Source organism: Lagopus leucura, unplaced genomic scaffold (genome assembly GCF_019238085.1).
Source record: "Lagopus leucura isolate 7727_CA_CO unplaced genomic scaffold, USGS_WTPT01 Super-Scaffold_100004, whole genome shotgun sequence".
NCBI classification, from domain to species: Eukaryota; Metazoa; Chordata; class Aves; order Galliformes; family Phasianidae; genus Lagopus; species Lagopus leucura.
This window is the reverse complement of record NW_024962264.1, coordinates 55,738,957-55,805,961: the sequence shown is the minus strand read 5'-3', so window position 1 is coordinate 55,805,961 and position 67,005 is coordinate 55,738,957. Positions and strand designations below refer to the sequence as shown.

The 67,005-nt window shown below is 38.0% G+C and overlaps 1 protein-coding gene across 5 annotated transcripts; it reads right to left on the bottom strand.

Annotated features, from left to right (window-relative positions):
• Positions 1-9,515: 9,515 nt before the first annotated feature.
• Positions 9,516-46,743, bottom strand: TAPT1 (transmembrane anterior posterior transformation 1). Of its 5 annotated transcripts, none has more exons than XM_042871360.1 (15): positions 46,437-46,743; positions 41,780-41,910; positions 38,999-39,117; positions 34,390-34,413; positions 28,370-28,532; positions 24,425-24,560; positions 23,533-23,630; positions 23,309-23,378; positions 22,063-22,143; positions 21,442-21,551; positions 19,867-19,926; positions 18,776-18,844; positions 17,019-17,095; positions 14,106-14,266; positions 9,516-11,599 (listed from the first exon to the last, which is right to left on the bottom strand). In XM_042871360.1, exons 1-15 carry the CDS (start codon positions 46,741-46,743, stop codon positions 11,370-11,372), a joined length of 1,836 nt encoding a protein of 611 aa, XP_042727294.1. In that variant the 3' UTR covers positions 9,516-11,369. The 5 variants fall into 5 exon arrangements, with proteins under 5 accessions (XP_042727294.1, XP_042727296.1, XP_042727295.1 ...); XM_042871362.1 differs by lacking the exon at positions 46,437-46,743 and adding an exon at positions 46,095-46,177; XM_042871361.1 differs by lacking the exon at positions 34,390-34,413 and having other exon boundaries at positions 46,437-46,674.
• Between the last annotated feature and the right edge of the window lie 20,262 nt (positions 46,744-67,005).

The following is a 67,005-nucleotide window of genomic DNA, read 5'->3' as shown; positions in this document are numbered from 1 at the left end:
ACAGAATCACAGAATCACAGAATCACAGAATCACAGAATCACAGAATGGCCAGGGTTGGAAGTGACCTCAAGGATCATGAATCTCCAACCCCCCTGCCCTGTGCAGGGCCACCAACCTCCACGTTTAATGCTAAACCAGGCTGTCCAGGGCCCCATCCAACCTGGCCTTGAACACCTCCAAGGACGGGGCATCCACAACCTCTCTCTCAACCACTACTTTTATTTCCTAAGGCTTGAACTCCTGGAGTCTTCTGACTGTATGAAAAATCTACATTTTATTTTAGAGAATAAGACTCTAGCTTTCAGGTTACAGACAAAAACTTCCAGAAGTATATTAAGAAAAAAGATTGTATCCAGGAGGACTGAGAAAAGGGAATGGAATCCAAAAGTTGTGTGTGTTCATGTTTAAGTCCCATGACACGTATTGATCACGCTGCTTCAGAAGGAGAAAGAATTTTCTTGGAAATTCTGGACAATAGAGATAGACTGCAGGGTGGGTAATAGTAATGCCTGAGCTTGAAACACACTTGCACCTATCCCTGATTAATCCAAGCACAATGTCAGGAAAGCCAATTGTTTCCTCATGCCAAGCCAAAAGAGACAGGAATTGCTTTTCTTTAGCAAGTTCCAGCTCTAGTGGTCTTCCTGTCTTTGTTTCTGACTATAGGGCAGATTTTGAATCAGGGACTTAGATTCCCTGTCCTTTGTTTCATGAATTTCTTAAGTAGAAACAGTCTTCTATGTCCCACTGTGGGAGAGAGCGCTGCTGTGAAGCTTAATTGAGATTTATTGTTTTTGAGATTGTTGTCTGAAATGTGAAAGCATGGTATTGTATTTTCACAGGGATTTCTTGCACATTTCAAAAAGCAGAAAGGATTGTGGCTCAAGAGAAAGCTACTATAGATTTTGAGGCATACATTTTAATATGCCTATCACCTTCAGGCACACTAAAGCTTTTAAGAGCCAGTTGTTTGCTAAAAGAATTGCCTAGGGGGAACTATAGTATATTTCCTAATTAATTACTTCAGATTAAAGGTATCTTTAAATCCGAATGCATTGAAGGGCAAGTTATATTCATGCTTTCAACTTGAAACTTAAGAGTTACTAATTTAATTTGTTTTAATTAGGGAAAGTCAGCAAGGACTGAGGAGCTGTTCCACATCCCTTTAAAGATTCTTGTAGATTTTAGAGCTCTTGAAATTGCTATCATTTGCCTTAAAATATGATGGAGTTTCTTTGTTTGTTTTTAATAGGTGTTAAACTTTTTTTTTTCCCATTATTGGCAATAATGGCCTTTACTCTAAATTAGTAGCACAATATACAAGACATACATTGTACAGGAAACCTGTCAGGGTGAAATAATTTTTCTTATTCTTCACACTCTGACAGTATTCCACTGAGAGGAAGGCTTGGAACCTTTTTGCCTGGAGTATTTTACTTCAGTGCTCAACTGAAAATATCAATCTTCGACACCTCACTGGATGTGCAAATGTAAATATTACTGAAGTGCAAAGGAAATCAAGAAAATCGTGCACCGTTCATCCTTCCTTCACAGCTCTACATCTAGGATTTTATGTCAGGATGGTGATTCTGTAATTGGAGCTGATACCAAAGCTTAGTTGACTGCTTTGGGTCATAGAAAAAAAAACAAACTGACTTATTGTCTAAAATGAAGGCCTCAGAGTCATACCTAAAACAAAATCACCAAGTGGTATTTATGGCTATTAGCACCTTAATAAACAAAAGTGGTGATTTCCATAGACATCACAAATCAGTTTCCTTTGAATATTCTGGTGCCTAAATAAAATCCATTCACACCTAAATCCTTCTGAAGTCTCGTTCAGGCTCAGTGCAGCTGGCCACGCTGTTACAATGGGAAGTGTCCAAAGTCTACTCTGATCAAAGCAACTTCATGAAAGATCTGCTTTGTCAGCCATAAGGCATGTCAACAGGAGCATCTAATGGAAAGAAAGTAATTATTCTTTGTTTTTGTTAGCAGTGAAGCCTTGACAGGAGAACTGCCTCCACTTTGGGTATGACATTTCAAAATGCACAGAAATTATAGAATCCAGAGGAGAGAACATTAGGCTTCTTTAGATAAAGATGATCAAGAACAAGTGATACCATCCTTCCACTAAAAACGTTGCTATGAAGAAAGTGATTCATTGTGCTCCTTATCTCCCGGGGTTAGTAGAAAGGAAATGAGTGTGTTGCAAAGTTCCTCTGCTCTGGCTCTTAACAGGAAGCCATCAGATGAAAGATAGTTTAAGTTGATGCTTCAGTATCGTGCCAGCAAGTAACAATTCACTCCTTGTTGCTGGAAATGACAGGTGACCCACTTGAAACCAAGTTTCACAGTAGTAGTGCTGGGAAAAACAGTAGGAATTGGTGAATTTCAGCTGGGCATGACATGATGGCTCCTACTCAGGATATGGTTCATCCTTTTGTCACAACTGCTGGTGGATGGCCCCAAAGAATTGCTCACCACATGATCCTGGATGTTTAAATAGGATTGTCTTGTGAAAGGGTCAAACAGGACCCTTTCAGTGGTGGTGCTTTGTACTTATGAATGCTAATTCTTCTGCTCAAAGGTCAGGAAGGGCCAACTGAATCCCAGAGACAAACATGCATATGGTGCTTCTTCCATGATGGCTTTCTCACCCTCAGCTATGGGGCAGTGTTGGGAAGCTGTAGGGAAAGGCTGGACTCCTGCTTATGAAGAAAGCTTCTTTGCCTGCCAGCTCTCCAGGATGAAAAGATCAAACCAGCTGTAGTCTCACAGCATTTTTCCAGGGCAAATAATCAGATTAAAGTTTTGTTCTTTTTAGTACTTGAAACATAACGTGACAATGAAAGAAAGCCAACATAAATTTGTCAAATCACTTCAAACCACAGAAAGAAAACCACAGAAAGAGATGGTAGAAAAGAAATTAAACTGTAGCAGTTCTAATACAGGCCTTTAGATTTTGGCATTGCTACAGAATAATGTAAGTCTAGGTTTGAGAACAACTAAGGAGTTTCATAGAAAGCATATAGATCTAGCAGTGCTTTCAGACTGTCCTAGGTCCAAAGCAGCATGCTGTTTTTAAGAAGTAAATCCTATACAAGGATGTGATAACTAAAAGCTGCCTGATGTAATCCTCTGGTTTGGCTCAGCTCTGTGAGAAGGCACCAGCTGGAATTCTGTGCCCAATTTGTGCCTCGGGATGAGCATGGGATGAGCAGTCCACAGAGAAGCTGAACTCATTTGGGTTGTTTAGCAAAGGAGCCTGAAGGGAAACATGAAACAGTCTCAGCTGCCAAGGATGTAAGAGGAAATGAGAGAGAGAGATTACATTTCTTTCCATGCCCAAGATGGACAAAAAGTACGGTCTGTATTGGGACCAATGCTCTTTAATATCTTCATCAACAGTGGGATTGAGCGCACCCTCAGCAAGTTTGCCTATGACACCAATTTGTGGAATGTGGAGTGCCTGAGGAACAGGATGCCATCCAGAGAGACCTAGACAGGCTGAGCAGTGGGCTCAGGAAAACCTCACGAGGTTCAACAAATCCAAGTGCAACATCTCATGTCTGGGTTGTGGCATTTCTCACTATCAGCACAGGCTGGGGGATGAAGAATAGAGCGCAGCTCTACTGAAAAGGACATGGGGATACCTGTGGTATAGGACATGAGCCAGCAATGCGCAGCCCAGAAAGCCAACTGTATCCTGGGCTGCATCAAAAGAATTGTGGCCAGCAGGGTGAGGGGGGTGATCCTTCCCTCTACTCTGCACTGGTGAGGCCTCACCTGGAGTAGTGTCCAGATGTGGAGTCCTCAGTACAGGACAGACATGGAGCTGTTGGTGCACGTCCAACAGAGGGCTAAAAAAGTGCTCCAAGGGATGGAACACCTCTCCTACGAGGACAGGCTGAGAGAGCTGGGGCAGTTCAGCCTGGAGAAGAGAAGGCTCTGGGAAAACCTCATAGTGGTCTTTCAGTTTCTGAAGGCAGGCTGTAAGAAAAAAGAGGACAGACTCTTCAGCAGGATCTGTTGTGATAGGACAAGGGGAAATAATTTCAAACCAAAAGAGGTGAGATTTAGGTTGAATATAAGGAAAAAAAATTATGATTAGGGTAAGTGAAGCACTGGCACAGATTGCCCAGACAGGTGGTGGCTGCCCGATTCCTGATGATGTTCAAGGTCAGGATGTACGGGGCTCTGAGCAACCCGATCCAGCTGTGTGTTCCCTGTTCAGTGCCGGGTAGTTGGACTAGATGGCATTTAAAGGGCCCCTCCAACTCAAACAATTCTATGATTTCAATTTCAGGAAAATTTAAGTCAGATAGTAGAAAGATACTCTGATATTCTCTATGAGTAATACCATCACCTGGCCAAATTCCTGAGCAGTGTGACAAAGCGGAGGAAATGCTGTTTTGCTAAGTACTTAACCCCAGGCCCTCCCAGTCCCCAAACTCCACCAGCTGAGGATTAGACTGACCTGCAAACAAGAGGGCTTGTGCTTGCCTCTGTGCTGAATTGTGTTCTGTGAGAGCTTCTTACCTGGTATCAGAGAAATGCTGCTCAGAGGATGACTTTCACCTGGGCATACGCTTTCCCAAAGGCATACTTTGAAGCTCAGCCTGGGGAATGAATGCACTCAGCAAGCCACATTACATCTGAATTCTGTTCAGGCACCATTTGGGTGATTTTAATGAGCTAGGCTGACAGTCTCTCTTTTTCAGAGAAGTGGAAGAAGTAGCATGGCTTGTGAGCATGCAGACACAACAAACAGGCTGACCCTACTTTGTCCGTGTCATCAACATACACAAACATATCTCTGGAACATGCACTGAAATGCATGTTATTACAATAGTCACACCGCACAGCCAAGCCCTGCAACTGCAGAAGCTACTTTCAAGCATTCCTGTTTTCCAGTGGTCAAAGTTACTTATCAGCCTAAATTGTTTTATAAATTATAAACGTGTTCCTTGTAGAGTGCATCAGCAGCCATGCAAATGACATGAGCTTCAGAAGCCTCAGTCTGCCTATCATTGCCTCAAGTTGGGCAGGAGAAAATCAGTCACTGACGATTTCTCTGTGTAAAAACATTACCCTGAGTGATTTCTCTTCAAGACACCAGAGAGGCTTTCAAACGCTCCATGAGATGTTAAACAGATTTAAAGGTTTCAAGTAGCTTTTAGGCTGCAGCTCCCCATTAATTAGGGAGTTCTGGTTTATAGCCTTTGCAGGATTGTATTTGAAGACTACCAGGTGTCCCTGTACCCGTATTACCTAGAAGTGAATTTGTAATGCAGATAATGTGATACTTACCTCACTACTCACTGACGGCTCCTTGGAATTCTATGGCAAACACAGCACCAGTAACTGTGCTTATAGGAAGAAAAGACAATTCCTATAAAAACAAGACAACCAATCTTTAAAAAGTCCATCCCTTTACAGTTTAATTTCAGGGAACGTATTTTCTTCCAGAGACCAAATCAGTTGTTTTTTTGCTTGTTTTGTTTTGTTTTTTAAAGCTACAGAATACAGCTGGAACGAACACCAGAAGAACATCAGAATAACCAATAAAAAACTGATGTATCCAAAGTGACAGAGAGGGGAGCAGACTGAAGACCTAACTCCTTCCCTTGGTGTTTGAACTGCAGGGAGAATTCAGAGGGACAGCGTAAGTCCTGCAAACTTTGAAAACTGTGTTTGTCTCTTAATAGTGGAGCTCGTTAGCCTGGCTTCCTACTCACGGACTGCTCACTCCAGTGATAAACCAGAGGCTACTTTGCTCCTTGCAGCGGTTAGCTGAGACCACGTGGCTTGTTTTTATTTGTTAGTTTGTAGTTTTCTTGCAGTATATCAGGGGTCTGTCCTCAGGCAACTCCAGGCAAAAACCCACAATATTGAAGACTGCAGGAATTTTAATCATTCATAAACTAAATCTGTCATATTAAACGCAAATAAATGACCAAAAGCTGAAACTTACCTCATGCACTTTGCCTTTTTGAACATGAGACCTACAAACAGATAAATCAGTTCCACAAAATGCCTGATACCATTAGCAGAACACCTGCAAAGAATCACTGATTACATAGACTCCAGATCTTTCTTCTATTTAAGAAACAGATGTAGCAGGAACACTGGCTACAGAACATATTCATGCCTGTATGGAAGCAGTACAGCATATGATCACTCAACTACAGAACAGCACCAGAAAGCACTGCTACAGCTGAAGCAGAAGCAGCTCTCCCTGTTCACCTTTACAGGCAACTTAAGTGACCCAGGACAACTCGAAAGAGGATTGTCTCCAAACAGTAGCTAGTGCCAAACCTCAGCATAAGCTCCATTTTCATTAGAGATCTGCCTTGCAGGAGTCCAAAGAGCAATGTTAACTGACCTGAAAACAAGGCCTCATAGCTTCAAGGTTAGCTATCCTTTGAGGATACTTCAAGAACTATTTCCAGAAGAGAGTAGTGTAGCATAGCTCCTGCTGCCTTGGTTGTAGGAAGAAGTTGGCTGATGGCTATGTGCTGCCTTTAGCAAGAATGTCAAGCTCAAATCAATTCTCCATGAAAATTCTGGTCTGACACTCAGTCCAGACACCAGGACTACACCAGTACCAATTAAGGCACCTTCCTGTTCTGATCTTGCATACTGAGCTGAAGAATGTGATGTCTAGCATTTTACATTTCTCATAAGTTAGGGTTCACTTCCCAAGATTACGCACTTCAAAACCTGTATATTACCTGTTTTAAATTTTATACTGTCAGCATCAAATAGCACCAAGTGACTCCTCAGCTACCCGAATGCTTGTTCTCAAATGCAGTAGAGGATGTAAGCATGTCAGGACTGGACATCACTAAAATGGATGCTTTCAGGTATTCAAAGTCAACGTGCATACTAACTTCATCACTTTCTTCGTCTAACAAACAGAACATGGACAGGAATCAGCAACTCCAACATAAAACCTGCTTCTTCCTCAAACTCCAGGAGTTGCTCTATTAAAATGCACTTTTCCTGCAGCACTCCTCTCATATCACTGATCTGAGATGGAACATCTGTGATAAAAAACATGCAAGTAATAAATGCACTATAATTCAGTGCTTGTCTATTCAGTAACACAGGATTTATTTAGTGAAGCTAACTTACAGTAGAATGGAACTCTAAAAAATTAGAACCCCAGATAGTTCTGCTGCAACCCAGATCTTGGCACTCCCCCAAAATGAGCTCCTCTCTGAGCCCTGTATGCACAATGACCTGCTGTCAGGTTGGAAGACAGAACTGCCTCTAATTAACAAGGGGAAATGGCTTCAAGCTTAAAGAGGGTAGATTTAGGTTGGACGTAAGGAAGAAGCCTTTTACAGTGAGGGTGGTGAGGCACTGGAACAGGCTGCCCAGTGTGTGGTTGATGCCTTGTCCTTGGAGTCTTTCAAGGAGAGGCTGGATAAGGCCCTGGGCGACCTGATTTAGCTGTGCACATCCCTGTTCATTGCAGGGGAGTTGCATTAGATGACACTTGAAGGTCCCTTCTGACTCTAAGGATTCTATGATTCTAAGAGTGCAGCCTTGGCTTTGTTTGACACCACCACTGTACCACAAAGTGGTGAATGGGAGAACTGACAGTCTGCATAGCTTTAAATGGTAGTTGTGGAACAAAGGTAGAAAGAGCATTTTACATGAAGACAGACTATAAAATACATTCATTGTAAGTGTATTCAAAGTAATGTTCTTGCCAAAAGAGAAATATTTTAAGGAGCTATAACAGTTTGACATCTTTGTGCTTATTAGAGTTGTGTGTGCACCAAAGAGCATACTTTGGTATTACGAATCCATGATCCACCTTAAAACTGTCAGTGCTTATTTTAAATCACAATACAACAGACACTGAACCTCCCCAGAAGTCTAGGCTCAAGCTTAACAGCTTAACAGGTAAAAATACTATTCTAATTGAGAGAAAAAGATAGAAATGATACACGAGGTATTTTTGAGATCATAGTCTAAGCATCTTGTGCCACTATATAGAGGAAAATTTCCTTGTGATAAAGGAGAAAGCACTGCTTTCAGTGCTTGTTTCAGCCTCCCTCGTTAGCTGCCTAGTAACCAGACCTTCCTTAGAGGCAGCAAAATTAACACAGCCCAAATTCCTAAGAAAAAGCAATTCATCTCAAGTTTTATGCAAAAACTGTATTGTAATTACAAAGAGCGTTCCCAAACCCATGATTACCCAAGACTTCCACAGTTGGTACAATTCCTATTTTACTCACAATAGTCTGGTCTGTAAGACAAAACATTGCTAAGATTCACACAGTTTCACAGTTTGGCTGCATTTGTACTACACTTGAGTTGCAGCAATTCTTGTTTACCACATCAACTAGCTTCAGAGTTGTACCAAGATCTCAGCTAAGCTGCAATAGCAGCCACAAGCAAAGTCAACAATGGCGTTGTATAACGTACAAAACCTGTTTAAATAAATATTTAGAATATAGAAAATTGTGCACTACAAAAAAAAAAAAAAACAACAAAACACCTCAAACAAGGCAAAGTGCAAAAGTTTCAGGCTCTTGCAGTTAAGATACAAACACTTGTGAAAACAGTGTACTTGTGACTGTAAAGCTTCTTTGCTTGAGAGAAAGTACTGCTTGTTCATCTGCTGATGAACATCTGAATGGCTTCAGAAGAGTAATTAAATAACTCTATAGAAAACACAATTGTTACTTAGTACTCACATAATTAATAATCCTCATTATGAATATATGCTGCATTCAGTGTCCGTATTTGGAATTAATTTGGCAACTGTGACTTCATCTGAAATATCACTGCTTGCATCAGAACTGTCTAGATTTTTACCGCGGAGGGATTTATGAATTGAAGATCTCCATTTATTCACTGCTCATCCTCTGGTGCTCTTATTCCACTATGAAGATAGAGCTTTTCAAGAAAAGTTACAGAAATGAAGAACTATGTTATTGACCAGAAATTCAGTCTTCACATTTTGCCTCCCTCACCCCCCAACAAACCATTGGCAGCCCTGAGAGGACCAGTCAGGGTCAGGGATGGAGCTGCAACCTGCCATTAAATACATTGTGCTGGATATTCCTGGGGTTAATCCCAGGAACACAAGAACAATCAGAGAGTTTGGAGCAAGTGAAAACTGAAGATTCACACCCAGGTGGGCCCCCACCACTTCTGGAGAGTGGAACATGAAGTGCTGCATTTGCAGTATCCTTTACTCCGATACCTCAGAGGTATTACCTCTGAATTATTTTGATTTCTAAGCGAACAGCATCAGCATTGTGCACACACACCAAAGGCAGATATAATTCCCATATTCAAAAGCCCAGCTCTTCTGCATTAGGCATTACAACAGAATCGTAAAAACAAAGCAACAAAAGCTCCCAACGTGTGGATCTGGGCCATCTTGGCCTTAGAGCTGTTAACTGTTATCCTTTCACTGTACAGTAAATACTCTGCAAATTTACCAACTACGAACACCAACAAAGAAATATTGACACTGTACTTTTCCTTTTTTAAACAAATATTACAAAATTGAATTTATTGAGTTTCACACAAGATGCACTTATAAAATTGATACAGAATGTCATTCAACAGAAAAAAATGAAAACAATTCCAAGCTTCCTTTAGCAACTGCTAAATAATTCAGAAATAAGATACACCAAATTGACAGATGATCTGAATTTCAATATGCGAACATCTCCAATTAGTATAAAATACATCAAAAATTATGGATTTCACGTTTTTCCAGAACAAATCTTTTTTTTTTCCTTCCCTGAACAGTCACCAGACTTTGGCCACTGCACCATCCACTCTCGATAGGAGTGGAGAGGTTGACACTGAAGCAAAAAGCTTCCAGCAGAGCAGACCACACTAACCTGCATGGCAAAGCTGCCTCATTCCCAGGTCTGCTCAGATACCTCACAGTTCTGCACTGTTATCTCCGTTTTGCTAAACGACGGTAGTCCTGCAAGTTTCAGGGATTAGCATCTACATTATACTCACATTTTATATTCATCAATCAAATAACCTCCAGCTTTTCTACGACAAACTGTGAAACAGCGAAAGGTAAATGCTGTGATAATTAGTTCAGCACTGAAGTATTTCTATGATACTTCTCCTTGGAAAGCAAACCGGTGCTTACTTAAATACCTGAAAGGCATTTGAAGTTAATGCTGTGTTTTAACAACAATGTGAAGAATTTACCATTAACCACAGGGTCTCTTCTGAGGCATAAGTTTTGACAGGAAATGCATTTCATTCTTGGTTTCAGGTTTCCAAACTGTCTTTCATCAACTCTCCCACAACTGCTTGTCACACCAGAAAGTAGGATGCACTGTGAAGCTTAAATGCACTTTATAGAGTAAGTTCATCAATGTGAGTTTGCCTAAAACCAATCCTTTAAAATGGGTAATTCTGATCTGATTGTCAGTATGTGCTTTTACAAGCATATTCCTAGGCAAGTTAATACACAGATGGCATCCTTAGTAGTTAAACAAAACAAAACAAAAAAGCAGTGTAATATTCTTCTCTGATGCATCAGTGCCATTCATACAATCCCAAATAACAGTCATTCCTCAACATATACGTGTACTCCCCCTTTTTTTTTTTTCCCTACAGCAAGAAAAAAATCCTGAGCTTTTAAAAATACTTTTATAAATAATTTGTCTTGCAGGACACACAGCTGAACACAAGAAATGATCATACTTCATATTTGCCCAGTTAAGCAGGACCTTCATTGTATTTTGTATCCGAGATCTTTCCTGGGTGCTTAGTATTTAAATAAAATAGTATGCAGTAAATCTTTTATTTAACAGCAAATTTTTATTCTGATTAGTTCAGATATACCTTGAAAAGATTTTTCTGTTGATAAGGATAGCTATCCTGACTTAATGCTTTATGTGCCAATGCTGAATGTTGAAATAAGCACAAGTATTGAATTCTGTTTGCAGATGTTTAATAAAACAAGATAACTGGAAAGGCAAGCTTCCTCTCATGCTGTCATACACTTCCAGGAGTATCTTTACACTGGAAGAACCTTCACAAAAAGTAGTATGTTCTGGAAGCATGGTTTCATAATGCAGAACAGGATTATGCTTTTTCCCCAGTCTATTTTCCAGAAAAGTGATACTGCAGCTCTGCCACCAGGCTACAGACTCATGATCCACCACGTTTTCCAAGAGGCAAGTTAACCTGACCTGATGCCAAGCCAGGATACTTGTAGAGAGAAATCAGTATTCTTTTTTTCCCATTAATAATTTAAGTTTTTAAATAAATATTTATGTGCCTTTTTGGGCAACTGTCCATTCTGGTAGCATCTTCTGTCCAACAGCTCAGTATCCTCAGCACATTAATTAGAAAAAACTTAGTCAATTCTGTTTCCACAAATAGTAAACCTGTCTATCTCCAACAAGTCTTTCTTTGAAGACCTATGTTTTAATTCTGAACTGTCTTGGCTTATATCTTTTTCTTCTCCATCAGGAGTTGTCAGGAATTGATCAGAATTGCTTGTTACAAGTAAAGACGGCAGACTGTCTTTCTGATGCACAGGCTGATTGGTAACTGATGTAGATCCATTTTCATCTGTGGAAAACCCTGTTGGAAGAGAAGACAATTACAAAGATAATCATGAATTTAGCACAGATATACTGATACACCTTTAAAACTGAAGTTCATCCAAAGCTGTCCTGAAAAAGCACGATCTATCAAAGAAGCAGATACAACAGAAAAATGTTTTGTGGAACCACTAAGCCACTATCTCTCTTTAGTTTTAACACAAGTAGAGTGATGAACAAAAAAACGTTTTTTCTTTTAATATGGTAAAGGATAAAAACTGAATTCTAAGGAAGTTTAGATAAGGAGTAAGAGCATAAGCAGATGTTTTACTGAACCCTTTTGTATGTTGCAGTAAGTAGCCAGAAGTCTGGTTCTGCATCCTCATGCAGTCTATTTTTGTTTGCTTCAACAAGAAGATTTCTGACAGTCAATGCATGAGTCACACGATTACTCTCTGCTGAGATAAATAAAAGGAATCTCTGTGGAATGAATTAGATGTGCCTAATCCTCTACATATGTACAGTAAACCTGGTTTCTCTTGGGATTATTATTAAGTGACTCATGCAGAGCTACAAACTTCAATAGCAAAGGATCTTAAAGCAGTACTACTAGAGCTATTTTTATTCCTGCCTCTTACTTCAGTGGAATTGATCACTGGTGCTAACAATTTAAGATGCTTAATGAGTAAATAGCTGCGTACTATTTCCACCTTTTATTAAACATAAACCATTAAAATGCAAACACAAGTAACAATGAAGTCAAACTTCCTTATTCACTTGCCCCTCATAACTGAGTATCTAAAGGAATCTGAAGAAATCTGACCGATGCTGGGAGTGCTGCAAAATGATCCAATGAAAAGTTATTTGACAGAATGGCAGCGCTGTGCAAATTATTCACTCAAAATAATTACTACAAAAACTTTATTCTGTATAGCTCTACACAGTATCCTATCTACTGTTTGAAGGATCACCCCTCACAGCATTATGCTAGTCCAAGGTACTAAGCTTGCCTCAAAAAAGGGGAGAAGTGGTTCCAATGGTAGATCTTTGTTACAAAGTTATTTTCTGCCCAAGAAACTTCTGGAGAAAAGCTGATTTACATTATAGGTGGATAGAAATTAGATTCAGTTAATTTATTCATTACCTTACACTTATTCTAGTAAGAAATGAGTAGAGAGAATATATGGAAAAGACTTGGTAAGCTAGGCACAAGAATTAATCAATATTGCAGAGTTCAGCAGTAATGACACAGACACACAAGCTGAGGAAGGTGAAATCATTCTTGAATGTAATTGAGGTTTCTAAACATATAGAGCTGCAAGAGGATATGAAACACTGAAGAATGACTGAAAATTGGGCGTCCCCATTGCTGACGGAAGTTAAAAAAATCCAAATAAAACAAACTGAAGTTTTTTAGTTGCTACTTTTAATTATAAATTTGAGGAAATAAGCATCTCTGCTGACTGACCTGGTAAAATTCCTGCTGTTTCAGTTAAAAATACTCTTCAGGATTGATTTACTGCAAGTTTAAGGGCCACTCCAAGCACAGTTTATTAAACCTCACATCCAAGTGCAGTCTTACAATGTTTAATTAAAACACTAGCATCAGTATGATACAGTTCTCTAATGAAAGGCAAAAGGCATTCAGACTAATTCCTATCACATTCTTTTACACTGAAAGTAAAGCAGCTCTATGAATTTAAGCTATTTGGAAATCTCTGCACCATGTCTCAGCCTGATGTCACTTGATGCAGCTGAGATAAAAGGAATCGTAACTGAAGCACTGACAGATTATTAACTCTGCTATTGCTGGCAAGATACTCTGATGACTTACATTTCAAGCCGTTCAAGTCTTTGGCAAGCAAAAGAGTGAACACAATGAACACCTGACTGTTAAGATCTCTAGGGCTCTCATTGAACTCTACACAGAAGAAAATATACAGTCCAACTCTGCTGACTGAAACAATGAGAATTCCTGTTTTCTTCTATAACTTGTCACAGGAATACAATGCAATGCCTCAGACCAATTACTTATCAACCACTAATGCTAAGGACCTATATGTGGAAGCAACGCTGCACATGCTTAAAACAAGGTAGGTAAAGACAAGCTGAAATTCCTGTTTAGATTTCATAAAGCTTTTCATTCATGTGTTCATTAGAATTGTAAGTAGTTTTGTCTATGCTGTACCACGCTTTACATTAATTTCCATAATGAATGGAATGTTTCTTTAAGCTTCAGCACTACCAGAGATTGCATGTAAATATTTACTTGTGTAGCACTGACATTTTTTATCACCTCCACTGTATCAGGGTAGGATTTTTTTTTTTTTAATTAGAACTGAAAGTATTTACAAGCAAAGGATGATGCATGAACTAAAGGTAACACATTCTATTTGCAGACATGCTTACACCTGTGATACTGTACAACTAAGTGGTCCAGCAACAGAGGGTGTGGCAAACAGCAGCACACATCTGATTTATTATTGGATTCAGTTTGAAAATTATTTTCATTACAGCTGAAAACAGAATGAGACATTCAAGCTTACCATGGGTAGATTTAAACATGCTTTGTGGTTTGCCAGCTGGCTTCCCTGCAGAGGCACTCGGGACAGGATTGAATAATTTCTCCTCCATTTTTGCTTCCTTTACATACTGACATGATTTCCCCAGCAATACAATACTGTTAAGGACTTTTAGGGATATTAACCTGCATAAATAAAAGGATTTATTTAAATACATGCGTTATCAAGTACTAATATATTACAATAACTGCATATCATTACTGCTATCTTGGAACAATTAGGTGAGAAATTAAATCCTTACATAGTAAGATCAAAAGTTAATTTGCTTTTCTTAATATTTTGCTTCAGGTTCAGCGCATAAAAATAACTTCTCCCCCTCTGAAGACATCTAGAAGAAAACATCAAGTTCTATAGAATGACAGGAAAGGCTAAGCCATTTAGTGCATCAAATATTTTGACAAAGAATTAAAAAGGGCTCTCAGCAAAGCAAGTCCAAGATAACTGCGTTACTGGTAAGTCTGTAACCTTAAGTGTGCTCAGACAAGGACTGGAAGCGGACTGGGAAACAAGATGACAAATATCCAGCATCCATAAATTACAGATTAATCCTTCAAACTCCTTTTTGGTATGACAAAAGACAGCTCAAATTTCTGCAAAACCAAGGGGCAGCATCACATTCATGGCAGTACAGAGCAGTTGATGGCAGGTTCCTTTTCTGTTATCAATGACTTGCAGCATGGATTTCAGTACAAATCTGAGGATCTGTTTATTATGAGCATTGCTAACAGACTAAAAGGAAGATGTGAGAATAAGTGAACGTTCACAGGTGAAAATCCACAGAGTGGTTTGACTGCTTAATCATTAAGTAGCCAAGCACACTTAAGCAGCATCATCAGCATCTCTGACTGCATAAATGTAATCACAGTTTGTCAAATACAGAAAATGAAGTACATCACATTAAGGAAGTTTTATGCAATGCATTTCTTTTTAGAAGAAATTTATAGAAATTAAAGAAGAGTGTAGATCATTTCAGTATGGAGAAGTTTAGTATCCAAGCAACCACAATTATCTTATACAAGCTGAATAATATGACTATAATTTTAGTTGGTTATCAGGGCAGATTTTGTAGAAATAGAGTTGAGAAGTTCTCCTTTTTTTTGATCTATGCTATTGAGTTTAAAACTTCACAAAAGTTTAGTCCTACATTTGTTTTTTTTAAATCTAATGTATGCTTATGTCCAGAGGCAGTAGGTGTTTATACCATGTTTTGAAGTAATGACGGAAACTAGAATGTGCTCTCACTTTACAATAAAGAAAAAATAAACCTCACATTTACTTATTCTTGTGGAGTAGAAGTTTAAGTTTCTAATTATAGGCTTGAATACATCCCAACAAAATGGTAATGGTCCAAATCTCTAAAGAAAACCCTCATTGTTGCCTCTTTCTCCATTCTACAATTCTCCCTTGTTCAACCAAATGTACTTGTCCTTGACTGCATACAGCTTCCTCACAGACTAGCAACTATGCCTTCAAAGAACAGTGTTTTATCCTGTATGTTAATCACTGTACTTTTTTCTTTCCTCCATCTTCCTAGCTACAAAGACAGACAAAATTCCAGGCAGTGGAACGGTAGGAAAAAACCCAACGTTCTGCAGTATAAAGGTGCTGAGCTTAGTACATCACAGCATAAATGTGATGATCAGGGGCTAGTGCTTTAGGGGGAATATAATGTATTCTGGGAAAAAAACTTCAAGTATGATGCTTGAAAACTTCCTAGCTATCCTACATTAAAAAGAAGGGTCACTACACTGATGTGCCCTGGACACAGACTGAGTTCTATTTCTATTGGCTATTGAGGTTACAGTAGATCTAAGAGTCTACCTAGATAAAAAAAAATGTGAAGTCATTCCATTTTTTTCATAAGGAGCTGTAAAACAGAAACCTGCTGTTCCAAAGTATCCCTGAAGAACTTCTGCCCCAGATCTAGAAGTCATTCTTCCTTTAGTAACAAACACAACTAGGTGGAACACTGGAACAGGTATTCCCACAACGCTACTGGCAAATATGAACAGCTGTGCTGTGAATTATCATTTGTGTTACTACAGGACATCCAGAACTTCTCTGCGCTGCAGGAATTTGAATCACTTCTTCATGGTCAATTAGGAGGAGCTGACTGTTCCAAAATCAGTCAGTACTGGGAGACAACAAATGCTTACACAGTTCAGCTTTCCTAGAAACTGGCCACCACCACAGTCTGTACAGCACGTACCTTAAGACAAACAGACTAGACTGGATTTAAAGTATAACTAAATGCATCTCAGAATTATGTGCAGAGCAGTGAGCATTTAAGGATAACACAAGTGTAAACTGACGAGACAGTGAAGGGATAAATGCAGGTCAGCAATTTTATACAAAAATGCTAATTGTGACGGGACAGAATATTCCTTAGCCAAGATTACTTACTGGCTCCAACCCTCCTAGAAAGATATGCCTCAGTTCTTGCGCTTACACGTATAGCAACTACATAACAAGCATTTAACAACCATAAACCAGAATTGAGGGTCTGCTTTGAGTGCTTAAACTGCTGGGCGTATTGCATCTCCAACTCTTTTTGCAAGAAGTTTCATCCCTTCAAATTCAATTTCTCCTCTTACAACAAGAAACAAATGCCACCCCACTGCATAAAATTCCTTCCTTTATCTTTCCATTCATTATTTTCACTATTAAATTGCTTATTGAAGGCCAAAATCCTCAAATACATTTACTTAGGGACTAATCTTTTTCAAACTCAGCTTGTTAGCAGAAGCATTTTACATATTCCTCTATTCATTATAAATGGTGTTTATATGTATAGCCAGAAGTATCAACAGAAGTTTTTTTTTAACCACATCTGATCACATAATGCTAAGTACTTTCTGATGGTGTGCATCTACTTACCCACAGTAGAAGAGCACAACACAGACATAGGCTAAGACTCCATGTACTTTTATTGAGCTTGTTACGACCCTCATGAGCTGTTTTAAGGATAAAAGTTAAACAGTTATAGCATGCAGCATACAATTAACAGAATATTCCCAACAAACTGCATATTGGGTAAACACAAGACAAAAACAGAAAAATAGAAAAAAAAAGAATTTTTTTTCTACGTTCCCCTTGACAGTGCTGACTACTCAATAATTTGGTTTAAATAAATACTATACCAGCATCTAGATACAACTCTGCTTTAGCAGAGCTCCCTATAAAGGGAAGAGGATAGAGTTAGACTACATATTAGGAAAAAATTCTGTACTGTGAAGGAGGTGAGACGCTGGAACAGCTTGCCCAGAGAGGTTGTGGATGCCCTCTCCTTGGAAGCATTCCAGGCCAGGCTGGATGGGGCTTTGAGAAACCTGGTCTAGTGGGAGGCATTCAACAGGAGAGTTGAAGCAAGATAGTTGTAAGGGTCCCTTCCAACCCAAACCATTCTATGATTGGTGCTTACTAGCACTAGCAATGATTTCTAGTAAGATAACAAATCAAAAAGCATCCCTAAAAAAAAAAAAAAAAAAAAAAAAAAAAAAGAAAAGAAATCAAGAACCAGAAGGTGACTTAATAATCAAGAAGTGCTGATGTGGTAAAATAATTACAGCGTTTCAAAATATATGAATATTATGAAAACAAACTTGTTTTGTAGACTAGGGATGTGAATTCCATGTTAGAATGACAGAATATCCTGAATTCTGTTTTTAATGCCAGTATTTCACAGTTAGAGCTCCAACTTAACAAAAAATACTCCAGTTTGTATTAAAAGCTGTTACTATCAAGGATAACACCGAATTAACTTGAAAAGGGCATTTCAATTCTCTCTGGATATGCTTTATTAATTTTTATGGTTATATATATATTTTAAATCCTGGATAAGAAACAGGCAAAGCTTGTAAATAGTATTTCCCCTCCCCCATCTCTACAGAAAAACATTACATTTAAAATTAATTCACACAGACAGTCTTCAAGAGAAATCATAAATTAACATATTTGCTTGCAAAGTAAGTACTCCCACTATCATAACTTCTGCTTGTCTACATGTGCATAGGGTAATGTCACAGCAGCTATTTACAGAAAACATTGTGTAATAGTTAATTCAGCACAGACAGCACGTGGATGCAATTGCAATAACAAAGTGTTTCATGTTATGTGTGACGAGGTCAGCTCCTTCAGAGCCACATACTCAAGAACAGCTCAGAACTAAAGTGCCCCCAAGAAAAGAAAACAGCCACTGAACATACCATTACAGGGACAACAACAACAAGGACCCCTGTAAGAACCTAAAAAGCCCAGCACATTACTGCCAACCTTCTGGCAACCAGCTGCTTTGACTTTTCTGAATGAATGAAGAGGATACTTGCCAAAAGGAATAGATGTTTAATAACCACAGATGTACTTTAACTCCACTGCAGCAATCTAAGTGCTGATGAGTTCTACAAATTTAATATGTATTCAACTTTTTATGAAAGGCTGATACTCACTATCACATTCGTGAAGCTCTAACCAGTATGCAGTACAGGTTATACTGAATACTAACTAAATCTTGTAGTATCACTTCAGTTACTGAAGGAAATTGTTCTGTCCTCAAAACATCAAAATGAGCTAGCCATCTCACAAGCATATTCTCAACACAGATCTTACAGAAAATTGATAGGAAAGGTACAACTTACTAAAACAGCCAGTGGAAGAGGAATAAAACCCATTCGTCTGGAAACTGAGTCACTATAATCTGTATAAGCCTAGAAAAAGAAAAAAAAAAGAAGAGGAGGAAGAATAAGAAACTATGTATGCAAAAGACTGATCTCATTTTAGCTTGGTACATCCTCTACATAAGAATCAACGTTTGATAAAGTGTACAGATTTATATTTTGAAAAGCAAATGCAGATATCTGTGCTCACAGACAAAAGAAAAGTAATTCTACCATGACCGGTGAGATCAGCTTAGCAATCTAAATATTCCACTTGCTACTGATAATACAAGTCTCTACAACAATTAGGACAGTGAACCTAACACACTGCAATATCTCACTTGTACATCACTTCAAGCTTGGAGACCTCTTTGTACTAATTTGACTTTGATCTTCAAGTATTATAAAGAAAAACCCATATGAGGGATAAAAAGCCACTACCATACCATTAGTTTTAAAGCATTCTAAAATATCTATAATTAACTTGGGATAACTGCCTTAAAACTCTTTAAAAATGGTTACATTTGCACAACTACTCTGCATGAAATCTTTAATGCAGGATTGAAAGCCATGCTGAAGTCAAATTGCATCACATAGGCACTCATTTTGCACAGAAGATCATCCAGAGAAAGAATAAAGTATTCAGAACTAAAAAACACTTTTCCTATCAATGTTATTGACAATTAATTGTTTGCATGGTATCTAACTTCTGTATTAGCTATACCTAATACATTCCTAACAACAGCAATTGAGCCTACCAGTAAAACAACCTGAATTACCACAAACAATCAAGTTAACAAATAAAGCATCCATCCAGAGCACTCATTAGATAGAGACTCATTCAGGAAACCTGTGCTGTAAACAGCACATCAGAAACCATTCTCATGAAAAACACGAACAGTCTGTGTTCTGTAAAAACCCATACAGCAGCACTAACACACATGGTACAAATATCCACATACTAGCTACCTGTGCAAGCTGATTAGGTACACCTAAGTATACATTCCAATATCTCATTATATCAATTAAAATAGTTAATAAAAGAAAAAAAATGCCTTCATTTTCAGGCTTACATTTTTCTGTCGACTGCTAACAAGGTCAAACGCAAGACTGGCTCTGTACTCACTGTAGACCTGGAAAAAATCCAGCACATCAGATGCGTGCTTAATGCATCAGCATACTCTACAGAAGCAACAGAATTATTAATAACATTTCTGTAAAATTACAAACATTTATGTACAGACCGAAGGAGTCAAACACTATTCTGAGATTTCGCTGCGCCCTTCAACAGATAAGCCTGCATTTCTGTAGTAAAGTAACTTATGCATATATACAACAAATAAGATGCAATGCTTTAAGAATTGAGTGAGACTTTATAAAGCATGTACTGAATTTGAAGACAATCGGCACCACAAAGAATGAGGAATCATGTTTACTTTACTCCTTAGAATTCATGATTGTTTTGAAGTACATGAAAGATAGCAGTGGGATCAAATTAAACAAATGAGCAAGCTTACATATGTACTAAGCAAGTGATCCCATGAAAATCAGAAATATGTATCAGAAAGATGAAGGAAGCTTTCTCTTTTTACAACAGTCCTATGCATTAAGACAGAAAGGCACTGATTTTAAGGATAACTTGCAGTGCAACACGCAGCAGGTGCTCAAAACTTCTGACAAAGTCTGATCTAGCAAACACAAGCCGTTATATCTTCATACAGAAGAACTGCCAGGTTCATTAAATAAGCCTTGTAAAAGTGTTACCTACTGTCCTCCACATCCCAAGCTGTGTCAGCACACTGAAGCATACTACATTTGTGGCTACAATGACTTCATTATTTCTCTTCTCTAAATTTTCTATATGAAAGCAGGACATCCATAAATGCCTCTGCCATAAGGGAGTTTATCAAGTACACCTATTTAACTTGTTTCCACACCATACAACGTAGCTAGTTTAGGGATGCTGAAAATGATAGCACTTCAAGTTTTGACCTCATTTCCTGAAAAGTGGTTTTAACAGCGAAGAAATGCTAACATCTTTTCACTAATTTATCAAGCACATTTGAATTCACACAATGCTCAGGACAAACGACCTGAACCATCATGCCACACTACACAAAAACTAATCTCATCTACTACCTCAAAGGAAGGACTACATAATATATGTTCTACGAAATTATAGGATTGGAAAGCTAATAGATAATCTGTTTCATTTTTGTGCTGCAGAGACAGTGGAAAATGCTTCTGATTTCAGATCCCACCTTTAACATACATGTAAGAACAGAAATTCAGCAGTCTTACAAAATGTTTGTTTTTGTTTTTTTTTTTTTTCCCCCCAACTCAACCAGTGACCACTTCACAAAGTTACCTGCCAGTTACATGAACTGTGGTTATTATGTGAACTGCTACACAGTACTTTCAAAAAGTTCATGGATCTGGACCTGCTACTTTAGAAGTAGATGTGTTTCTTGCACACAAAAAACTTCTGAAGAACTTTTAAAGATCAAAACGTTACCAAACTTTCCCAAATTATACCAATGTATGGAAATAGCAATTGTTACATTTTCTGTACTGGAATCAATTTTAATATTAAAAAAATAGCAAAGTAAACTTAAAACAGCATTCAACATTCCAAACACGATACCTACATCTGCTGTGATGTCATTGAATTTTGTAATAAAGGCATGTTTCACAATATCCACCGCAATTTCTGAAGCAACCACCATGCAAACATCTGGGAATAACACCCAAAGATGATCTGAAGATTGAAAAGAAATAAGTTAGACTATTTAATTTGACTCCAGTATACAAAATGACAATCACAAGACTTTTGATCAACTGCCAGAAATCCTCAAGTGCCCAAAGCAGTGTCTGTAATTTACACTACCACTTAGCCTGTAGTGTGCCAATTCCCTTGAACTTCATTGCTCTTCTGGAAACTTATCATGCTATACAACTAATGCCACAGCCAGGATCAGTTTCTAAAGCCCTGACATTATAAAGCTTTATCTTGACTAGTATGCCTTTATGCATACTGGATAGTACTTGCAGTTTGAAACTTGTAAGTGAACATTTGGGTAGATAAGTAACACTCAAGCAAAATACACCACAAAGATCCAGGCTCAACAGCATAAAAAAAAGTAACAGTTTTATTAAAACCTATATTCTAGTCAATGTTAATATTTAATATTTAATTATGAATTTCATTATATTATTAACAGCGTAGGAATTTATTGCTTTCCATTTTATTTTTCCACTAGTTTACTTACCTGGATTCCATGAGAACTGTTCCATATTTCTTAGACATACAATTAGTAGCAGCACATAATTGGTGAACCTCTCTTTTATATCTAGTTTAAAAGAAAAAAAAAAAAAGATGTCAATCACAAACTTACATTTATCTACATAAATGGATATGCATTCATTCTGTGGTTTTATTTACCACATATTAGATTAGACAATCTTTTCCACAAACTATTTGATCAAATTTGAGAGGGGGATGCTGGAAACTTCACCACAGACAGAATTTCTGCATCAACCCCCCCCAGTATACTGCCTCAACTCAGATTTCTCAGCATCCAAAGAGACATAAGATTTTGCAACTTGCTACCACCTTTGTTCACAAGTTAAAATACAGTTATCTTTCTTGATAACTTCTGTGCCTTCCTTGTTTAGTCCAAAAAGAATGAGCACCTCCTGGTGCAGAAACAGAGACAAAACACCCAGCTACGCTATAAACTTGATCCAGGATTAGAATAAAGGCTTTCAAGCCAACTACAGAGCCTTATTTAGGAGATTTCTTCTGAGTTTTTTTTTTTTTACTGCCACCTTGGCAGGGCTGGATGCTATCAACTCAGTTATTAGAACTGTAAGAATGCTACCAGGAAAGCAGGGAGACCTGAGAAAGAGTCTTATGATGTGACCACCCAGGCTAGGCAGGGACTTTTTCTCATTTAGTAGCCTAATTCTAAAAATGATCCATACAGCTTGCTTCACTTTTTTCTTCTTGCACATGTAATTTTGGTAAGACTTTCATTCTTCAGCCAACAATTTCATGTCATCTTTACATTATTGTTTATTTTTAAAAAGGTATTTCTGAAGCACCTCCATCACTGTCAAACAGTGTGCATTCTGGGACTGCTGTCAGCACAGCATACTACAAGTTAACTTCTTGAAAATGCAAAAGGCCTCAGGGATTTAGAAGTTTGGATATCTCAATAGCATAACTTAAGTTTTAAATTTGTATGTAACCAGCTATTGGCTGTATACTAAGCTTGCTTCAGTATCTCAAGCAAAAGCCAGCCACTTGAGGAAATATTTTTCCCTCAAGAATGCTATTGTGTTCTTAGAAGTGGAATTCCATTTTCATCCCACTGAGCCAAACAGTAAAATTGAAGACCTAGAATTCAAGTCAGAGTGCTCACATTTATTGAAATAAAGCAGTTCTAACATTAATATTAAATAATAATCAGCATCTTATTTCACATTTTCCCCGATTAGCACAGCCATACATACCACTATTTGACATTTGAAAAAGATTGTTCTTCTCAAACTTCTTGAAAACACTTCCTTTTATTTCAACGAACTGCAATTTTTAAAAGCAGTTATTTAGTTTTTTATTTATGACAAACTGGTGTAAATAAATCAGACAATCAACAAGAAAATAGACAATGTGGTGCACTAGAATGAAGGCTGCTGAAAAGATTTAGGATAGCTATAGAACAAAATTATATACTCACGTTATTGGACATCATGATGGTAAGTAGTGATTTATTGTGAGAGTTGAAGGCCACGTTAAGGGTTGTTGCTTGAACCATTATAAGAATAGCATGCAGGACTGTAGATAGCAGGGTTAAGGAAACAGATTTGGAAATAATTTTTCTGCACAACAGCACTGAACAGCATCCAAATTTGTTTTCCAATTTTGCTTCCGAAGATAAACACAAAAAAGTTTCCACCTCTGTCAACCTCTGCCCTTTTGCAGGAGGACAGTATCTTAAATCTATGTAACTGCTTTACAGCATGTAGCAATTTTGTGGCCTCTTTTTCCCCCCTGAAATACTTCAATCAGACAGAAGAAATAGCAACATTATCTAGAAAAAAAACAACAACAAAGCAAACAACCCAGGAAGACTCATTTGACTTAGCCTAAAGATACCACAGGAAGTGGGAAGCTGAAAGAATTTATCACCATCTATAATTCCAGCAGTTTATTGTAACATTACTTTATATAAGCATGCATTTCTCTTTATTTAATGAAATGTTTTCTAGCTCCATGTTTGTAACATCTCACTAAACAACAAAATCACTGTCTTCAATGTCCCATGACCCAAAATAATCACAAAACAAATCAACATTCCCATGAAGTACACAGATACCACTTGTCATCTTACTACTCATCAGGTATTAAAAAAGCTGCCACAACTGCAGGTGGAATATCATTACAAAGTCTTTTAGAAGCTTTTTCACTTTGTTTTTAAAATGTAGTACTGACGATCTTACTTTGAAAGTAAATAAATTCTTATATAGGAATAGAACTAAATTTTCAAATATATTCTAAAAATAATTCCAAGTAGTTCCTGCAAAATTTAATTTATAGAATTCTGCAATTTACTGAAGAAAAAAGGATACAGACATAGAGCACTGCCATGAAGAAGTGAGGAATCACACCTATATGGGCTCTTTTTCTTTCCTTAGGTTCTGTAGCAGTCCAATAAAGAGCATCCAAAATATCTTGTCCAAATGAAGAAAACAAACGATCAGCCACCTAAACAAGAAGAACTTTTTACTGCCTTACAGCAATAATATTCTCTACAACACGTGGTTATGCCAGTGTGATACACCTCAAACCAAAAAGCTTTTCACTTATTTGTGAGTTTTCACCTCTTTTACACATCAGTCCAGTTGATCTTGTAGTTACATGGGTCTTTTTGTATATACAGCAACTCATCTCTCTCAAATTTACCTTCTAAACAGTATTCATGATATGAAATCATGTGGTATTATCTTAGATGCTTCCTTGGAAGACATCCAAGTACAGTTCAGACTTTGTCCTCTGATAAAGAACCATGCATGTTGTTAAAATCATCCCATTTTTTCTCTATCCCCTGCACTTAAAAAAAAGAAAAGTGAATGCCAAATGCATGACAGGGAATATCAGCTCCCAAGTATAAACAGAACTTAGGTTTGGCTGTATAATTTCTTCCACCAAGGTAAGTACCTTCTTCCAAGAAGGTACATACTCAACACAGATCTCTGCATAAAGCAGAAATAAAAATTAAAAAAAATATTAGAACGTAATACCAAGAGATTAAGAGGAACTAGACAGTCTGCCAAAAAAAAAACCAACAAAACAAAAACCCCCCCAAAACAGCAGAAACTAAAAACCCTCACAACCCCAAACCTACAATCATCTGAAGTTTAATCCAAAGAACATGTAAAAACTACAAAAAAACTCTAGACAGCATTATTAGAATAGATAGGAAAAACATGGGCAGCAAACTGAGCTTGTTATTCAGTATCATAGCAACATATGAACATGAAACATATCACAGAATCCTACCAATTTTCAACACTTCCTGACCAGCAAGCATAAAGAAGCGAAGATCATTACAAGGAAATGCTTTCTTTCCTGCCTATACACTGAAGTTTAGTAATTTTTAAATTAAGCTGCACAAGAAAAAAGAAAAATCACTTTAAAAATTGCACTGGGTAGTACAAGTCATATATGGCTAAATTAGAACTTACCTCTTAGCACTAATCAAGCAAAAAATAGGAAAAGCTAATTACCTCTACTTAATAAACAAAATTGATAATTTTTACTGTCTTTCTGGAGGATGATAATTTTGGACATGTTAAAACAGCAAGCACCAATACACAACAGAACCTGCAAATATTGAACCATATCCTATTAACTAAAAAAATAAATTGCAGGCACAATGTTGATTTCACATGATTTCCAGGCTTGGTTAATTAACAGAGTTTTAACAGCAAATATACTGAAGGAACAGAAATTACACGTTTTAACTTATTCAAGCCAATATTCCTTCAAATTTCCTGATACATGATAGCTAAATAAGAACAATTGACAATATGTATCAAATGAGCTGGACTTTCATCTTCCATCTTTTAATTTACTTGACTGCTACTCTTTGTCACCTATAGAAACAAAGTGAACCCTGAGCTGATGGATTATCACAAACATGAAGTTCAAAGAAAAACATCAGTTTGAGAGATATTTACAGCGGCACTGTTTTCGGCTTTTAAATTTGTAAGTCTAGATGGCCTGCCTTAGTTGGTTCCTGCTCATTGTGATGACCCACTGGGTGACTACATCCACTACAGAATGCTTAGAATCTCATAAGATTTTGTCACAATATTGTGAGGGTTTTAACAGACAAAATGGTGACTCTGCTTTCCTTTTTACTTACAGAAGTCTCGTTCCTTATCTTATAGGTAGAAAATATTAAAACCCATCACACAATATTGTTGTCTGCTTTTCCAAATGGGACTTACCTAAACCCTACATGCCGGCTCCAGGCTCCAGCAGAATTCCATGGTGAGCGCTGTCACCAGCATAACGCACACTGGGGCTTCACAAGGAGCAGGAGCCGGTGGGTCTGAATCTAAAAAAGAAAAGTGTCATTTAATTGTGCTGAATGCTCCCCTTTGGCTGCCTACTTGGAGCATTCAGCACATACTTTGAAGATGTGGCACTCCTCGTGTCCAGGAGGATATTCCCAGGACACGCTAACAGCCGAAAACATTAAGACATTGTAAACATCTCCACTGCTCAGTGATTTAACTAAATTAAAAAGACGTTCTAATTTTATTAGTTCGTGAAGATGTAAAGTTTGTTATATGTGTATTTTATTTAATTATGTAAGGTTTATCTTGAGCACATATTTTACAGTTCCTAAAATCAGCTTGTTTCTCGTGTAACAGACTCATAATGAAATTCACTCAAGTAGACTAAATAAATAACCTGTTGAAAGTTGACAACCAACAAAGTCTTTCAAAGGATTTCATGGTTTGTTTTTTTTTTTTTGGCTGATTCTATAGCTGCAACCTACTGCTGTAAAAAAGCTCCTCAAAAAACACATCCTCTGTATTGACATGAGGGCATCATGAGACATCAAGGAAATCAAATACCATTTCCAACTTCAAAGTTTGGTTTAAGTTTTCTAATAATTATAGTGACAGAGCGCTGCAACATTTCCTCCTTTCTGCCCCCATGACAGGAAAAGGAAATTCGGGCACCACCAGGCTGCTTCTTGAGACAGAATCTTTGGATTCTGCCAAATGTAACAAAGAAACTCAACTCTTAATTCAAGAGGACACAATACACAGTTCCCAACTCACAGGAAACACTGCAGTCTCCGTTCAGACTACTTGGTAAGCACTTGGTGTTGAACTTCCTGGCATTAAGCAAAGTGACTCAAAGGCTTCTCAAAGACTATTAAGTGATCATCTCTCACAGGTTACAGAACTATTTACGGATGAATATTCCCAGCACAACTACAATCCAGACACTAAACTGTCATCAATTACTGATTTTTACATGATTGTCATCAAATCTAAAATCAAAAGAAAAAACAACCCTATGAATAAGCATCTTAAGTGGCCTGTATGATGGTTAGCTGACTTAGAAATTTGTTCTTCATGCAGTACTTTCCATATTTTGAGATGAGAACAAATAATTTTAGATAAAATATACAGATTTTGCACATAGTCCCAACTAAGCCAAGGTACAAGAGATATTCAAAAGAAGATTAATATGCTATTCAGAGATCCCAGAACCTTCATAAAGCACCTCATGTACAAAGCTGAACAATCCTCCTAAGAGGTTATATCACTATATAGGGCTCTAGCATGCCCTATGTTTGCAGATTGGAGATAAGATTTCAGCTATAAAGGCACTGTTTACTTGGTGAATCACTGATCACCGAATCGCAATTAAAATCTCATGCTTTACATTAGCATCAGAACAGATTCTTTTTTCCCTCTCAGGGTTTCTCTTTATGCCTCATTTTATTGTCCCAAACCAGCATTTTTTTTTTGTTTCTCTAGATTCATTCAACTTACCCACGCATCCTCCAATTTTTGTCTGTCAGTAGGTACTGAGATAGGTTAAGCAGCAGCATGTGTTACTGCATATAATGAAAGCTATACTTCTATAATCAAGAAATAAAAAACAGATTTTCTGTTTTCCTACATCTTCCTTCTCTGTTCTCTCTCATAATCTTACCACTAATTCAAATCATGTCTTTAATTCTATCAACAAGCTCAAAATGTTGTACATTCTGCTTTTTGATTTTCTGTCCTTCTACCAGAGTTCTCAATTCTCATTTAACTAAACATCTCCATAAGCTCCAGGATCTAGGTAATATGAAACTTCATCTAGAAAATTTATTTTTCCATGAACTATTCTGTTCCACTACATTTAGGTTGTATATAAGAAGCATTTGTGCATTTGGGAGGATGAAACGTGCCATACTCTACATACAAATATCATAACACCAGTATTTTTTACGCATTCTGAAAACACGCTTGATATTCTGATGTTTAAATTCTTACCTCAAGCATGTTATAGATGATGTAGAGCTTTATGACAGACTGCCCCCTTATAAGATGATACATCATAGAGTAGTCAACATAGTGCATCATGAAGTAGCAGATGACCAATATCACTCCTTTGAGAATGTCGCACACCTGAGCAGGTTGCAGCAAACGTCTATCGCTGAAATACAAAGGCAAGAAGTTTCACTAAGGGTCACATACACACCCATAATATAAAAATGATAGCAAGTCAGTATGAATCTACCAAAGCTATTTAGTAAGGATGCATCTCAATGTAGTCTATTCCACTCCCAACGCATACGGAACACCATCATCATGATAAACACTTATGCATCATACTCCTGAACAGGACCGCTTAATCTGTCGCGTCCATTTACTCAGAATATTATCATCCTCGGCCAGGAGTCCCGACATGTTCATTACTTTCTGCCTGAATGACCTTTGGCTTTAATTCACTGGTCCACTTTCAGCCAATTGTACTTGATATTTGTTGTACTTATTGTACTTATCATTTTGACTTCCTCAGTTATACAAATTATATTTGCCGTAACCCAAAGAAAAATAAATCAAGTAGGTATCTTCAACTTCAACATAGTAAACAGATGCTGAAGAACAGTTTTTATCTGCAATTCCATACCTTCTTTTAGACATAAGGTCTGCAGCAGACACCAAACAATTTTCCATCATAGCTCGAGGCGAATCCTTACCGAATTCAGAAGTTTACCACCTACACTCCCACAGGCAATCCAGAAACCTAAATGAATCACTATACAATTTCATGCTGTAAGTTAGAACTTCAGTAAGAACAGGTATCTACCTCAAGTGCCACAATGCCAGCCATTTGCATAATGAAATTGCAAGGTGGTATTTACTTGTCTACTTACTTTGCTTAGTACTAACGGGATGTAACGTGTTTTAGAAAAATCTTCAAATTAAATCAGAAGAGTGACAATCATGTACCAAAAGAGACTTAATTTGTTAAATGCATGTATTTTTAGATACACACAAACTCACTGAAGTTCACATTTCATAGAAGTTGGAACCAGTTAGCCTTGAGCTACGGATTTTCCTTTTCTGCATTTTTCAGCCATCAGCTTATCTCAGATCAGATAATGCTCTGTCACTTTTTTCTAAACAGTTCGAATACATTAACAAATATAATGCTGCTTTCAAAAAAGATCCAAACATTTACGTATGACTTCCAACCATCAAAGCAATCTCATGAGAAACTGATGCAAATACACACAGCTACCATCATGGGGAAGACAAACTACAAACGTAATCAAGAGTACAATTACACTTCTCCAAGTGATATCCTTCTGAAAATTAAATCAAGAGAATAATACCTTACGAAAGTGCAGCCAAAACTGCACACAACTTGAACTCTAAAGATGAAGACATTTTGAAAACATGCTGTGTATGGTACACTTGAATATATACCACCACCATTTTAGAAAAAAGCTGCCCAAAGGGTCAAATGAACTACACTTGACTGCTGTGATTTGCAGGAAGTAAGCTTTTTAGGACAGAGTGCATTTAAATAACATTGTCATAGAATTTCACTTTTCAGATTTCACTGTAACTTAGACTTAGTTTCTCACTTGCTGTAATAGGCAAGTACCTAAAAACCATTCCAGTAACAATCCATCAACAGTTCTGAAGTTTTAACATAAAACATACTCCATCTTCTGTTTGAAGTTGTGTAATAACCTGTACTTCTCATTCAAGAGAAGCAGCACTAACACTGCTTTTTCAAAGCAGATATTTAGAGAAACACACAAAAATATCTGCAGAATTTCAACTTAATCAGCTTGATGACAGAAGAGCCTCTCAGCATTTCTAACCCAGTTCAGTACAAGAAAATACTGCACAGGCTGACTACAGAAAACTACTGTCCAGAAAGCAAATAGCATAGGAAAGTCCCAGCATTTAAAATCTGTTCCAACGTTCTTTCATTATGCACTGAAAAGACCCCTTTATATTGTCTGGGCAAGCAACCTAGAGCCTACAGCTAACATGTTTCTAATTGAGAGAGATTAACCATGACTATTGTACAAATCTACAAAGGCACTTCTACAGCAGCAGAATTTCCGGTCTGGCTAATGACATTTACAAAAGGATCTTCATGTGTGCTCTGAACATAATACAGAATGGGAGTAATTATTTCCTACAGAGACAGGGAAATCAAGTAAATGGATTAAATATAATAGATTTGACACCTTTTTGGCACATATACAGAAATAATGCAAAGCCTGCAATTATGAAATGATGTAGTCAGTATTCAGTGAGAAATGAACCTTACAGTTTCAGTATACGATCAAGTTCAGATTGGTTCCATCTGTACTCACTGCAAATCATTCCTATCCTTTATGTTGAATGCAACACACACAGGTTGATGTGATTTCAAATCTACTGTTAGAAAGTCTTAGGTCAACCATTACATACAGCATTTTCTGCATTTTTTTCCCTCCATATATGTCTATATGTAGTGTCTCCAATAACTCATTAACGCTGTTCACACTCAGTACCAATACTGGAAAATACTTTTGGAGCCATCTCGAACACTAAGCAATACAAACTGTAAGTCATAAACGTCAAAAAATGAACAAGGTATACACAACACAGTCCTTGACGCTTTCAAATTCTCAAGTCAAAGTAGATAACAAAGAGGTAAGAACTAGGCAACGCTGCGGGAGTATGGAACTCTAGAAAACACTGAACAGCTTAACTGCCTAACTCATTTCGAGCATTTACATTTTTACAGTTGTGTGTGATGGTAACACAATACAGATGGAAAGATTTTGCATGAAAATTTGTTATGGGTGTTTTTTCTCATGAATGAGGAGAACAATGGATAAAGAAGAGCAAGACAACGATCCCATTTCATATTCAATCATTCTGGTTACTGAACAGCAAACAACAGAATTGTTCTACAGAAATCAGTATCCCAGAAGGGAATTAAATAAACACAGTCCCTGCTTCAGTCAACTTAGCCCTTCAAAGATAATATCATGAGAGTCTGTTTGTCTGAGATGTAGTTCATCTTATTTGATTCCAGAAACAACGTCATGTGAGAGCTGCTTTATAATTCGGCTAATTACAGAGGTGAATATTTCACACCTTATAAACCAGTAAACACACAGTTTCAGTGCATTAGGACTGTCCTTCAAAAGTGCCTCGATAAGATACATCTGTCCTCTCATTCATTTATTTCCTACTATTATCCCATTATTACTTCTAATACTTTTTGCTGTAACTCATGCTCTTCAATTTCATAGCTTCATTAGGCTAAACCTCAAGTTCTCATGTTTAGTAGCACAGACCAGACTGAGGAATCATCACATTTTTAATTGAAATATCTTCAGATACCAAAGTCCCTTTATAAAAAAGAGTAAAGCTTATCCATTCTTTCCATTAGCCGTAACACAAAATTTTACATTGTTTCACTAGCAAAACTGGATACATGGAATTGTTTGAACACCAGGTGATCCTTCAAACTCCATGAATTCCAGCTGAAAATCCAAGCATTCCTTCACAAAGAAACCTGCAGATAAACTTTCTCCCACAAACCAAGACTACACAGAAAGACACACACAGGCACTTACCATTCCACAGCAAGTACTTAACATGTTCAAATTCCTCAGCCTATCAGCTACTGTTACTATTACGCCCAGTAAATGACCAAAAAAAAAAAAAAAAAAAATCTCAGCTGAAACAACACTTAGGTTTCCAAATAATATAACTGCACAAATGCACACTTTTGGGATATACATTCCTGTTACTAACTTTAATATAAGGATGTGGCATGCAAACATTCTCTGCCTCTCCTTCACCATAGCAGGCTCTGTTTCAGACCATTGAACACACTGTATCTGAGACAACTAGAAGTGAAACCACGATAAAGCAGCTTCCTTCACAAATACTCACGATAGGTTACTTTGCCATTGCATAGGAAAAACTAAAATCAAATTAGAATACAACTAAATTTCGTTGCTACACAGGTTTGTTTGTTTTTTTTCCCTGTACAGTTTAGAAACAGAAATTTACATTTATTCCACTTGTTAGAAAATCCAAAAGGTCAAGTCTATTTCCTGATATACGTAAAGCCCAGTGAAGAAAAGTGTGGTGGGGAAGTCTGTTGTGACACAATTTGCTCAGACCAGTGAAAATCAAACTGACTGCCTTTTTCAAGGTCTGCCTATCTGATACTATACACCAGTTGTCTCCATCTACTGGTTGGAAAAAATAAGGCTCAATCATAGCACCAAAATGACTATTTGTTATGGAGAGAAGTTACCCATATGCAGTGGTAATGTAGTGGCTGTGCCTGTTTCAACTGACCACAGAATGGCTTGGGTTGGAATGGACCTCAAGGATCATCAAGATCCAACCCTCTTGCTGCAGGCAGGGCTGCCAACTTCCACATTTAAAACTAGACCAGGCTGCCCAGGCTCTGGCCTTGAACACCTCCAGGTATGGGGCATCCACAACCTCTAATTCAGATTTCACAGTATTTTTCTTTCAGGTTATTAAATAAGTGAAATACCTTCAGACTTTCAGTGCATTTGTACCCTATTTAAAGTGGTTAAACCATTTGGAACATAGAAGTATACCCTAGGAAAATCAGGAAGTTTTTCTTACTATATAGAAAACACTGACTGAGAATCTTGTTACAGTTGTCCGTAGCATCTTCAACAACTGCTTTCAACAAGTGACAACACAAAGTGAACTTTCTCACTATGATGTCAACCATATGTCTACAGAGTAATCTGTAGACAAGTATACTTGTCAATGTGATTGATTACTTCAGCATGCGATGCACAAGCACTCTGCAGACATTATTTCAAACGTAACACTGCAGAATTGTATATTATTATATCCTATCACTTATTTACTTTTGCATTTCATGACCACTGGTACCCCCCATCCTTCACCAGCACAAGTGCGTTTGTTTCACTAGTCACCTTTTAGAGACTTGTTTTTTTAAAAATCAGTAAGTTTATCCCATTCAACTTTACAGTGTGAAGATGTCCAACAGAATGACTACATTTTTAATTGATTCCTTTACTAAAGCATCACCAACGTAATTTGTGATGCCCTAAACAACTACACCTTAATTGGATACAATTGCCAAAACTGATGTCACAAATACAGGAATGTAAACATGTGACTACACGACAGCTGCAACAATGCTTTAGATGGATTATTACATCTTACAGGTTCTTAAAAAAAATCATGAATGTAATCACCTGCATATGAATATATTAATAACACTACAATAATATTTATTCCTAGACACATTATTCTACTGCACACAACTTAAAAAACCTGTCACTTGAATTGGCTTGTTTGGCTAATGAAACACTATTTCAGCACTGTGGTTACAAGCTTAAAAGAGTATTTTAGAGCAAATCTTTTCCAACTTTATCTTTTATTCAATAATAACTTCATTTTTCAAACTCAGACAACCATTGAGGTATATATTAGTACACATATATTTAGACACCAAAGTCTTAATTCTTCAGTGTATTGTTTAAGGATGAATGGTGATATTGGAAGTTGACAAGAATTGAACTGATTGACATGAAGCAGTGAAGACACCAGGGGAAAGAAAACCCAAGTACGTCTGTCTGAAGGATATACTTGCACTCCCCAAAAAATCTGCAAAATGAGCAAAGTGAAATATTGCAAATATTTTCCTACAACTGTGCTTAAGTTTGGAATTAAGCTTGGTGTCAGAAAAAAAGCAACAACTAAGCTGATCAATTCTAATACTTAGTTTGAAGATTTAAAAAAAAAAAAAGATGCAGTTTGCAGTATGCAGGACTTCACTGTCATAAGACTGTTGAGATATACAGACTCAGGGCTGACAAAAAACTATGTTCCAGTTGAAGATTTGAATATACAGAGTGCTAAGTTGGCCAAGACTAAATGATATTTCATCTCTCAAACAACAGAAAGCCTCTACATGCACACAACACAGCACAAAACCATGCTAAGAATGAAACAAAACCAACCTTTCTGTTAGGCCCCGATGAGAGCTGCCTCAAAACAAATTAAAAAAAAAACAACACAGAGGTTTCATATAAGTGACAACTAAAATTAGCTTTCATTAAGCTTTGATTCTGTTATTAAAAATGAAACTGTAAGTGAAGTCGGTGTATGAGCATAAAATAAAGCACTGTATTTTAGTCAACAGGCAATTAATTTGAAGTCTAATACTACTAAGATAGCTGGCAAGAAACTTTCAGAATCCTCTCCAAAATCTCTGAAGTGCTATAAAAAAAAAAAAAAAAAAAAAAAAAAAAAAACCAAATCAACTCAACCGCTTGAAACTCAGGTAAAATACAGCTAAAAGCATGACTGAACTGTTACTTCGAATAAACATAAAAAGCTTAAGGCACTGTAAATGAAGTACAGCAGGGGCTATTTTAAATTGGGCTGAACTGGAACACAGGCACTCTGTATAAACAGAGTGTTAGACCGATTGTGATTACAGCCAATTTCCACACAGTAGTGAAGCTGTACACAAAAATATAATACCACAAATAGCACCAAATCAATTTCATTTGCCGAGTACTGAATAACAACTGTTGGTGCCTCCTTTGAAGTATGCTAGTTAACTTAGCTACCCTATCCATTTGTAACCAGTATTTTTACTGATTACATGCTGATGCGTGAAATTGGCCGACAGCATAAAAGGAAAAAGAAAATCAGAATTTACTCACCAAGGAGGAATCCCTGTGACATCACATTCCATCCTATAAAGGAAGTGAAAGTGCTCTTTCCTTCGGTCTGATTTACAAGAAAGAAAGAAAGAGAAGGTTGTAATGTTGCTACACTATGCACTGTTATGGAAAGGAGAAAGGAATATTTGATCTGATAGATTTCTACAGAAAATACTGACTGCACCAGCCCATTTTGGTTGGTAAAAAGTCACAGATATTGGTGGAGAGGTGCGTTACTTCAACATGAGCTTAAGCAGACAGTAGGAATTTTAGGTATTTAACAGCTAAATCTAGCCCTTAAAAAAACCTTAGGCTTGGGACTGTGTAACACAGGTTACATTTCTTTATGAACTATTTCTATAATGAGAATACCAGTGTGGTTTTTGTTTTCCTAAGATGTTTTCTTCCTGCAATTTCTTTCTGGAAGTAATGCTGCTTTCATTTATTTCCTACTGAAAAGCGTACATCTGTGGTTTCACAGGAGCGCAGTGGGAAATGAAGAGGTACGTGCAGTATAACTAACAACATGATTGCCAACTGAATCTAAATTCAATTATTTCTGGGAGAAGGGAGAACAGTAAAAGAAAACAATGTGTATTTACGACCTACAAATCCACTTCAATATGGAAGACAAGTAAAGATCTTCCCAATCATTCTTCGTGTAAGAAGAATCATATGTAACTTCTGTATTTTCTTCAGAAAGCCAGAAATTCCAGTAAATCTCACCTTTTTAGCAAAAGTCTTTACTTATTTTATGGGTAAGATGTAAAAGCATCTTTGTGTAACTTATCAGTAGTTTTATCAGTTTTTACTAAACTTGGCCTTCCTATCAGAGTATTTTTCATACAGCACAGAAGAGTGTTCCCATCTTCCCAAAGAAGGTTTTTCTGACATGCAACGCGTTTAAAAAGAAAAACAACAGAAAAGTAAGCTCTACTGAGGTGCTTCAAAATGAGCAAAGACATCAATCTGCTCAGAATATCTGGGTGTGAGCTATTAAAAAGTCTGAATTGTAAGAAGAAACCACACCTTTCAACCACAGGTACAGTGATTTTAGAAGCCTAGTGAGGACTGAATCTGAAAAGAACACCAGTCCACTCTGTCTTAGATCCGTTGTTCCAACAAAGCACATACTTTTAAGTTTCCAGAAAGTATTTCAATCAAATGAAATTAGCTTTTAAGATTCAAAAAGCATAGTTTGAGAAATTTTCCACTACTTGGAAGAAAGTATCAAGAGCTTTTATTTTGTAGTTTAAAAATACTGCTCTTGCAATTTATTTTTTGTTAGATGTTAATTTTTTTAAAGATCACACCATCATTTAGGAAGCTTAAGAGAAATGAAGTTTCACCTACCAAAACCACCTAAGTCTGATGACTTAGCCACTGCCAGTTCGACTACAATGATTTAACCAGCAGCTTATAGCTAAATTTATGACAGAATCTTGGATTCTTGTCATTGAAGTTTCCAGATTTTTTGAGTCTTTAAAACAGCTATGCTAGCAGCACTATAGCTCTGAAAATACATGAAACTAAATCTACTCGAAAGACCAAGGGATGATTTAGCAGTCAAATGGAACCAACTTGCAGGGTCCAGGCAAAAAAAAGGAGATACTACAAGATCCATTTACTCTGTTCTCTCAGCTTTCTTTGATAGAAGATTAAAATGCATAGGAAGCTATAGAACACTCCCCCTACACTTCAGTTCTGTAGACAACTCTATAGACAGGAATTAACACACCTTAACTTGAATGTATTTTCATTGTTGTAAAGAAGTGAAGGGTAATATAATCTGCATCTACACTGTTATGAGGAAACAGAAAAGTTGAAGAGTAAAGAGGAAGGCTGACAACACTCACTGCTCAGTCACTTCACTACGATGTTGAGAAAATAGTCAAGATGAAGGGAGGAGCACTTTTATTTACTACACAGAATGGAATATGATGTGGCAGGTTCAAAAACAACTAATCACACACATTTGTGAGGATGAACATGTTAGAAGATAACCAGCCACCTGCTTCAAGTACCTTTTGTAATTAGGTTGAAATTAGGTGCATTCTTCCTACTGAACTCAATTTACACACGCAAAAAATTCCTGAGCTAGAAAAGCAAAAGATATAATCTTAGTTTTAACATTAACAAAATCAAATCAGAATGAGTAGAAAGAAAAAAAAACAAGAAACAAAGTGCATACTCTGAGTATTTGGAAATTAATCATTCCAGTATCTGAAGGTTCCAATACATACTTTAAATCAAGCGTGAACTATTCAATAAAAAACATTTTTAATATATTAATGACTTAGACAAAAGAGATTCTAAAGAAAGAAATTCCATAAACATTTGAAGAAACTGACACAAAAGAAAATTTTTCAGGAATTCCTACCATAATCAAACTTTCATTCAGTCTGACTGAATCTTACCTGACACATGTTTTAAAGTTAACACATTCAAGTTGATCAAACTGTACCCTACCCTGCCATTCGCAGTAAGAATATAGTTAGGCAAGCAGACTAAATTTTAACATTGTAGGTCTGTGGTCTTCTGATCATTGCTTTGTCAGGACACTGACTTACTGTCCAAGCCAGCAAATGGTCTTTCAATTTTTTAATTAGCATTTCAGAAAAGCAGAAAATTCACTTGTCAACAGCAAACTAAATTTATAAATGAGAACTATTAAGTTTTAAAAAGTAATAAGAAAAAAAAAAAAACAAATAGTATGTTAAAATCCATTACATTTACCAGAATTTTAGTATTTTGGCAATAGCATACAGAAATACACAAGTAGGCACATAATTTGATTTGAAACTGAACAGCAGCCAGATGGTTCCTTACACTGCTAGGAAAATCTTGACAATTTTAATATAAGATTCAGCTCAATATTAACAGCAGAACACAATATCAGGGACTGCCACCTGGTGTCTGTTTTAAGCAGTACCCAAGAACATTTCAACTCAGAACAAAAAAACTAGTATTTTTTAATGCAATAAGAAGCAATTTCTTTCTAATCAGAAGATACATTCTAAACTGTGCATCTAAAAGCACTTCACGCATGAAGGACTATCAATAACGGAAATGGAATCAATTTGATCAAAATAAAGAACTGGCAGCCATAAATCAAATTATAGCACGGGGAAATCCACAATGAAAACTATGAAGCCCTGATTTATTCAAGGAAAAATCATAACATCAATATAAAAACTCCTTCACTTCAAGATTTTTGTCACAAAGTATACTTTAAAGTACCAACTTTTACCATGGAAATTAATTCTGTCCCATTTTTTGGTACATTATTATTCCTGTTCCAAGAACGTAAAACAGAAATTCTACAAATTAGCAACTTCCTTACCATTGACCTAAGCAAAAAAAACAAAAAACAAAAAAAAACACAAGAGGTCAAAACTCCTAAAGTTTAACATATTCTATCTAGCTAGTCCCATCCCACTTGCTCTCCAAGATTCTTAAGGAAAAAAAGAAAGCCATTTTATACATGGACCCCTTGGGAAAAGGTTACCGCGGAAAGAAGGAAAACTCTCGTAAAAATCAAAACTTTTCTTTCAATATCAGTCTGTCAAAGACAATGGTCAAGTCATTAACTCCAACGTCAAACAATAGCTAAAATACTGTTCAAACAGATATTAGAAGAACAAAACTACAAGGGGCATGTTCTTTATTAACCTAAATTTGTTTAAGAGACATTGTTATTAAACCATCTGAAGGAAACAATGAGAATTGGTGACTGTTGGCAAAGCTTAGAAGTGCTTCTCGTGCACTGTTAATTTACTTCAGAGTGGAAGAAATCATTAGTACTTTAAACAGCACTGAAAGGCACATAAAGTTAACCACTCAGATAAACAGAAACGTTATTTACGTGTATCAACATCTTTCTCTTGAAACAACTTACCGTAATCCATAGCAAGGCAAAGTGATGAATCGGAACATTGCCAGAAAAACTCTCAAAGGAAGCAGGGTGAATATATACAGAAAAGCATCCAGGCACAAAAAGATTCCAAAAAACATCAACTAAATTATAAAAATAAAACAGATGTTAGTAGGTTATACAGAGTTACAGAAAATTTATACAGAATTATATTTTGTATGAAAAATACATATTACTTCAATTAACCAAATAAGCACAACACTATATATGCTCGGAAGACTTTCATCAAAAATTGTGCTCCACAAGGCCCAAACAAAGTCCTATACAGATAACCACAATTGACTAATTGCATTTAGATGTTACTGCAGCTTGTTTTCCAACAGTGACTTCCTTCAAAGTTTACAGAAGTTAATGTTTTAACCTCAGGGAAAAGAAAACAAAAACAAAAACAACCAACAATCCTCTAAAGCTGTATACATGTGTAAAACCATTTGCCATGTGTATGTCTTTTAATATGTCCTTTCCTCCCTCTAAAAAAAGCAGATTTTACCTTGCTGGTTTTCTATTACACACCTAATTACAGCTATGATACTTCCCTTTGGGGACTACGCATCCTTCTTTCATACGAAGAGGAATATGAAATATGAAGAGGTAAATTTACATACTTGCCCTCAGTTAAAATGCTTCCTCAGTTTATCAAAGCAGTTAAAGCCATTTAATTGTGGGCATAGGTCAACCTACTCTGTGATAATTAAACTAGACCTAAATTCTGTAATTAAAAAGCTGTTATATAACTGATTCTCCCTGGATGTTCCTTCCTCTTTTTTTTTTTCCCCTCCACTTTGTGAATCTAAGTCTAATCTCCTGAATGGGACTCTGAGCACCCCAATTCTACCTAAATATTAAGTCCTAGTGTGTTGGCATTAGAAGTATATGTTAAAAAAAAAAAAAAAAAAAAAAAAAAAGCATATCTAATAAAATCACTTTAAAGAATATCAAGTATTCACCTAATATCAGAGGATACATTTTATTTCAGTTTATTCTCACTCTAGCTGATTATGATTTACATTACTACTCTGCAATTACATTGCCAGGTAGTAAACAATACAAGTCATTAAGATAATTCCTCCATTCCTTTCCTACTGTCTCACATGCTTTCTCTGAATTAAGCAGACTTTCACATCAGTTGAGTGATTCGTACAATAGCTGGTCTACACACCATTTAATTTGCTCTCCAGGTGCTTGCCAGCATACTTTCTTTTTTTTTTTTCGGTATTATTCAATTTGTTATAGCTAGAATGTGAGCTAACTCGGATTAAGCCCAAGCAAAGAACAAATTTATTTCATAATCTCTCGCTGTAAAAAGACATCCATCACTTTTTAAATCTATCTGCTTACTGCTCAGTTTCATACTCTTCCATTGACATTCAAAACAGACAATAAAGTCTAATTTACCGCGCAAAAATCTCATGCATTTCACTACTTAGAACATCAACCTTATTTATACCAGACTGTTGGTCTTTGCTTGTTCTTACAAGTTAAAAAAATTTATTGGAAACATATGGTGATGATCCTTCAGAATAATTTCTGTGGCTTAGGGACTGCACATAATAGCCTCCGTAATTACAGTGGAGATGGACTTAATTCTGTAAAACCAGGTCTCATCACAGACCAAGGATAAATTTAATGATACTCAAGGGCTATGCAAGGCATGGACAACAGGAGCCAGACTTTTCCTCCGCTGCTCTGTGAACTTTCTACTCCTACTTCAAGCTATTCTACTCAGCTACCCTCCCATCTCCACATGGGCGCTGAATTAGTGAGAACAAAGGCTAAGCAGTTCACCACATGCTATCTTAGCAAGAAACATGAAGCATTCACTGCCAGATTATGAGCTAATTTAAATCTCAGAATGGTTCAACAGCCACCAAAGTTCATGAAAAATAAATTGTGTGTTTAAGATGAGGGAGGGAGGTAGGAAGAGTCATGGAGCCGGCCTCCTACTTCAATATAGCTTACTGTTAATTAGATTAGGTTTACCATACAACTTTGTACCTAGAGATTTTGAGAAATTTAACAGCATTACTCTTCAGTAATACAGTTAATAATGGAGTACAATACAGTTATAATGCAGCCTAGATGACTTTATTACCAATGTTGCTTACACTGAGCATATTCTGGCTGTCTCTCAAATCTGACATCCTCTCCTAGAGGGTTTCAAAATGGGTGAGAACGAAATTCTCTTCTACATCAGAATACTGAACTTCTGCAGGGTCAGAATTACATTTAGGCATACAGAAAAGTGGCAGGAAGGCATCTATGGGAATGACTGCAGCACTTGGAAAACGGGAAGGAAAGGAGGGTGAGGTAAAGAGTGGCCAGAAGCAAAACAGATGGCTGTGAAAGTCAAAAACCTTAGACAAACTCAACCATCACCGTATCTTCAGACTGAAACATTAGCTAAAACAATTGTGTTGTATTTTAGTGAATAATTACATTTCACAGTAAATTTTTTAATTTGATTGACCATTCCTTGAAGTGACATCTTTGTATTTGAATTAACCCAAATACCATCATCTGGACTTGAATGCTAGTTATGTCCATTTCTGTTAACAGCAATGAGTTGCTCTCAATTAAAAACACAGAAAGTTAATCACCGCAGATTTTTATATTGTTTTTTTTTTTTTTTTTTTTTTTTTTTGTTTTTTTTTAAGTGAAAAATGTTCAAAAATAAACATTCCTTTTAATAACTTAATGCAGTAGATTTAATCTTTAAATTTAAAGAACTATTTAAAAGTACTTCACCTTTTCCAGTTCTTTTGGTATCCGCATGCATGTGTATACTCTCTCTCTCCGCTCTGTGTACTTTGCTTCATTGTGTTCAAGGAAGTAACCTCTGGTTAGCTCAGCACTGATGAATCTCAGCAATGAAAGATCTACATTGAGAGACACACAAGCAGAAAACACTTCAGGCACTAAGAATGATAAAACTGCTATGTTTTTGTTACTTGCTATATGTTTCAGTTCCATTGTATCTAACACAGTACTTTTCTGCTAGTAGCAACCAGAAGGTCAAGTGACTTTGTAAAGAAGGAGCCATACAGGATTTGAGTTCTGTTTCCCACTCCCCCATCACCTCTCAACAAGAAAAATAAACTACTTCTCCCAACCAATCATTTTTATCAGACATCCTACTTCTCCAAAAGATGACTAAAATAAAGTTATGCTGAATGCTAATGGATCTAATCCTTACCATTCTAAGAGTCCTGCTAGATTTATTAAATATCCCTCTACACTGCCCTTGTGAGGCCCCAGCTGGAGTACTGCGCCCAGGCCTGGGGCCCCCAGCACGAGAAAGATGCAGAGCTGCTGGATGAGGCCACTAAGATGATCAGAGGGCTGGAGTAACTCACCTATGAAGAAAAGTTGAGGGAGTTGAGCTTGTTCAGCCTAGAGAAAAGGCTCCAAAAGGAGAGACCTCACTGCAGCCTTCCAGTACTTGAAGGCAGTTTATAAACAGGAGAGAGATTAACTTTTTACACAGGCAGATAGCGATAGGACAAGCAGGAGAGGTTTAAAACTAAAAGAAAGGGAATTTCAGGTCAGATGTTAGAAAAAAATCTTTACTCAGAGGATAATGAGGCCACTGAAGCAGGACACCCAGAGAAGCTGCGAGAGCCCTATTCCTGTAGAAGGTTGGACGGGGCCCTGGGCAGCCCGAGCTGCTGGGTGGCAGCCCTGCCCATGGCAAGGACAGGACAGGACTTAAGATCTCTTCCAACCCAAACTATTCCGTGATTCTATGATGTACAGGTCTTTGACACTTTAACAGATCTGGATAGATACGCTGAAGTCTGACTTAAGTTTTCAGTCAAGCCATGTGGCCTTAGAAGAGCCTTTGTGCAGAATAGTTTTTCAAAGGAAATATACAGCATAAACATGAGAACTGAAGCTATCAGCATAAGGAAGTTGAGCTTGTGAGTGAGTCTGTGCTCACCGACAAGGTCTGTGATCATCACCTCCCCTCTGAAACACTTCAGAAGCGACAGCACACTCAGTACAGTTCAGTATGTCTGGTTATTACTGACGCTTAAAAATAGATGCTCCCAGCAATCACACAACATGCAAAAGATACAAATCACCTATGTAGACAGACAGGCAAGAAGCTACAGTGCATTCACCACGGGACAAAAACATGCTCTTTAGTAGAAGATCCAGATCTCAGTGAGTTTCAGTAACAACTGGGGAAGCCTTGCGCAGTACAGTGCCCCACACTTGCAGGAGGATGGTGAAGGGATCAGGCTGCCTTCATCCTTAGTAAAATAGCCTTGAGAACAACAGTTGCTGAGGTGGGAATACAAGTAGAGATAGTGCATGTGAACAGTTCACCCCAAACTGTCAGACAGCAGCTTCCCAAAATGGATTTCACTGAATATGACAACCATCAGCTGGATGAAACACTATCCAAAAAATTACAAAGAGTTTTGAGAGGAATAAGAGCAGCTGCAAATGCAGGTTGGCTTGTGTCCTACACTGCCTTGGGTGGTGAGTGCATGTATCTGCATGGGATTAGAACTGCTGAGGATTACAAACATTCTGAAGCTTGTAGTGGTATCTTAACATAAACGAATATTCTTTAGAGATCATTTCAACCAGGATTTGTTTTCATCTATGTGAACCTAACTGCTTTCCCCTGTCAAAAACACTATCTAAACAGGTCCTTACAATTTGTGTATAACTGATCCACTTCTAGTAGACTATAGCCGCTGTAACCCTCAAGGTGTTTATTTTAAAATAACCAAACACCATGCAGTTTAATGAGTAGTGAAAACTAATATTGACATTTAAGGTTTCAATCAAAGTTCATTCCAGAAAAATAACGGCAGAAGTTCAAACCACTAAATGGAGGCTCAGATCTCTTACAAACTTGTTCTCTCAAGCTCTCCTCTGTAATATTACCATTTGAAACTTCTAAACAAAAACTGGGAGACAAACCCAGAATGTTCACAAAATTTAATGTGTATATTCTTACCTAAGCTTAACTACTCTGGTAAGCGCCAAGGTACATTTTCTCATGCCACAGGTAACCAACCTTCTCTAACTTAAAGATAATGCATCTCAAATAACTGAAGCTTCCTACAAAGTATTTGCACATAGGCAGCCATCATAGAGTATCTGGAACTGTTAGTTCCCACTTCCCATCACCTCACATGAACTGGTTCACAGCCCCATTGTTGAAAACCAAGTGATTTTAGCCTTCCTCCACCTGGCCGCACCCCAGGAACTTCTCGTGCCTGCAGTTGCAGTTATCAATACAAGCGTTCTAGACTATGCCTGGTAAACAACCCCTCCAGCAGTGGGGCACACTGAGCTACAGTCACGGCAACCTCCCTCCTGAGCACCCAGCTTCAGCCCTGCTTCTGTGCCAACAAAGCTGTGAAACGGATCAGCAGCTGACCCTGTAGGAAACACACAGCAAGCAAGTGAACAGGATGAGATACCAAAGCAGCCCAGAGCAACTAAGCACCTGAAAAAATGGCTTAATTCTGCTACCAAAGCACCATTTCTTTTAAAATGAATGAAATGTTCCAACTCCTCCTTCAAATTCCTTAATTTTTTCCTCTCTGTTAAAGAAAAAAAAGTTACAGATCACAGCTTAATAGGTAGCACAGTCTTAATGCTTGAAGTATTCTTATTCACCACCCCACCTCAGGACAGAAAGCACAAGGATCTTCAAAACATTAAAGCCCATAGTTACTTCCTCAAGGTGCAAAGATAATGATTTACCCAGGTTATACTTCAATGCATAGCAACACAAAGGATAACCATTAACCAGAAATGGACAGGAAAACTTGTGCAAATGCAAAATCCTCTGTAGCTCAAAAACTTTCTGTTGAGAAACAATCAGAACATTCATCCTAAGCATAACAGTTTCAGGTACTCACTTTGAAACACACAATTCTTCCATAAACATGCATGCCACTCAAAATTAAAGCAGCATGATATATAGTTAAATTAATTATTTTCTTCTACTCCAGACAAATTCTCTGTACAGTACTTGTGCTGTTTCACCACCCTGCTTCTACACACTATGAGACATATTGCTACCAGCAAAGACAAGTTACAATTTTTAGCTGCTCTACCAAGAAACTCATTTTTCTATAATGTTTTCTCAAAGAAAGAGAGAGCACTGATGACTTTTGACTTTTTTTTTTTCTTCCCCATTTTCTATCAATTGCTGGAAGACAGCTCCCCCCCTCTCCCCCGTACCGATTTCTTTGCTTTAAGAAATTCTCCATTCAGCTATCTTTCAGGCACAGAGATGTGTATTCAACTGTTTTTGTCCCATCACAAAGCAATTCATAGCACTGTTATCAATTCCTTACAACTATGGAAACTGCAGCAGTTTCAGTAACACCACAATAGTGATGCCATCAGTGATGCTGCAAGTCTTAGGAAATCAATGACATAACACTCATCAAGCTTAGAGAGAAAGTGTTCTGTTGTTAGTAAATGTTTTAATTGTTTTTTCCCTTTTCTGTCAGGAACAACCCATAGCATCACATTCCAGCCAACACTGCGGCAATCAGCCTGAAAACTTGAGCCCCTTCCACATTTTCAGCAAAGCACAACTGAAACTACAGCGCTAATAAAGTTCTTGATGAACTTGCCGAGACTAAATTAACCATACCACAGTTGGTTTTTAATGTTTGTGGACTGCATTTCCAAGTTGACTCAGTGGACTCCTGAAATGCTGCCCTGTGAACTTCAACAAAGCTACAGATGATAGCAAAGCCCATCATGCTTTCTTTTGTTATTCTTCCTTATAAAATTCTTAGTTGGTAAGCTACACGTAGCGAGTGAGTTCTAAACTCTACACAACTCCACAGCGGCTTTGGGAGCACCGCTCCTTTCAGCAGCGGAGGCAGGAGGCGTCACACTCATGGTGCAAACGCTCAGCCACGGAGCGGCTCTGGTACAGGAGGCAGAAAGCTACAGTGTCCAGCGGAGCTCAGAGCACAGGTGCAAACACCCACCTCCCACAGCCCTTCTTTAGCAGCTAGCGGCTTTAACCGTCTGCCTTTAAACCTCAAAGCGCAGCACCCCCGCAGATACCCACACCGCTCACAATCAGCCCCGCAGCTACCAGCGCGCTGTGTCACACTTCACCGCTCTCCGTCCGCTTCCCAACGCGCCAAAAGCGGACACTCAGCCCGCCGAGCGCGGAGCTCCGTGCGCAGGGTCGGGAGCAGAGCCGTCCCGCCGCGGTTCCCGGCGCACTTTTTGAAGTCTCCCCCTCGTTCAAGTTCCTCGGCCGCCGCCTCGACCCGGCAGCCCAGGCCGCTCCGCTCGCAGCCGCTCGTCCCGCAGGCACGGCCCGGCCTGACACCCGCTCCGGAGCGCTCCCGGCAGGGGTCGGTTCAACCCGGGGTCCCTCCGCCCGCCCAGCCGCGCTCCTCACCCGAGAGGCCCCGCTTCTTCTTCCTGCCCCGGTCGCTCTCGTAGAACCCCAGCGTCTCCGTTCGCTGCTGCGGCGACGGCTGCCCCGGGCCGGTGGGAGGCGGCCGCAGCTCGCTGCTCCCCCACAGACTTTTCGGTTCCCCGCGACAGCCGTCCTGCTGCAGCTGCTCCGGGCTGCCGCCGCCGCGCCGCCCTTCTGCGCCGCCGCCCGGCGCGGCGGCGTCGCTAACGCCGGCCATGTTCGCCGCCCGCTCCGCGCCCGCCGCCCCCGAGCCGCGCGCCGCGCCGCGCCCCTGGCTGTGACTCATCACCGCGCGACGGCAGCGCGGCTCGGCCCGGCTGCCGCTCCAGCACTGAGCGCGGGGAGGGGCAGAAGGCGGCGCGGCGCCATCTTGCGCGGCGTTAACCGCTTGTGTGCCGGCCGCCCGGCGCTCGGCCTGCCGCATGGCGGAGTCTTCCTGCGTCCCGCGGGGCCCTTGCGCTTACCGTGGTTTTGTAGCTATAGCGACGTGCAAATAAAGATGTTTGTCTGAGGGAACGGAGCTGGCGGGTCCGCTGCTGTTTGCCTGAGGAGAGTGTGCGTAAAGGTCGCACGGGGTCTGGAGCTAGAGTTCAAAGCAAGTGTAAACAGCGCACTCTGTTAACCTGCACCGCACCACGCAAATAAGGCTGTGGTCAGGAGTGCGAGAGGTGAATTATTAACTGTAATGCCAACGGGATTTCAATGACATGAGGTACAGATCTGAGGTCGGCACACCACTGTCTCTGTGCAGCTGAACGTTGCTGCGGCCCAGGAGCCAAGCTGTATGACCCACCTGCACACCCACAGGCCACCAGTGCTCCAGGTGGCCACTAAGGCCAGCACCCCCAGCCTGACCCCAGCCACCCCTGAAGTCTTGCAGCTCGGTCTTGCTGAGGCTGGAAATGTGTTTAGTTAGTTGCAGTGTGCCGCTGCTGGCTGTATGAAAAGCAATTGTTCCATTCTCAAAAATGTTTGCAGCTTTTAGAACAAAGCACACAAAGAGCTGCTCAAGGGAATGACAGAGTACTTGTGTGAAGGCAGAGTTCACATGAGCGCAGGGACAAAACACCTGGCCTGAAATTCAAGTACAAGATCTCCTTCATGTTCACCTCTCCTGTTCTTATCATGCTTTCAGAGGCCAGATTTGTTCAGCTTAATATTTAGCTACTTATCCTGCAGAAACAAAGAATGCCTTATTCCTGCTTTGGAAGACCACAGTGTATATAGTTTTCCCCTATAAATCTGAGTTAAGTGAAGAGAGGGTTGTCTCAGAACATTTCAGGCCTTGAATAGTCTAGAAGTACCCATTTCCACTGCCATTAGTGGTTCTGAATGCCCCACATCAAGTAGGATTAGTCCAGGTCTTCAAGTTTTTCAGGCAAAGGAGTGCTTTTAACAGAGACTTAAAATATATAATAGTATCAGAGTGCTAACAGCGATAGCTGCAATACATCCACAGTTTTGGATTCTGCCTTCTTTTTTGTGTGGGTTTAAAAAGCAGTTGAAAATTAGGATGCAGAACAGAAACTACTAAAAAATACCTGATAACTTCCTCTCAGCAGGAAAAAGGCTGCAGTGCGTGCAAAGTGGCGTGACACTCTGAGAGACTGCTTCTCTCCTTCTAATTGTGCATAATGGCTATATCTGTCTGTGAGATGCCTCTCACAGTCTTTAAGGACAACAAATTGTAACAACCTTGTTATCAATTGTATCCGAATGAAGGCGTCTGCAGCATCAAACATCATCTAACAACCAGCTGTGTCTTCTTTCTTGAGGCCCGTTGAGAAGCTATGAAATGAATTATCTGCATTAGTTGTGACATTTCGTATATCTTGGGCTGACCCAAGATAACCTTGCTTAGTTTACAGTATCTTCCAGTTTTCCATTTGAAATAGTTTGGCTGAAGGCATGGTAATAGTATGACTGCAGTACTTTTCAGCTAAGATTTCACTTTTGTTTTTGACACCTCAAAAGTACATTGAGCAGATAGTCTCAAGATAATACGCACTGAGTCCCTGCATTTCTTTTTCCTGAGTTTTACATGCAGTTTGTAACCCATCGCTGGCCAGAATTTTTGTGTGATCATTTGCATGTGCAGAGGTATGTGTGTGTCAGCTATTACATGTGGCATTTTTGCAAGTTGGCCACTTCAAAAAAGTCACTCAACAGCAGCAAGATCCAGTCTCAAGGTCTTTGCTAGCAAATTCAGAAGGGAAAAGTCGTTTAGTAAAAAGTTATAGTGGTGTTGGTATAGGAAGTAGTGGCTTTGCTGCAAGGAGTTATCTGGGGCCATCTGTTGTTTGGGCACTTCAAGTTGTGTTCTGTTGCTTTCCATAGCTTATCTGCTAAGGGGCGTTTTACTGAGTGACTGTGCAAAGGGTCAGAATCCACACTGCAGTTTCATAACCATTCACAAATCTTTTTCCCAAATCAATTTTTCGTGGAACAAGACACTATCCTGTATATATTCCCACAGATGGAGTTCTTTTTTCCAAGAGAGACGGTTTGCAGGGGAGGTGTTTCAAACTAATGACTCGCCCCAAGGAGAAAATGCAGCTTCATTCATGTAACAGTTGAAACCATTTGGATACTCATAAAGTGCACACAGACTGGGAATAAGGAACTACCTGCATTTTATTAGAAAAATGAGTACTGCTGATTTTTGGAGCTTGTGAAGGTCACCTTTTTTTTTTTTTTTTTTTTTTTTTTTTTTTTTAACTTTAGATTGCCCATATGTATTCTGGAATAACAATTATCTACCTATAATGTACCTGATACATAAGCACAATGGAAGGAATATTGCTGATATGATATCAGGAGATTTCTTCTGACACTTAGAAGTTTTAAAACTTTCATAATATGTCCAGCTCAGTTTTAGTTCCTGAGTACTGATTGCTGTTAGTTGCTCATTGCAACTATTCTGTCTCCTGATGAAGATAGTGTAATTAGCATTTTTATATGTATTACAATCTTCCTTTAGCTGCACTGGATTCTTTTTTGTCCAAAAGACTCAACAAAGTGTGAAGAAGACCAAGATAACGGGTAACCTTTCTTTGCAGTGCTTTTTGCTGGCAGAATTCAGTTGTCTTTCCAGACTTTAGCATCTGTCATTTACCCCTACAAAGTCAGATATCCCCTATTAACATGGATAGTTAATCAGTGAAATGTGCTAAAAAAGAGATTAAAAAGATTAAATAAGAGTTTATTTTGGAGAGCAATACAAACATCACAAAAACCTGTCAACAAAGTAATAAGAGAAGTAAATTATTGCCATAGGTTAAGAAATGTGAAAGAAGTCTTGAGAAGAGGATGGAAACTCAGTGTACTGTACAAAACAGAGGTAAGTGAAACTGGAGAATACCTAAGTTAGCAGTAAAGTATTATTAAGTGAAAAAATGGTGATAATAGTAATGCAACAAATGTAACTATACAAAAACATCTGATAACATCTGGTAACTTTACAGGCTTCTGTGTGATCTTTGAACATTTTTCATTTTAAAAAATGACATCACCAGGTGCACCTTCTGTGAGGAGGCAAGTCAAGAAAACTCATGAACCCAAAGTCCAATAATGATATTTTTTCCACAAGAAAATATTTTCAGACCTTTTCATAACATAAGCAAAATGTATTAGATTTGTGACTTGTAGTTAATTGATCCTCTTGGTGTGGGTGCATATTCATTCTTCTACTAAAGGCAATGCATCTCTTAGCAACAACCAATATTAACAAACTTTGTTCTAAATCTTTCCAAATCACAGCTGTCATATATTTGCAAGGTACAAAAGTATTGGTTGGAAATGTGATCTAATTCTATCTCAGTTGGTTCTGTTTCATATCTGAAGTTAAAAATATCTGTTTACGCCCACAAGAGAAAAATCTTGCAGAGATTCTCTCCTCCATTTTATGTTCAACATCTAAGCAGTAGAAGAATTTTTCTGTGGGATAATCTTCGTATGTGAAAAACAATCTGTGTAAGAAATAAAAGCCTATAAACACGACCTAGCACTGAACATTTTTCAAATACATATTTTATTTTCTTTTCTCACTATAAAATGTACAGTTGATCATATTTTTTTTCTGAGTTGTATTCTCAGCAAAGATTAGGTTTACTCTTAGGTAAGCTAAGGACATTACTCAGTTTCAGCATGTCCTTGAATAATGCAAGTACAAATTGTGTTATGCAATACAACGCTACCTGAAAGTCAGGTTTGACTTCTCGCTGGTACATTTCCATTATTTGTTTGCTGCAGATACACTATTGTATAGCAAAGGAGGTGTTCCATAGTCAAAATCAATGGTACTTTCCAGTAACAGCATAATTTTCCATTCCTGCCACCTGTCTAATATTTAGAAGAAATCATTCTTTTGAGATATTTCTATGTAGTACCTGTCTTGAGACCCCAGTTCAGAAGTTCAAAGAGTGGAGTGCAGAGGTACAGAAATTTAGTTCAGGATCAATGAACATCATCAGGATCAATAAAAACATTATTTTATCATAATATACTTTTTGTCATCGCTTTTGTTCAGACTTACACAAGATCCCTAGTTTAATATTTCTATAGCTCTTTCCCTGTATGATATCTCAAGTATTTTGTTCAAGAAAATGCCTTTCTGTGACTCTCTGGATCAGTCTTTTCTTGCCTGTGATCTGATTTCTTGGTGTAGAGATGTCTTTTGGGTTTGTATCTTGAGCAAAACCCCACAGCTGCCTTATAGAATCATGGAATTGTTTGAGTTGGAAGGGAAGGGCATCTAGTCCAAATCCCATGCAATGAGCAGAAAGATCTACAGCTCTATCAGGTTGCTCAGAAATTGATCCAGCCTGGCCTGGAATGTCTTCAGGGATGGGGCATCCACTGCCTTTGTGGGCAACCTATTCTACTGCTTCACTACCCTTATAAAAAGACCTCAGAGAAGAGGCAGCAATTGGTCTTTTTAACCCAAACATAACTCACCTATATGATATATGGGGCATTTCCCATCAAGGTTCACCCATTTGGAAGCAAATAACAGAGAGATTCCAGAATCTCTTAGATTTCAAGTTATTTTGCCCCAATCTTCATCCTGAAGTGACGGAAGAAACACCTATTTCCTCTTTATTTGTTGTTACATAAATGTAGTTATATTGTATAGCATTTAAAGATGGCAAGGTGTTTTTAAATCTTATAGAAGTGAAGCTACTTTTCACTACTGCCTTAGGAGAACTAAGCCAGAGTTGAGGTGTGAGGGGAATAGGTGGGTGTAAATCAGTAGACAAAATGCAGATGGAAAGAAAAAGAAAGGGTATGAGGGTTTCAAAAATCATGAAATGGGAAAAGAATAGCATTGGTCTCAGCTCTAAAACACGAGTTTCATGTACCTAAAAATGAAATTCTCATAATGGGAAGTGTTTGTTTGCAGTGTTTATTGTTTGCTTGTTTTTCTCAGGTTTCATAAGGTAATTGTCAATACTGGTTTCCTAATGTAGGAGTTTATGTCTACCGTTTCTTCATATTTTTTTCAGGTCCAAGGAGCAGAGATGAAAACCGAAACTCAAAATGATCTGAGTTATGTGCCTTGACTTAAAGGATGAGTTCTCAGTCATGCCAAACCCAAAGAGAGATGGAAATCCATGTTACAGGTGTATTTAGTAATCAGAGTTGCTGTAAACAGTGCTGTTGATTTTAATAAGCTCAAAATCTCAGCACAGCAGGAAAATATCTGTTGTGATGAAGTATGCAGATAGGTAGATAGATAAAGTTTTATGCCTACAATTAGCATGCAAGATCCCTACATAGGATCTTAAGTCTCTCACTTCTGGAAAGCATCTGTACTTAGGAGAGAATTCAGATGTGCTAGATTTAAACATAAGGGCAAGGGCTTTCCTAATTTTAGTCACTAGCAATGTGTTCTTAAAAAATGTTTAGCCTCCTGGAGGACTGGATATATCAGCTAAGTGGTTCTGGGATTCCCAGTTTAGGTTACTTCAGAAAATTGTGGCCCGTTTTGCAATTACAGTTACGCATGAAAATACACTTTCCATAACATACATAGAAGATATGTATTGCTTACAAATATATACCTAGCAGCTCTGAGTCCAAACCTTTAGCAATTGTAAGTCAAAATTAAGTCATGCTTTACAAGTGGACTCATACAATTGTCATGAGTTTGGGACTGGTTTTGAATTATTTGATGTCTGAAAGAAACATTTTTTTTGTTTAATTGAATCAGTGGTGCTATAATACGTGCAGATTATCTATTCCAATGTGAACAAAACTGCGAAGGTAAAGAACCTTATTCAGAACTGCTCTTCACACAGGCAGATAATGTTTTAATAGATATAAACACATATATTTACATGTATGGCAACAGAATACTGAAATCAGAATCAAGTTCAGGATCTAAGTGTTGTTTTAACACTTAGCCAGTCTCATTCAGGCAAGTGTTCAGTGCTACGCTTTTGAATAATTGCCTTCCCTTGAGACTGGTATTTGCTTTAGTTATCACTTTAGTTATTAACTCCTACAATTCAGTTTTCAAATGTGACAGCGGTGTTTGGATCAGGTTCAACTCTGAATTCATTCCACTAATGCCAGCATAGTTTGTATGATCTTTTCTATATTTGTGTTCATCCATGGGTTTTTGATGTATTCACAAACCATTATATCTATATTTATATCGATATCTAGCAATATATGAAATTGTGTCTATCAACATTAGAGTCACAGCATTGAGGGAGTGATTTCTTTTGTCACTTATTTTCTCCAAGACCCTCTGTGATAGCATGGTGAGATAAGAGTACACTGTCAATTGGAACTCTAAATTTTCTGTCCCTTTTTTTTCAAGTTTTTTTTTATTATTATTATTTTAAAGTAGGCAATTTTAATTTGGCAAGCTCTGTACAAATCCAATCACCACTTGAAACTCCAGGAGTATTGCTCTGCCTTGATGAGTAACAAGATGCACTGGAATGTGTTTGGGATTGCTCTCTCAGCCCTGGCAGATAATAAATGTAGGCAGTCATACTGAAAATGATTGATATTCCTGCAAAGTAACCCTACCTGCCCTACCTTTGCATCAACAAGCAAAACATTAACTAAACGTGTTTTTCTCTTCCATTTTAAAATTATTATTTTTGTGAGATTTTTTAATTTACAAAAAATGATATGCACCAAAGCTGGCTTAATAGTTGACAGAACACAGAGAAGGACATGATGAGTAAAACCTGAAAATCTGTCTGTCATCCACTTAGATCACACTGAAGATACCAGTGCATAGGCCTTGGTGAAACCATAAACTGGTCAAAGAATCCAAAATTTTAATCTAACCAAGTGAAATATATTCATTTTTGGAAAATCTTACGAAAGCACATTTTCAATCGCTAGCAGCTGACTAAGAAAATGTCCTTGTAAATGATGTCTCTTAACACTATTACATTTAAAGTACCGTCAGCATTTCTGTTACAGGGATTTACTGTGAAGTGCTAGATTAACTTCTTACTCAACCATACGAATATTAATTTCTTTACAGTCTTTTACAGTCTAACGGCTTGCTTTGGCCTAAAAAACATGCACAGGTGTGCACTGATGTTCATATATTTGTTTAGAGTACCTGAACACTGAAATGCTTTTTCTCATACTGAGGTGCCTATACATTGTACCGAGATGTTTAGAAGCAGAAACCCACCCTACACAAGCAATCACCCAACTGACGTGCACAAAGATGACTCCCATGCATACAGATATTTTTGTGGACATTAGTCAGTTGCTTAGTTATGATAACTTGATACAAACTCTGGCTCTGGAGTTATTTTAGTGATCAGGATGCACTATTTTCGTTCTGTTATAAATCCCTATAATATAATTGCTGACAGAACCTTTAACACAGCATTGCTGGCAGATCATTTATGATCATTATGATCTGCTAGCAGATCATTCGTTCTTTCAACCCAGGAATAAATGCTTGTTACATCAATTTTAATAATTCCAGTCCTGCCCAGTCAGGACGACCCCTTTCCAAATGACTGGCAATACCCAGAAGTTATATGACTCATTCTCTCCTTTGTATATCCCCAGCTGGCACATTCAGTTCTCTCTTAGTACTCCTATATTTCACAATTCATAGCAGTTGTTCTCCCCTTTCCGTAAGTGAAATTATTAAAAATGAAACTTGAGAAATAATATTTTAAACAAAAACACAATGTTTGAGCTTTGTCCCTTGGACGAATGCAGAGCTGTTGTATTAACTGCATGCTGCACACTTCACTTTGTGGCAATATACTTTAGCCCTCTATGCACACCTTGTTTCGTACTAATATTTCACAGTTCCAGTAAGAGAGTATGTCCTTACTTTTAGAGCACGATATACATTTAATTTGGAAACCATGATGTATACAAGCAAGAGTAGGTATTGTTTAATTAAAACCTGAGAATTAACAAGAAAGGAGAATAATGTTCACAGAACAAGTATGTCTTTTGGTTAACTCTTTCCTAGTCACAACACGTTCCTGACTTCTGCTGCTGTGTGAGTTAAGATTTTCTTATGGTGCCAATTCACCTTTCATTTCTACAGTGTATTTCAATGGAAGATCTTGTTGTCACCTTCTTGGCTGTGTTTGGTTCATGTTCTCAGTAGCCACATTTTTAAAACTTTGAATAGTCACTTTGACCCTTCAGACCTCTAGGCTGCCCTGTGTGAGCTGGTATACACCCTGTTGAACAGGCCACAGGATTGGCCACATCATGCTCCTGAAGGGATAGCCAGGAGTTGAATGTTTAACTCCGGAAAATAACTGAACTCCTGGGAGAGAGTTACACACTACCATTTGTTTGCAGTGACCATTCTATCGCTGTGATGCCAGAAGCCTCCTGCCTTTTGAAGTTATGAAATAGACTGAACTACTGCACCACAGTAGTTATGTGCAACAAAGTCTGATTTCTATAAACCTTCAAGGAATTAATTGAGCAAATAATTCAGCTCTGAGAAAGTGAGAGCAATGACAAATCTTACTGGGTTAGAGGCAATTGTAGATGACAAGCTGTTTTACAATGAAGTCACTTGTATTCAGAAATTTTGATCCTGGTTGATGAGTGTAATTTTAGCCACACAGGCTTAAATATTTTAATTTAAATTCAGGAGCGGCTTAACCACTGAATTTCTCTTGTGGAAATGGATTTCCAGGTTGGGAACAACTCTAACTCCTAGGCAGTTTTCCCATTTACTAAGTATAGCTATGCATTTTAATTTGCATAAAGAACATGGATATGTAAGTCTCCAATTACTTTAAAAGCAATATTTCAACAGATATAGTGAAGTAATTAGTTTAATGAGGAAATATCATTACATAGTGGAAAGCTTTGTTTGCCAAGGATCAATTTGTTGACATTTGAATCCAACTAGAAATGAAATGCACAGAACAAAATGTAAACTATTTTAGCAAAAGCCACGTCGTCTGTTTGGAACAAATGGAAAGTATATCTGCTTCTCAACCAGAGGGCTAAGTAAGGAGTTTTTCTGCATTGGAAGACTTACGAATGATCATTTAAAATATGAAGAGAGTAGGAAAGTTTATTATGCAAACATGGGGAGTCAACAAGCTCCTTCTGTGGAAAGTAGAATAATTATTTCCAGAATACATTTTTCCTATATATAAAATGAGGATACTTATTACTTATGGCATCTTTTCAGAACTGTGAAGCCTAATTCAGAAACATCTGTTAATATCTCTGAAATTCTAAAACAGGGCAGCAAATATCATAACTTTTGTATCTGGATTTCATTTGCTTGATTGTTAACTGTTGTTGATGCACTGTCATATAAATTCATCATATCTCCCATACAAATAAAGCACAGGATATTGCTCAAAGAATTTTCCTGTCTATGCTGGAGATTACAGCAGTAATAAATCAAGTTATAACAATGACAAATAAGTAGATAGAAAAGCAGTAAGGAGTATAGGAATATAGTGAGAGGTAACAAAACAGTTTCTGTTACGTAGGTATTTTATCAGTCCACCCAAGTAGCCAAAAGGGCAAGGTGCCTTTTACTAGGAAGAAGGCATTCTTCCTCACTATACAAAATGAATGTGAATGTTGCTGATACAACAGGCAAACGCAGGAGTACCTTTAGTGTCCACAACACAATGATTTTCAGTTCTTGAAAATTACATTCTTGAAGACTATATACTCATTTTACCAACAAAAGCTTGGATTTAAAATCTATGACCAAAAATGAAAATAATATTTTTTATTTTTCTTTGTATAATTTAGATAACTAGCATAGTATTTATTGTCAAGAATCATGTATTCCTATTTTAATTAAACTGCATGGTGGTATCTAAGATCATTCATGTCAGTGTTGTATAAGCACTCAGATACAAGCTAGTGATGGTTCACTTTGACCTCTGGAAATTGTGTAATCATGCCTGCCAGAAGTAACAGTATTAAAATAATAGAAACCCTGCTGAAAAGCAGAGACTATCTTCACCACTGATATTCAGTCAAGAGAGAAAAGCTCTTTTAACAACATGCAACTATGCTACACAACAGCTTCAAATGGAAAATGAAGATCTAATATTCTGAATTGCATTGATAAAGATTCAGTTTTGTGACAAGGGTAATCTCCACTCTTTTGGACATAAATCAAATTTCAACTGATGACATTAGGAAAATATGCTGATGGGAACACTTTTTATTTCAGCCTGGTCTGTTGCAGGGTTTCTTGTTCTTTGCTCCTCAGAAATCAGTGGGGTTGAAGGTAAGATGCTAGAGATGGAATATTGCCTCAGCAAATAGTGATCTCATCAGACATTGCGGTGCATGTCTATTTATCCAAAACATGGATGGATTTTTTACATTACACTATGACAAATCCTTAAAGGACCATACAGTGATGGTTACCACTAATCAAGGAAATACCGGACGAGTATTCCACTTAAGCACAAAAGGATCCCCAGCAAAGCTGTGCAAGTACCGTGTTCACTTTTGGGCACCTTGATACAGAAAGGACATTGAGGTACTGGTGCCTTGTTGCCCTGTGAAGGGCGTGGAGAATGTGCCCTGCAAAGAGAGACTGAAGGAACTGGGGCTATTTAGTTTGGGGAAAAGGAGGCTGAGGGGAGACCTTACTGCTCTCTTCCAATATCTGAAAGGTGCTTACAGCGAGAGCAGTTAGTCTCTTCTCACTGGGGATAGGTGACAGGATGAGGGAAAATGGTCTTAAGTTGTGCCACTATCCCTGCATTTGTTTAAAAACTGTTTGGATGTGGTGCTCAGGGACATGATTTAGTGGAGGGTTGTTAGAGTTAGGTGAGTTTGGTTAGGTCACGCTTGAACTTGATCTTTTCCAACCTGAGCAATTATATGAGCCTATATTCAATGTTCCCTTGGCAGCTTTCCATGCAGCAGCTGTCAGGGAGTGAAGTTTGGCTGTGGGGCTCTCACCCAGCCCCTCATCTCTTCTTGCTCTGTGGGCTCTGAAGGAGGAGAATGATGCAGGGACTGACGGCTTCTGTGGCAAGGGAATGCCTCTAAGTGCAAGTATATGTTCTCTATGTGGGTCTTTTGGAAACACTGTGACATGGCCTACTGAATCCACGTCTTTAATAATGATATCAAATTGGCATTCTGTGTTGACATTAGAGATTAAGACTCCTGCACTTTTGGGGAGCAGTGAGCAGACAGGATGAGTTATGGCAGACATTTACATTAGGCCACTATACTGCAGGAACTGAACAAAGCTGCAGTGGCCTCAAAATGTCTATGGTGTATTTCTTTTTTAATTATGACATTTCTTAGCTGTCCTTTCAGCCCCAAGGACTTTCAGATCAGAACCCTGTTCACTACACAATGGTGCAGATGTGCCCAAGCCAATATTTATACATAATCTTGTGATTTTTAAGAAGTGTCTTTCAATTCAATATAAATTTCATTTTTAATGTAGACTTCTGTTGGATCTAAATAATTGCCAGAGAAGAGTCCTTGCCAGCAGCTGAATTATTGCAGTTTGTGCTATAATAGCAGTGTGAATATAAATTGTTTTTCTTATTGGCTTCCAAGTACTGTTTCTCTTTGAAAGATTGGCTATGAAGTATGTTCAAAGGTAAGCAGATTTTTAAAGAAAAACCTGAAGTTCTGTAGGAAGATGTAGAATAAAAAGATGAGTACGCTTCTGGAAAATCCTGAATAAATTTACCACAGAGGGTAAAATGTTTTTGGCACTGCTAAAATCACCATGCGTAGTATAGAGTCAAAGTGAAATTAAACTAACATGCATTAGCAACAACTTCAGTGCATCGGTAATTTTTTATTCTATGCTGCCACCTTGTGGCTACAAATATGACCTGCTGGCATATAATAGGGCGAATAAGCTGCTTAAATGTGACTCGTATAGTTCAGTGAGGACATTCTGGAAAAATTCCTTCAGTTCTTACATAGTTACTACATTCTGAGTCAATAGCAGGGAAATGGAAAGAATAGATAAAATATTTGGCAGTATTTCTATGCATACAGTCATTTGTGAAGTGTTTGGCCTTTATAGATATGGTCTACTTCACTAAATGCAGTGAAGTTATTGTTCATGAAAGTTTCTGAGAATAAAAGTTCTGTAAAGATCCATTAAATTAGTTTATACCTGTGGGTAAACAGATACACCAGGTAGGTAGCCCTTCTTCAAAGATCAATACAGAAGAGACTTAGCTCTCTTTCAATAACGGGAAGCAAATTAAATAATAACCAGCCTATGAGTTCCTTCTCCTCACTTTAACAAAGGGAAAATGCATTTAGTTTGGGGGTGAAATTCAAGGTCGTATAAGTGAATGTTATAGAATATTATGTTTTGTACAGCAGGTTGGTGATGGGGAGCCTCAAAGCCAAGAGTAAATGAGAGCTAGTAGCAAGAGTGGCTGGTAGCTGCTGAACGCACAGCAAGATATGCAATACCATGCACTGCACTGCTACTACAAAGTAAAACCAATCTGAAAGGCCTCCATTTTTAGTGGTTCTTCTAGGAAGAAGTTTTGCATGCCAAGGCATGCTGCCTGTATGGTAATGGTTAGATGATAGAGTAGATATCAACTTCTAATGCTTCTGGAGTACCAAACCAACTTTCAAAGCTGGAGGATGCTGGAGGACTACTGCTTACCAGGCATTCTTGACCACCTGGGAGTGGAACTACCAAGTTGTTAAGCAGGTATCATCCAACAGAGCAAAGAGGTATAAACTGTCCAAGAATGAATTAACCTAGAATTTAGAGATGAGTTTCAAACCACTAATCAATGACAGTCTGAAATGGTTATCATAGAATCATAGAATGGCTTGGATTGGAAGGGATCATCAAGCTCCAGAGCAAAGGAAACCTGATGAGCAGTAGGGTAGATCTTGTTTAAGTGTAAAAAGAATTTTTCAGACAGATTGCTGGCTAGAATTTGGGAGATTGTGTCCAGTCTACTCCAGCGTTTGCTGAAGGTAAAGACACAACAGATTCTGTAAGCTCAGAAAAGTTTTAGTTACATAAACACATGGATAGTGAAGTATCTTAGCAAAGTAATGTAAATAACACCTTGTGAGACTTAGATGTAGCCTGAATTGAAATAGGGGAGAGCATGGAGGATATAGGGGCTCATGCACAGAAAGGAATTCATTTCCTATCAGGAAAGGAAATGGAAGAGAAGTGGATGACCTGAGTGGAAAACAAAGACCTCTTCTTAATCCCTGCTGAGTTGAAACTCCAGATTCAAATGTTAGCTTAGGACCATTGCACCTCAGTGTGTCTAAATTTCTCTCTAACACTGATGAAGCCTGGCAGATTCGTTCTTTCCCAGGAAAGTATACCTGCAGCAAGAAAGCACTGCTCACGGAAAGAATTTGCCATAGTAGATCTAGTCTGAAAGTTTGTGTAGGGAAAAGTGAGAAGGCTTGTTGAAGCATCCCTGTGTTATTAAATTACTTCAAGTATTTCCTTTATTAATTTGTTGTTCCCTTTGAACTTCATTTGAATTGTACATCATTGCTGTGTTCTAAGAAATAACATTGCTTAGAAACTAGGTGGAGCTATTTGTTTAGTACATGCAGTGCTTTTGTGTTGCATTCTGCAGAATAGAATGCACGGTTTATGTACACAGATTTTGCATGTAACATCTCTATTTCATCATGCATATATCTGATAAATCTAAGCGGATACAGTGATATATTTAATGATGTATCTGAGAACTGCCATGCTGCTCACATAGCGTGCACTTGTAGAGTGAATGTCCTTGTGTTTGAAAGTGTTTCACACAGCTTAAAGAGGTCAGTTAAGCGAGTGACACAGAAGATAGAGGCTGCATTAGAGAAGGAGTGTTGAGGAAAGTCTTAAAAGAAGCCAGATGCCACAAAAACAGGTATTTTGAAATTATTGAGCTGCATGTAGCAAGTAAAAATAAATACATTACCATTTACAGGTGCTTAGAAAGAAACAGCAGAGTAGAGATTTAGGACTTGTGTCAGAGATAGGAAATAAGTCTCTTGAATCTGAATATATAGTAATCATCGGTCCTGTTTTTTTCGAGGTTTGCTCTGACAAATGCAATAACTGCTTTTTCTATCTATCAGAGGAGTAATGGTGCAATACACAGCCCATACACCATCTGCATTCCAAATTTCTTAATGTACTTGATGATTAGAATCCAAAACTATGTGGTAAGGAAGCTAGGTTGAGTACCTTTTAATGTTTTAAGACCCTGTCTCATGGCCTTAAAATCTCTCCTTCTTTTAGTATTGTTCCCCAGGGAGCTCTTCAGTCCTCTTTTGTTCTGTACCTAATAGATACCTCAAGAGTCCTCTTACACTAATGAGTGATGTGCAACTTGAAGCCATCTCCAGAATTCTAATTTCTTTACATCAGCATCTGGGAATCTCAGCATTTTTGGCAAAACACAGCTGGGCTGCTCCTGGATGCGCTACATCTTGGAAGAACTGGGAGGAAGAACTGGGGAACTTCTACCCCTGGTGCTTTCATTGGAGCTTGAGTGGGGAAGGCTGGACTGTGTTTGACTTGTTCAGTGTCAACTGCTGGCTTTACAAAAGTGAGTAAAAGCACACAGAGCTGATTCCTAGCCTCTCTGACTTTGCAGCTAGTTTGGGCACCAAAATAGGACTGTTTGCTAAGTAACATACCTGTAATTATCAGCCATGAAGTTGCATCTAAAGTGAGACTTTTGTAATGTATTTTTAATGTGTTAGAAAACAGACTAATCTGTTGTTAATCTGAGTTGCTAAGCTTATTCTAGTTTTTATAGACCACAGACATTAGTGATAATGCTTAATAGTGAAATACTCTTTGTTAAGACAAACAACATTTTGGAAAGAGAAAAAAGAATTCAATCAGAACTGTGATTGGCTTCCAAGTAGTATTTTCTGTCCCACTGCTCTCATTCTCTTGACTTCACAACATGTTTGTTAAAGTTATCTTTTCTCTTAACTGTTCTGAAGGTTGGCAGTGCTTGCAATTCAGACCAATGGCTCACTAACGTAAGAGGCTGCTCTGCTTTTTATACCTCTCCTGAGTTAAGACTGGTGAAAGTTTCCGTTTCTGCTTGCATTTGCCTTTCCATAAAACTTACTTCCTTTGATAATCTGAAGCTTACCTGAAGTCTTCTCTTACTTTTCATTCCAGCTCCCTCCTTCATAGCTCAGAGCTTGCATCCACTTTTTATAAGAACAGCCAGTCTATATATTTCTACAGTCAGTTATCACTTTCCTTTCTCCTTTGCTGCCTTAATGCTGCTGCATTTATGTTCTCTTTGCCATATCAGTTTGAAAGAGGCAAATGATGTTATTTTTTTTACTCCATACAATCCATCACACACTATCTCTTCTGCCCAGATTCAGGGAAGTCAGCAAATAAATACTTTTTGTGAGATTCCCATCTTTTGTTCAGCTTTAAATTAAAACAAAAGAAGTAATACCCTCAACTTTAAGATTAAGAAGGAGAACGCATAAACATGAGTGAAGACCAAGAACTCTTTTCTGGTGAGAAAATGACTAAGTGTTTGATATATTAAGCACAGTACAGTTGACATAGTAGTACTGTACAATCACGTTTTCATCAACTCAGCATAACTATTCTTACCTAGTACAGATTATGTTGCCTGAATGCAGCATAGGTAGATCAGAGATGATGCAGCAATGTTTCCATAAATCACTTCCAAGCAGTGTTACAGCTATTCTGCTAACAATGTCATCAAGTTAAAAAAGACAAGCATGGTATGTTTTGCATCACCCACTGTAAGTGATCTCTCCATGTGGTCACAAGTGACTCTCACAACCCACACTACCGCTGTGTATTATATCTAACTCCTGGTGTACTAAACATGGGCAGAATTTATCAGTGCACAGCTACACTTTAAATAACAGCTGTGTTATCAGCTGTTGACTCTAATTTAGAATTGCAAATAGTCTAAGACTAACTTATTGCTCATAGTGGCATAATTAGAAAGGAGATACACCATAAATATTCTGAGGCTAGCACAGGACTGTTCAACCCAATTCAAGCCCTTTATCACAACTTTGTCTTATTATCAAATTAGATCATTCAGTCCCACCTTGCATGCTTTTGCTATTATGTCCAGACTGGCAAACACAATTCTCTACTGCCTAGTCACAAAGCATGAGATAAGTTCAATGCTTTCCTAGAGAACTACTGCAAAAATTCCTTGGATACCTGCTATAGGTCTAGCTGATCTCTCTCCCAGCCTGCTTCATACTTCAAATATTGTTCATCATAATAGAACTGAAGGAACTGAGATTAAAATTCCTTTAAAGAGAATTTATTAAATCCCCAGAAGGTCTGTGAACGGGAGAAAAACTTCCAAAGCTGAGATTAAAACTGGCACTTTAATAAAGATTGAGGTTCCTGAATAAATTGGTGGTCCCACAGGAGCTGAGCCACTAACATTAACTTCTGCAAGGGAAGAAACTAAGCAGCACGTTTGAAAACTAAACTATTTATGTAGGTACTTGAACATACCAAAACCCAAGCCTGTGCACCATACATCTTGTCCCTTTTATGGACCTAAATTTGTCTAGCCTGCTTTTGGTACACTCACTTACTTACAGCTATTCAAGAAAGCTCTGTAAGACCAGGGACAGACATTAGCACATTGCTGTACCCATTAGAAACATTCTCCCTTCCCCCCAAGCTGTATGCTATGTGCTTATACTAGAGATTACTGTCCCCATGAGGAATCTTGTCAGCATTTGCTAATCTGCTTCAGTCAACCACAATTGGGTTAATTTAAACAGATGAGGAAAGTGGTTTGTGCTAGCAGGGTGAAGTTTGCCTGAAGCATTTCAACAAAACCACCCAAGGTCCCTTCCAGGAACAGAGTGATGGAGACAGCTTCCAGCTGCTGGCTGTGCAAACAGCTGGACGTAGTAATGGTGGTAAAGGCACTTTGGAATCTTGAGGAGGACATCTGCCCATGGCCTAGCATGGACTTATCCGAGACACTGAGAAAACAAAAACAAGTTGCAAGAGCAGCACTGGATGTGGACTGATCCAAACCAAAGATGTATCTCTGATTCCACTGTTTACCATGGATGGAAGTTTTAACTGGAATTCATTGGTTACATCAATGTGTCATATAGCATGAGGAGAACCTTCTCCAATGAAAAAGTCTTTAATGCTCCTAAAATTACAAATTGTACCTGGGTCTGCAGCTGTATAAGCCACATACCTCTTTTGCTTTATGATTTCAGAAGACAAAAGAAAATGAGAATGAGCAAATAACACGCAATCTCTCTTCAGAAAAAAACTGAATGTCTGTATTATAGTTCACAGATACATCTGTTAGCTTTCAGGCATTATTCACAGCCATGTCTGCTTTTTCTGCTTTCCTCTCAACAGGAAAGTGAAAAGCTGAAAAACAACTGTACCCTTTACCTCTCCCCAGCATCTAATATTTTCTTCTCCTTAGTCAAGTATATAGTTCTGTCTTCCCATCTGTATTTTCCCAGTTGCTGTAATCCAGCATTCTCTGGGCTGCCTTTTGCTCTCTGTTTCAAGATATATTATTACCTCCTGTATATTCTGCTCTCTTCCTTGTTCTCTACCCTACCAAATTTCTGGCATATTACATGCCCGGTGTGCAGGATTAGAGCATTATCTGATTCCATGGTCATAAATAACTCTGCTAATAGATGTAGATTAATGCCAGGTTTTTAATAAAGCTACTTGTACAGCTGTCTTTCAAATATATGAGCACAAACCAGCTTCATCTGAACTGGTTTTCACTGCCACAGTGCTTTATCCTGCAAACGGTAAGCAGGATCCCTTGGTCCCTATCTCAGGACGTAACCCTATGAATTAACAGAAAGCAGTAAGATTCCCTGCCAATGCCCCCAGCCACTTAGTTAGTCAATTGTATGCTGTTCGGTTGGATGTTTTTAAGTGATATCTCCAGTCCCTATTGTATTAGACACCAAAAGTACTTAGTAACTGTACATGGTCTGATGTGTTTTGCAAGGATAAACTTACTGGTTATTAACTGGATAAAACCTGGTATTAGCTTGGCTTTGTTTAATTTCTAACGTTATTTACTCTGCGATAACTGACTAACCTCAGTTAACACTGTGATTTGTTTGCCCTGTAATGACCAGATATTCCATTACATTATGTAAATTATTTGCATAGTGATTGTGATTTAATGTTATTGGTAATTAGAATTATTTGCCTGCTGGTAATGCTGTATAAATGATCTGTCATTAATCATGGGGCACGCCTTACCAAGAGCTCTAATGAGAAAAGCTGCAATATATGTCACTAAGACATCCTTATGCTGTGGGCCATTGTTTCACATCACAGGAAACTTGCTTCTGTATTTATTGATCATTCATTGACTGTTACCCTAAAGACCTGGGGCTTCGTAATTGCTTCTGTATTCTTTGATGTAGGATATCACCTGAGATCTTTCAGACTGAGTCACAACAATCAAAACATATATCTGATGAAATTTTCTCATCAGATTTTGGCACTTATAGTTTTGAATCACACTGGTAGTTTCACCTCTCAAATAAGGATGAAAATCTATAGTCCAAGCCCGTCACATCAGTACCCACGGAGTCAAAGGCACATCTTTGCCAAAGGGGAAGGAAGAGTAGGAAAAGCTTGGACTTGGTGATCCTTCTGGGTCCCTTCCAACTTGGGATATTCTATAATTCTATGGAAGGTGCAAAAGGCAGGGGCCAATGGGGCTCCACCCAGCAGAGCATGGTATTTAACTCAGGAAAACAAACTTCTGAGGGCAAGGTCCTCTTTCTCTGAGAAAAGTTATCTTTCATTCTCTCTGTTTCATTGCCAATATTTTTAAAGACTTCTCTTTGTCCGCTGTACATTCTCCTTACAGTAAACCACTAATAAATTCAGCAGTGAGAAGAATGGCAAAGGTACACTCAACATCCTTCCAACCCATTTGGTGCTTGCCGTGGATATTTCAGTAAGTTAAGTAAGTATCCTTAAGGAGAGGATACCATACCTTAGGAAAGCTGAGAGTCTATTTAAAGCAGAGCCATGAATTGAGACCCCTCAGCTTTGCAGTGATGAGCCTTTGGGTGACAGCAGGACTTGATAAAGTAATCCTGTGTAAGAAGATAGAGAGATATTCTCAAATGAGAGACATCTGAAATGAGAATCGTGCCTTGTAAAGAACCCCTACTATGAGTTAACTGTAACATACTTAGTGTAAATCCTTTTTCTGAGTGTCTGAAGGAGCTAGAACTGTATAAAAAAATAAAATATTTGTCACAACACTTTCTGTAATTTTTATGGAGTAAAGAACTGTTTATCCATATAGAGATTCAGGCAAATCGCATTGCTTGTTCATCATGGTAAAAATCTGAATAGTCTGAAATAAATATTTGTACTGAAAATCTTGATGTAGACTTATAAAGGAATAGCTGAAACCTACTGAACCAGAAAAACATATCAAAGAAATATCAATGTGAATTAAAATTCTCTTTTAATATTTTACCAGAGGTAAAATCAGAATTGTTAATGTTATTTTTAATTTTGAATCCCAGTAAGATTACGAACAGTCTTCATTTTCTTTCTGATTTTTTAGCCTTGGAAGGTTAAAAAGAAAGAGTACTCTGTTGTATGAGAAAAAGGGATGATGGATAAATAATAACAGTGGAACATGAAGAAGAGTCTCACATATCTAAAAAGCCAATTGATGACTGACCAAGGCAAATAAAGACAGAATGTGAATCGCTCTGATGAACCTTTGTCATGGAACTTCATGTGCTTCATGGAATTGGAATCGTTGAAGTCTAGTAAAAGACATGGCAGATCCGTCCATGTATTCTTAATGAATAGTTAGGAGAGGTATATGAATAAATTTCAAAGCACTTGGTGACATGTCCTTTGCACTACTCTCTAGCCATCATAAAATATCCGCTGGCAGAATTAAGCAGGCAAACAGTGAGATGCACGTACCACAGTGCATTGAAAAACTGATGGGTATCACTGGTTAATGAAAATACAACAGCTACCTGCTTTGTGAAGCCAAATAAAATCAGGTAAAGAGTTCATCCA

Coding starts and splice junctions, on each gene's coding strand:
- TAPT1 (XM_042871360.1), bottom strand. CDS start 46,743: ATGAGTCACAGCCAGGGGCGCGGCGCGGCGCGCGGCTCGGGGGCGGCG. Junction 19,927..21,441: donor TCAATGACATCACAGCAGAT/GTAGGTATCGTG, acceptor GATTTTTTCCAG/GTCTACAGTGAGTACAGAGC. Junction 14,267..17,018: donor GTTGTGCTCTTCTACTGTGG/GTAAGTAGATGC, acceptor TTATTTATGCAG/GTTAATATCCCTAAAAGTCC.